A 62,664-nucleotide genomic window follows, 5' to 3' on the forward strand; every position below is an offset into this window, starting at 1 on the left:
GATTGTTAGGTACCACAGAGCAGCAGGAAAGAAAGAAAGAAACTTACTTCTGAGTTTTGCATGGATCATCATCTTCAGTCTCAGCCCCTCATCTCAGCTCCCACATCATCAACATTAATGTTACAAAGACACTCTTAATGCTCACAGTATTGCCATTAGCCTGAAACCATACACGGTAAACCCTATGCAGTAAAGTCTGAGATGAAGGCATCCACTGCCAATCTGTCCTCACCATACTTTACAAATCTTGCAGACACCTAAAAGGGTTATCTCAAGTCCTCCTCACAGTAAATAAAATATTCTCTAAAAGGCTTTTGGGGATCCTCAGGGCATTCCAGTATTGCCAAGAAGATGCTTTACCCTACCTAGTAGGGAAATACATAACAATGTGCTTTAAAAATTAAAAATTTAGAAGAATCTGAATAATTACTTCCTGTCATTTCTCTAGGTTGGCATCATGTAATTCAATAGTGAGCCATCTCAGGAAATACATTTGGAAATGTCTGCGTAGCCTGTGGAAAAGCTGTGTAAAACTGCGTACAAAGCACAATACATAATGAAGTTTACACTTGCTTTGGGTTTGTCCTGAGGAACATACAGCAATTCTGACATGGTATCTGTCAGTGTTACAAGATGCAGCCTAGCAGCAGAGGACTCTATGAAATAGATTACAAGTCAACTGGCTCAAAATATTAGCATTTGCTTCTCCTTAAAAATAAATAAGTAAATGCATCATCTAAATAAAGGAAAAACCAATGAGTCAATATGCAGACATTCAAACTACAGGTCAGGACAAAAAAAATCCTGCTCTTGTGCTCTTCAATTTGCTTTTTTATGTGTCAATATGCTATATTCTTCGACCAAGCCCATTTGTCCTGATCATAAGAATCAACGATGCTAAATTCATGACAGTCTTGTATTCTGATTTGCTTAAATAATCGCCTCGTGTTTTCTGACATGCACCAAGTGGAGCTGTGTGCCTACCAGGCATGAACACACCCAAGAGACATAAAGATTCCAGTTTATTTCAGTACCAGTCTAGATCTTGGAAACAGAACATGCAAGAAAGAAATCAAAATGGTAAGACATATCAGTTTAAAATATGCATTCCCTAGATGCATGCACTTACTGAAATGACACCAAACTTTAACAGACTTGTACATAGTAAAATTTTTGAAAATTTGCAGTTATTTTAAAAAACATTAAGGCAGTAGATTTCTCACCAAAGCAACAGTTAAGCAAACAGACAAATAAATATGGTGAAAAAATACTTATTTCTCCCTACACTATTTCCAAAAAAAAAAAAAAAAAAAAAAAAAAAGATGGATTTTGTTTGTTTTACAACTTTTTTTAAAAAGCAAGCTTCAAAGAAGACTTCAACGAGGAAGAATTTCAAACTGCATGTCTTCCTATATCTCAAAGCAAAAGGTCTGTTAGGCCACCCTACCTGTAAGCATATCTACACAGTGACAAGAATAGTATACACAGCACAACAGAACTTTCGCTATAACTGTAATATAAACGGCATTTGTATTAGCCCAGAAAAATATTAAAGACTAAAGAGAGAATATTATGCCTAAATAAAATGTAGAAGCATGAAAAAATACATATTTGAGACGGGACTGCAATTAGATTTTCTCAAGAGTTCAGCATTCTTAGCAGATCCACCTCTACTTCCACCATGTTGTTAGGTCTCATGATTTAGATAGGTAAGTAATCTATTACAGATTGTACTTACCCTTCATTAGTTTCATGTATTTGTATACATAGGTCTTTCCCAACCTTAATGATTATATGATTCTATGGTATTCTGAAGGATTTTTTCTGTCTACTGTGGCTGACTTGCTATGCAAAAAAAGACTACAATTTTTGTTTGAGCTACAGAATATGAAGCAAGGAAATAAATATTTAGACTGGAAAAGTGATTGATGCTGAATCCATTACTGAGCTTGTTAAAAACTGGAGCATACTGCTCATTTTCATTTGACTCGCTTTGTTTTTTAGCTCCTGAATCTTGTAATGTATTTCTCTATCGGTACATATAGCATGAATCACTTTAAATTTTCTCCCAGTCCCCCTAGTCTTCTTTTTCTCATAAGCTAAATTTATCAAGGTATTTACAACTATCACTATAAAACAGTCATTGTTAACTTCAAATGTGCTAACGATGTTTAAAAGTCCTCCCCAATTCTAAACATGAAAAACTAACAAGCAAAATGGAAACAAATTATCCTGATTCTCCATTACACTTCCTCTTTGCTCCCTTCCTATCTTCAGCTGGCCTTCCTCTTTGGTTTTCACCAACACCATGAGCAATGACATGAACAAATATAATTCCACACCAAAAATAACTCAGTATTTTTCTATGTATGTTTTCCAGCTAAGGAAAACAAGTTTTTCTTAGGAAGGAAAGGCCAAGTTTTGCACTGAATTGTTGTATTCAAGAATTGTAAATGATCCAGTATATTCTAACTTTAATAATTGAGACTAGAGCATTTAACCAAACGCACGCAGAAATACTTGGTAGATCTTGGCCTTAGCTATTAATCTGACTTTAAATGAAACCAGGGAAACACAACTCAGGAAAATCCTTTTGTCCTGGATCTCTGCCAAGACGTTACTGTATTAAATCTATTCATTTCAATGAATAGGTTTTATTTTATTTAATTTCTGTCTGGCAATACTTTTACCAGACAATGAGCAAGAGATTTCCCAGAAGTCAGCTCAAGTCCGACCAGTGGTTAAAATTTCCCTACATACACTCACACACAATTTGGCTGTAAAATGTATGCCTCATTCAGAAACAACACTTTTTAGAAGATATTCTGCTTCTTCCAATGTTTTGACCTAAACATTCAGAAGCAACACTTGTGAAGCAGTATGAGTATCATGAAGAGTTTAAAAATGGCTTATAGAAACTCTTAAAATTGTGAGTGTAAGAGGTTTCAAATAAGCCGTATTTTTATAGCAGTACTCAACTTGTAAGTTTGACATCTTGGATATTACTATTTACACTACACGTATCAGTGTCAAGCAAAGAAGTATTCAACTGAAAAGAAAGAAAACTATGGAGAAGAGAGAACTACTTTTCACTGACCAAGCTATTTTCAATTCTTTTCCAGGAAGAGTGCAATTAAAACCCACCAGCACTCTCTTTAGGGGACTTGAGAGGGAAAATGTTGTTTTAATCTTTTCCCATTGTTCTCCCAGGGCATAGCACTCCTGGCTTCAAGGCAGCATGAGCAGGATTCAATCCCAAGCTGGGCAGAGATGCCCATTAACCATAAGAGAGTATTATTTAGCCACTTCTCCCAGTTTTATGAGGTAAATCCATTTTTAAAGTTACAGTTTTGATTACTGATCAAACAAAAAATTTCCACTGGAACAGTCCTGCTGGGAATCCAAGAGATTCCTGCATGGAAGCACAGGCCTTCTGTGCAGGTAGGCCGCAGGTTGGCCATGCACTGAGACTGCCTACTGACATCTGTGCCCTTGTGGTGTTTTGAGATTTGCCCAAAGTACTTCTCTACCATCGATCTACTCTTTCTTGGATCTCTCACCCAACACTGGCAACAGCCTCCCACTGATCCTCTTCAGCTCACCACAGAGCAAGGAGCAGGTGCCAGGAGCCATGAACATGCCTCACACACTTGCCGAAAGTGTTTCAGAGAAATCAGGAACCCTAAATTTATGGTTTTCCCCTAACTGACCTGACCACCAACATCAGCCATATTTAATGACAACAAGCCTCCAAAGAAGTATTAAGCAAGTATTAAATTCAGACTTTTAGTTCAGGAATGGAAACCTTGAACTCCCATTTTTATCTTAAGCCTGGCTGCTCAGACAGTAAGACTCTAACCTTGATATCTGTAACTCCCATCTCTTTTATATTTTACATTTTGTAGTTAGTTCTGGGACACAAAAGCAAATACTTAAAGTGCTCAAGCACCATACAGATAATTTTACCAGTGGGAACAATGTATTTACCTACTTGAAGGTCTCAAGTATTTACCTACTTGAGACCTTCTCTTACTTTTAAATTGGAGACTACATCCACTAACAGCAATGCCAAAAACTAACTAAATAAAGCTGCAAGTAAATATATACAGAATTTGTTTTTATGGAATACAATATGAAACATAAGCTTAGCAATCCTCTTTGAATAATTTGAACACAGATACTTTAATTTATTAGACATTTGGAATTGTGCTTAGCCAAAAAAAAAGGAAGAAAAAAAAATGAAAGAAAAAAAAAAAAAAAGGTGAAATTTCTTCCTGAGCTAACATAAAGTAAAGTTGTTAATGTCTAATTTTGAACTCTACCTGTGTGCTTTAGCAGATCTGAAGACAGAGCTTGACAAACTGGAGTATTTATCCAGACAAAAATAGCCACTCAGCTGTGCTTTAGTGCCATTTTCTGTCACACCAGCATGACAGCACTAAGTGTTTAGTTCAAATAAGTGGTTCCATGTCCTCTGATAATACAACATGGTTCCAGCATTCTGTTCACTACAATTTCAGCTCCATCAGGGGTGGCACAAGACAGCTCAGTATTCCCAGAGATTTTCAAACTGTGGTGCATGTGTTCTATTATGCACTCAACCCGTCTGGTCCATTTGGACTGGATTCACCAGGGAATACAATTAGCTGGCCATTTTATTTACACAATCCAGCCTGCCAATTTGTCTGGAGCTTCGGTTATTTTCCATTTTCTTTTTCTTGCAGCTTAGAATTGTTTCTGGGGTGGTAACTATCAGTAGTACAGATTCTTTTTCTACTGGGCATTTGTGTATAATACAACCAACTGCTGGGGACTTGACTTGGGGTGGTTAGGATCTTCAAATAAGGAGTAGCAATTTCCTCACCAAGCATGGGTACATTGGTGGTGGTGGTTTTTGTTTGTTTGTTTTTTGTTTTAAGGACCACTAGATAAGACTTCTTTCTAACATGCTGTCAAACAAATCATGGAAAAAAACAGCAACAGAAGAGCAAACATACAGAAACAAATTTTGCTCCCTACTGTATGACTAACCAGTGGTCAAAAAGCATTCTTGTTGCACTGAAGATCAGAATTGCTATTCAGCACTTTAGGAAAACAAGCAAATACTCAAAAAATGAGACAAGAAATGATCTTATCCAAAGGACAACGAATTTAGGTAATTTCAGCAAGCCTCAGAATGGCTGCTGTCACTTTACTTCGTGTACACGTTCCAAAGTTCAGATAATATGCTTAAGACAAATATTATGTAAAAAAAACAGGAAGAGGCAGAACCAAATAAATATAAAAAAATAGCCTCATCCAAATGCGAACATTTGAAATGGAAAATTATAAAAATATTGTGTGCTTATTCAAACTAAGAGGTTCCTATATTACTTAGTTTGATTTTAGGACTTCAAATATTATTTTTTGCCAATGGCTCATTATTTATGGTATCTCTCTGCTATTCTTTTCTTCCTCTTTCTCTACCTCTCTCCCCTTGTACCAAATAAAAATGTTAGCCTCATATATTATTATCTTGAACCAACACAAAGACAAAATGTTTCATACGATTTAAGTAAGAAGAAAAATTTTGCCATCTTTCATCAGACACTATTTATTCCCATGCTGCCACTCAACATAGATAGCCTGAATTGCTTATAATTTTTCTAACTACCCTAATTATCTTCTTCCAAAAACATGCTATCTCTGGACAAGCCCATAAAATATGTCCTAAGCTAGCCTCTTGCCAGAAGTATTTTTCCATGTTTTGCTAATCAGCTTCATATAACTTAGTCATTTTTGTTAAAAAAAGTAAAAAATAAAAATAGTTAAATTTTGATAGGAAGCCTACATACTTTGGCCAGTTGTCTATAAATAATTCAAATTACTAAAAATTAAAGTCACGGTATCCACTGCAAACAGAAGATGACTGATAAGGTTACATAACCTCTCTCGCAACTCTGAATGTTTCCATCACTAAGTCTTTCAGTGAGTAATTACGAGTTAAACCGAAAGTAACACCACAATAGGATTAAACTAGAAAAAAATATCAGTGCATTTATGCTGGCAGACAGCCATGGTCATTCTAAACTCACTAGAACGCGTGAAATGTTCACTCTCTTTACCAATTACATTAAGAGGTTTGAGAGAAAGAAGCTTGTATTTATCTCAAGTGTCCCTGATTCCTCAGGCCAGTCCACTGTCAGCTGGAATGTTTTCCCAGAGCAGTGCAGGTTACCAGCTCTCAACACAGGGAAGGAAGAAGTCCTAAAATAGCTTTTTTCCATTCTGTAACTTCATATTGCATTTAAAAAATACCATCCATTTTGTTAAATCCCTAGATCCTCTCCACTAGTCTCTTGACTTGCCTGGTACAATTCTCTTTTCCCGGCTTAAAGACAGTCCATTCAACTCTTCTGTATTTGAGAAGCCTTAGATATTGGAAACAAACAGTGAACATGAGAAAGCAAGAGAAGTGAATGATGCATACAAGGTTATAGGGATACAACGTCCAGCTCCGTGCAGTAGGGGGACATTCCTAAGTCTATGAAGGAAGCATTCAGCAGTGGAATTGGACTGTGAAACAATTACAGAAAAATAATGAGCAGCCACAAAACTTTCCAGAGATGAATGGCCATTTCTCTGTAGTTCAGAGATCAGTGCAATCAGTGCTGGAGGAGTCATCATCCAGGTATGCAGGGTCATTAAATCAGAGCTGCACCTTTGAGCAATCAGCAATAATGAGCAGACAGTTTTGAGGCAAAAGCTAGCTGAGTTGTATGGCAATAACCGGGGCACGTGTTTCAATTCAGGCTTACTGCACCTGGCTTCAAAACACAAAGAAAAATGTGTACTCACCACAGCTGTTTGAGAGCAGGAGAAAAATAAGGGCATTTCTCTGACATTGGCGTTGAGTTGCCTAGAAAGCTGACTAGTGCTAGCACCAGAGAGGACTTTTTCAAAAGCTGTTCCTCAGGCCTGTTTATCTGCACTAGTAAAGTTTCAAAGATGATAGTTCTCCAGTGACTCCCAGCTCACTCTTCAGTAACCCAACTCATGAAGCTACACAAGTACCTGAGCAGCAGAAATGAAAGCTCACTATTGCCTGAACAATTGCAGTTTGCATGGACTGAACATATTACTGCTTTCACAAAATAAGACACTTTGGCAACCAACAGTACTACTTCCAGGAGATATTTGACAGCCTATGAAAACAACTGAACAGAAATGCTTGGATTAGGACAGAAAGTGTCTTTGTACTCCCCTCCAGCTGAGTTAGCCTAATAGACTGCCTTGCTGGAGTGAGATGGATAGAAAATCTATGCTCCCCCACTAAAAAAAAAAAAAAAACAAAAAAAAAAAACAGAGCTGTCTGAGCTGTCTGGCCACTGCAATTACTACTGGGGTAGGGGTTTCACATGCTTCAAAGTGATTGGTGGTAATTCTGTAAGTTATCTCAAGAGCTGTGTCATGCCCTGTACAAATCATATATTGTCGTCTTTCTTTGCAGTTTGCCTCCTCTGTCCTCTAGACTCACAGTTTCAAAATTACAGAACCAATCTTCATGTGGCCACTTTTATGTCTTGCTGAAGAACAACAATCCTTTGGCAAATATGGAAAAGGTTCATCAGAAGGATGAAATACAAAAAGGGCAGTTATTGTTAAAGATAAGAGCATAACAGCAAGCTATGCTAAAAATACCTGATTGGCAACTTTATCCCATTTTTACTGGAAAAAGTGATCTCTGGGTGAAGGTAATGTAATATGCCACACTTGATGTGGCACAAGTAGAGAAAGTTTGTTCCTATAGCCCCAAAAGACTGTCATTTTAGAGCCATGCTCAATAAATCTGTACAGAAATGTCCCTTTCTGTTTCCATATCTGGAGAATTGTTGAACTAGTTTCTCTTGTGCCTGAACTTTAGACTAGACATTCAATGCATTACATCTTGTATGCTGACTTCAGACAAAAGCCTTATAAGATGAGTGATGAATTCCTAGATTGGTTTCCAATATATATATTTTTAATTAATATTATTATCACTATTTTATACAAAAAAGCATTGGGTTTAACATACCTCTTCTTTTTGCATTACAATAATTTATGCTTAGAAGAAATACTACCTGCATGTCCCACCAAACACACATTTGGAAATGTTCGGTGTTGCTTAAGGTACTCTTAGTTTTGCTTACGTTCTCAAGGACAGACTGTTAATTTAAGAACTTATCTGAGAGGCAATTATCTGGTCACATGCTTTCTGCTGCAGTCTCCAGAGAGTGAAAGTGAAGAGAAGAAAATAAGAATGTCATTAATAAACATACCCACTTTATTCTGTGGGTTGTATTCTTAAATTTCTTGGGAAGGTTTGAGTAGTTTTAAAAGATAGGATTCTTCTGAGATCCTCTCCTCAAAGATCCTTCTGTTGCTCTGCACTTCTGGATGCTGCAAAATATCCAGTGCTATTCAATGGGGAGAAGATAGCTTTCCCAGCCAGAACAGCATTCAGTGCTGCATAATGTGGTGGGTGTTAGTGGGCATCCAACCTTCCTGGTGGTTTTCCTTTTTTTTTTTTTTTTTTTCCCCCACAGGACTGCAGCAGTTCTTTCCTACCCAGCTCCTGTAGTGCAGTTCAGCACAGATTTATTCCTGGAACAGTGACACACCTGAGTTTGCACTGTCCCTCCTTCCCATACGCTATGATTTTCCAGAACTTCTTTCCTAAAACAGACTGTAACATAAAATTAAACATCATGCACAGCACCTTTAAGTGGCTTCATTCAAATCTCTCATTGTGGAACACTAACAAGAGGAGAAGTATTTCCAAAAAACACCTGGGAACTGAGAGGTGCTTGAAGTGCCAGTGACTCAGGCCTACAGGGCACAAACTGAGATCAGAAAGGGCTGAGCTTGAAAGCCATGCGATTACCAATGGAACACTTTTTTTACCAGCAAATCTTATAGCAGAAAAGCATCCATAGTGCCAGCCTGTGCTGCTAGGCAAGGCAATTTAACTCCACAGAAAAGAATTTGAGGTTTCATTCATATGACAAATATTTGCAATAAGATCTGGACAGAAATGCATACATTTTTAGCTAAAAGTTTTGCAACATTTTAAGAAGTTTTCTGTATTTCTGACAGATTATACAAATCTTAAAGGAAACACCATTTAGTTACTACACACCTTAACAATTTCACATATTTCCCCATGAATATTTTTGTCATCATTAATCATCAGTTTTGTAAGAGAATAATCCTCCCCTTTTTTATGTTTGTTGTTGTTGTTTGTTTTGTTTTGTTTTCTAGGATGTATAACACTAATCCTAACATTCCAGAAATGAGCCTAATTCTAATAGTAAAAAAGGAAGTCCTTTGCTGGATTTTGTTGGAAATACCCAAAGAGGAAAAAAACAAACAAACAAACAAACATAAAACAGCAACCAAGATTATACAAATGAACTTCCTAAATACATTTGAACAATGTTAAGATTGGTTGGTTCAAAACCGAAGAACACTTCTGGTTTTCTGATATTTTTAACTGTAAAATCACCTAGGCCTGTCCCCATACAACCCAAATACCGGGTTGTATATCAGCAATACCAACACAAGAGGAGACCTAAACTTGACATTGACACATACTACATCTGGTAGTCCAGCAATCAATAAGAGCAGTGACCTGCTTTCACGTGAAAAACAGGAAGAATCTCTCCCAAAGGCCCCAGTGTCTATATGGCCTTCCGACTAACCATCAAAATAGGAGAAAAATGTAGAAGCCGCATGCACAACTATGTAAGGAAAAGAGCTAAAAATCCAAACCACAACAAAAAAAAAAACACTTGCTTTTAGCAACTATTGTTCATGTCTACATAAACAAGTTTTTACTGAGGAAGTCATAAGTGGTCTGAAGTAAATGCTGGAGGAGAGAGAAAGAAAAAGCAGTAAGAAGTTTATGGCAAAACCACCTTGCCAGAACAGCACAACGCTTATAGAATTACTGTAGTCCTCTGACTGATCATGTGTGAGAAGCTGGGAGAAGAAAGGGTATTTCTGAGGCACATCAAACACAGTAAAAGCTGAAGCGAGACCACAAAGCTCATCTACTTTTCTGAAACAGGATATCAATTTAATTCTGCAGAAACCTAACTGGGGTGTGCATGTCTTCTGAAGAGGGCCTTGCAGATGCTCCCTAGAAAAAAGAAAAAGTTGGTTTGCAGTGGTACTGCTGCTAAGACCAATGAGGTGCTGTAAATGAAAGCCCTGTAGATACGCTACTGTTTGCCACTTTCTCTTCACGGCAGACTCCAGCTCCTTCCTGAGTCAGGCTAAATGCACCTCTTTGAAGCTACTACTGTGACATTGTGTTCATCCTTTCTCAGGGTTTATGGCCAATTCCCAGAGCCTAATTGCTCTTGTGCATAGTGAGGAATATACTACAGCCAGACTGTGCCTAGAATGAACTACAGCCTTTTCCCCCCTCTGCTCTCTCCCTGTTTCAGCAGCAGATTCTCTCTCCTGTTAACAGCGAGTATCTGTTGTGGAGGATTTCTCCGTCACAGCAGAAAACAAAAGCCTCTCTTGGTTTCCAACGTGATTGTTACAAATCGACACCAATTCTGACTTCATATGTGACATTAGCATTGCTCTTCAAAGCAAATTTGATAGTTTCTCAGCAGTAACATCACATGTTTTTAATGCATATTGACAGGCAGGTCAGTAGCCAGTGACTTTTTCTTAATGACTGTATTCTTTTGTTCTCTTTGCAGTACCCGCAAGGACTTGAATGACAGAAAGTTCATTTTTTCTCCGAATGAACATCTGATTAGAGTAGCCCATGCTTTACCCCCCTTTGGGAGACATGCTGTCAGCCAGCAAAGCTGTGGTGGTCGTGGTAACTGTCAGTGCACATCCAACAGCTGCTCTGTTACACATTCCCTAACCTGGCAAGAGCTGCGCTGCTGAGATTCTGCCGCTTTCCTCCACCCTGGCGCTGAGCTGCCGTGGCCCCGTACCTCCAGCAGGTAGGCTGGCGAGCAGCACACGCTGCAGCTGCTCCTCAGCTTCCTCGGGCTGGTTCACCACCCGCACGAGGTCTCCCTAAGGTGCCTTCTGTGGCCTCGGCCCCGGAGACCCAACGTCACCTCTGTCAAGCAACCAGAGCTCCACAGCTGGAAGCCCGCAGGGGCCTCACTTGGTTGGCACTCGGATTTTACAGATGGTCGTACGCTGTGGCTTTTTGCTATACTGATGGAATAAAATTATGAGGAAAAAGTGTGCTTAAGTGGACATCTTGCATTCTTTAGGCTCAAAGAAGAACTTGGCCTGCTGAATAGAAGATCAATAGACTGGATAGTGTATGCTCCACTGATAGCAAAATAACTCTATCTGTACAGTTGTCTTGTTCTAGCTGGGCTGTAGCTGGGGCAGAAGTTCAGCTACATAATACAGAATTCAGTGCATATTATGTTCAGTAGATAGACATCTTAATCATCACCTGAACAGTCATTTTAAGTTTAATGCTAAATTATTAAAAATATATATTTTTAATTATAAAAAGCTAGGTAAGTAATAATATCTTTGCAATCCTTACTATTTCTGTTTTTGTTGAAGATATGGTAAGAACATGAGTAGGGCTTAAACTGCCATCACAATTGGTCACACCTTCCTGGAGGTCCTTTGCTTGCACTTATGCAGGATGGTCCCAGTAGCTTTGTCTTTATCAGTGAAGCCTACAGCCAAAATCAGTGTGAGACAAAAACTTTCACAGACAACAAAGGGTGGCATGAAAGACAACTAATATGACAAAATGAAGATGAACCATGGTAGAAAGTGAATGATATTTTGGAACTAGCGGATACTGGTCAACAGCATAACTGGCATACCGGTGGGTTTGAAACTGGAACCATAACAAGAATACCATTTGCAAGAGGTATTAGATCAAGTTTTACAGCATACTGCTTCTTCTCCTGCTAAAATTGGCAAAAAGTGATCCTTGCACATTACAAAGGGCCAAGCTGCCACAGATGCAATAGAAAGGAATAAGAAATATTTTTATCTGTGAAATAGCAGTGGAAGAAAAGATGTATGAGAACCCCATTAAAAAGATATTTTTTTTAATGTGATTTTCCAAAAGTGTTATGATTTCTCCAGATAACTTGGCTGTCTCCATTTTGCTATAATTTTCTAGCTGAGGAAACAAATACCAAGCTATGAAAATTTCCAAATCTTAATATCTTTTCTAAACAGGGGGAAAGAACCCTCAAAACAAACAAAACCTTTATTTCTATAATTGCTACCAAAAGTATGCAGAATAGCCAAGTGGAAAAAAAAAAAAAAAAAAAAAAAAAAAAAAGTTACTCTGAAATTACATATATATATATATATACATATTTTTTTTTAGAACATGGGGGTTAAAATCTTGCTGTTACTCCTAATCTGCTGTTCCATATCAGACAATGATGAAATTCAAACTTTAGCTTCCCCTTTCTACAGCTTATCCCAGCATGGGAATTGATTCATCACACTCCACGATCAACTTTTTATACTTAACTGAATACAAATTATGATACTGAGGAAGATTTACATGTTTGTGTCATAGAACACAATGCTTGGGAAGAAATTGATTTATCCTCGGAAAGGGATTCAGTCACAGTTACAAATTCCCATTCAAAGTAAAACAGAAGGATTGTGAGGATGGGTGTTTTAATTTTTTTTTTAATGCTTTTCTATTTCTCTATGCTATTTACGTAATTTTTAATGTTTAAAAGAATCATTTTCTGTTTGTTTCAAGTTTTAATTTACTATAAATAGGAAATTTGCTCTCCCATATTCTGTTGTAGAACTTCTGGGAAATCTCAGAGATGCTATGATTAGCTTTCTGAGCCTTATTGAAAGGTTAGAGCACTGAGTATTCTTTTCTCTAAAACGTGAATTAGTCACTGAAATTTAATACAGGGTGTTATAAAAAGCGGGGTAAAAAATTGCCAAGAAACAATCAGTTTGGAATAGCCCAAACAAAAATCCCAGTTCTTCTGAGCTGATTAACACTTAGCCCTGGTTATGTAAAACCATGACAGAAAGCTAAACCTTAGTTACACTTTCATTGACACATCACTGTTCAATCATGTCTTCTTTGCTGGTATGCTTCTTTCCTAATACTACGGGATAGGTAGAAAAGAGATTTACATACCTATATACAGAATACATACACTGCATTCCACATTTATTCTGTATGTATGATTTTAACAGATATGTAGTAGATTTGTTCATACCAAATATGGCATTTGTAATGTTTTCTTGCTCTCTTTGCCCCTTATTTAATTCTGCTTGCTATGTCTTTCCAGTTGTTTATACTATGAGACTTCTGGAATAGATATGAAGATAATGCCTGAAGGAACAGATCCCAATTCCTGGTACAAATAAATACATTAGTGATGCACAATGATCATACTAATGCAGAATTATAGGTAAATAATAGAACTACTTATGCAAAATCTATAATCCCAAATTGCAGCTTGTTAGGAAAAGTCAAGAAATACAGGTCACACCTTAACCATTTATTTAATTGAACAATGAGATAGGCTACGAAATCCTGAATCATAGCATTTGCACTCAACTGCCAGTTTCAGTTTGCCAAAAGTTAAAATTGTTATCATTGTCACTGGAATTTCAGAACTGCCCGGCACTTCCAAGATCTCATAAATTTTGTTTCACTAACTGTGCCAAGATTTTCCTGTGAGTATCCATTTTTCTATCTAGTTTCATTAGATTATATATACTTATACTCCTTTCAGTTGTGAATAAAAGTTGAACGTCTGTTGTAAAGCAGGTTAATCAAATGCTTTGTAGCAAATGATTTGAAATGTTGAAGTTGTCAGGCTCTTATGCCCTTCTAAAAACAACTAGAATCACCAGGATATACCTTTTGAGCTTTAAGTTGGATTCTATGTATTACAACATCACATTAATCAATCTGAAACATATCTCACAATTCTACAGATGATACTATAGTCTGCCATATTAACTGCAATTTACTCTTGCTGCCACCCCACCAATAAACCATCAGAACTGGAGTTGCACAAAGCCTCTATTTCTTCACAATGTATGTGTCCCTGTAAGGTAGATAATTAAAATCATACCAGAATCATATTGGGGTAAGTCAAGAGCTGAGTGTTCAGGTCAGATCTCCTCCCTCTGCATTCAGTGCTCTCTTAACACTGAGATGGATGTCAGTAGGTAAAAGTACCGCAGCTATAAAACCATACTCAGCTACATGAAGAACATTACATAGGGAGACGGGGATAGAAATTATGTTTGTTTGCTGCTGCAATGAGAATTTATTTCTCAGCTCAAAAATGTGTGACAAGAATAACTTAATTGCTTTCAACAATAAGCCACATGTATTTACAAATGGGCATGTGTTTAATTGCCCAACATAGGTAAGATGCTATCAACAAATAAGTTGATCTCCAAAGCAATGGATGAACACAAAGAGGGACATAAGACTTCTTCCCCTTACTGAACTTCAGGTTATGGTGCCGATACTACCTCACAATAACATCCGAATCTCAGCAGGTATAAATCACAGAAGCAGTGTTGGTCAGTTGAGGTTCTGTAGCAGAGCAGTGCTAAAGTTCAAGTCAGATTGAATTTTCCAGACTGGTGAATACGAAGACACTAAGTTGTTGCATCACCCTTAAACACTTAAAAACTAAAGGGAGGGGAAAAGTTTGTATAAAAACAACATGTTTTGATCATATCAGTCACGGTAGGAAAAGCATCTTCCTCTACTCACTTCCTGTTTATCAGTCTTTAAGTGTCAAGTTTGAATTTGTAACAAGTGTAGTGAATATATTTAATTATTATAAGTTTTAAGGAACATAAATCACAGTATCTCAGATAGCTTTTGATATTTTATTGAGAAGGAGACAAAAAAACACACAACTTCTCAACAAAGTAATGCAAGGAGGTAGGTAGGTGTATGCAACATCCTAGATAACTACATAAAACTACCCCGCTGCAAATCTGTGTATTGATAGGGTTATAAATTTACTATAAGATAAATATGCAGAGTTTGATGCATTGAAAAAAAGACATGCTGAGAGATTTTTAAAAACTCTATCAGAATCACATCAGCAATGGCATTTTTTCTCATTTGTTTCTGCATCCCTCTCTATGTACTTTAGTAGGTAGTTTTTGTTTCACCACCTTTCTTTTCTGCCCCAGATGACTCAGATCTTAACATTTCCAATGACACTACACCAAATGCAGAACCTTGGATTATATTTAGGCCTAATTTCCTGCACTATGAGTAGTGCTTGATCTCACACCATTTTAGTGGCCTATAAATCGAGGAGGTTTATCTTCACATCTTCACTCTACCACTGCCATTCCTCCACAATGTGGGGCAAACTGCTTAACCTTTTTGTATTATTGTTTCCCTGTCTACAAAGCTTTTTGAGGTTTAAAGACAAATCAAGCAACTCTTACAGTTGAACTTCAAGGCACAATGGTCATCCTACATTGGCATGTCCTATAAGAAGCAAACATTCCCAGAATGGAAGAAATAGATAATAATTCTTAAGAGGATCATCCAGAAATAAAGAGGCTTTGCATTTCTAAGCCAGGGTTTACTACATAAAAAGAACTCATACAAACAAGGCTAGTGCTCAGACAAGACTGACTACATAGCATGTTTTGCTATTAGTAGTTTCTGTTTCCTTCCATATATTGGTAACAACCCCTAACACTAAGGATGGAGCCAAAACGTGTATGCTGATGAACAGATTGGAGAGTAGCTTTGAACTTCAGAGCTTGCTTCCATGAAGATGTTCTCCACTGCTGCACAAAAAGAAGAAACAAATCAAAAACAGTCCATGGAGGGTTCAGGAAATGCTCAGGTTAGTACCAATAAGAAGACAGTTGGATGGCTCTACTCTGAGCTCACAAACAGGGGACTACATCAGGCAGTGGTTGTTGTAGCCTAGAAGACACATTTAACATGGTATTTGAAACATTTTAAATAAGGAATTAGCCCATCTTTATGTCATTAAAAAAAAAAAAAAAGAAAAAAAAAGAGAGAGAGAGAGAAAGAGAAAGTATAAAGCAAGAAAGTATAAAGCAACAGAATTAGAGAATTGCTAAGTAGCTTTTTAAAGAAAATAATGAACAGAAAGAAAACTTACGACTGCACACACTGTAGGAAGAAAGAAAACAAAAATCCTAAATCTGGTAACAAATACGTTTCTAAATAAAACCTCCAATACAAGAGTTGATCTATAATTTCCATGAATGTATTTAGACAAGAAAACAATCTGACCATAGTCTGTAGAGTAATTGTTCTTGTAAGGAGGGTAAATCACATGATAAAAGATACAGAGACTGGCTTGTTTTAGTGGTGGACCTTCCCCTTCCTTTTACACTACTGAGCTACTGTTATTTAAAAATCATGATGCCGGTCCAGTCATCTCTACCTGGTCTATGGTTTTTACCTTTGGGGTATATCTGAATTTGTTGAGATAAAAGAGGATGTTTTAAGGAAACAAAAGCCAATTAAAGATTGTGCTGCTGTGAGCAGACTTCGCCAAAGAAAGGGAATCAAACTGTTTTTCACTCTGGCAATTAGATCTAGTGGTGGCTGGCAAACATAATTATTATTTGATGCCGTTTTTCTAGTTGAGCAGATGGCCAGCTCCCTAGATACTCCTTCAGTGACTTCTTGCTAGGACAACAAACAGAAATGATGGTAAATAGTCACCCTGATTGGATGCTTCCAACTTCTCCAACACATGAGTGGAAAGGACTACCCCACGAAGGGAAAGGTTGCATTTCTGATCAAGTGATAAGAGACAGGCTACAGAGTCTCAAAATAGGCAGTGCCACTGGAGAGCTTGCCACCTAGAGACACACCAACTGCAGGTTTTGGAGCAAGACAGAGTCCAAGGTAACGCCTTCACTGTGAAGATAGTCCAAGAGTCTCATGTGTGACTTTACAGGCCTGCAAGGTCTGCAAGCTACTAGTATCCATTTGCTAGAACAAGCAAAATGAGAGATTAATCAGACAGGATAGAAATAGTTCAACACGCCTAGTGGTTCGTCTTCATGCAATAGTATATTCTGCTGTAAAGACCTCTGATCTTTAAACATTTAGAAACCAGACACACATATGCATTTAATTTTCTGCGGGTGAATAAATATAAAATATTCCAACATGCACTACAAAAAAAAAAAAAAAAGAAAAAAAAAGAAAAAAAAGACTACAAACTCATCCTTCATCTCCCTCTCTCTTCTGGAATAGATGTCTCCAGTCAGTGAAAAAAGCTAAGGAGGAAATGTCGTCTTTGACTCTAAATGTTAATTCTCATTTAAAGCTCCCCCACATCTCTCACCTATCAGTGAATGTATTTCACACGGGTAAGCATAGCAAAGAATCACAGCCTTTTACTGGAAGTCACATTTCATAAAACAAGATCAGAAATGTTAACAGCAAACACGGTGAAGATGTGCCATTTGAAAATATTCATTTGAACTCATTTGACCAAGGCTATTGTTTGGAGTTAAAAAAAAAAATCACACCTGTGTGCAGACAGATAGAGTCTCTTTATCTGGTAAGATCAAGGTGCGGAGACTTGTGCGATAGATAATTAATCTCTATTGCTATCTATAGTTTCATTGTTAACACTGTCTTGGTTGACGTGTGAAAATATGTTCACACCTTTGAAAATGAGCGATTAACTAATCAAATGACAATATGAATCTTAGAAACACAGAAATAACTGCAATCCAGCACTACTTATGACTATATTTTTATTTTTAATTTCATAAGAAGTGCAGAAAACCAAACTTCTCCATTATCTCTAGCATCCGTCAAGACCATAGGGAAATTAAAAGGTTCCCCCACCCCCCGTAATCATCAGTGCAGAAAATTGTGACCACCATCATGGGTCTATTTTCACCAGAGTACACAATATTTTACCCTGCGGGAATTAATTGCTTGGAAAAATTTTCTTATATAGGCAAATTCCAGGAGACTGTAACAGAGAGAAGATGTAAGCAGCACTGACTAACCAGGGGCAGATACTATTAAGCAGTAGCCACTGTCCCATCATGAGCCTCTTAAGTAGCGATCGCGTGTATTAAGAAATGTAAGACTATTGGTCTTACACCAGTGCCCCAGGAAATGTCCCAATTAAGCGTGTTTTCTGGATAAATATGTCAATTAAATGAAGCATATAGTAATAACTTGTACAGAGGATCTACACAGCAGAAGCCCCATGTTTCATCATAACTTCACAGGGCTGCAAAATATGTGCAAGATGCATATTTTAAAGGATCTGACTAAACACAAATGATATTATCCAAACGTCATTTCAAAACTCTCTCCAGCAATAAGACACAAGATAGATCTCATGCTTATGAGAATCCTGCCTTCTGCTTTTTTTTTTTGTTTGTTTCTTTTTTTTTTTTTTTGTTAATGAAACTATCCCATTATATCCTCAGATGCTCCCACAAGACAGAGCTCAAGTAACTGTCACTTCCACATGAAGGAAGGCAGCAAATCTATCTTTTCTCTCTATACAGAATGTTGATCTTATCTACATCTACTCTGCATATAAAAGCATGCAAAATATGTACTTGCAAAGTATTTAGCTTTTTAATCCATCTACTAAAATTCTTGACATGGCTCTTATCACATCTCTAACATTGTAATCTCTTCCATTCTTGCTGTGGAAATTGTTCTGTTTATATTCATTCAAATAGCTATAAAAATGATTTTTGTGTATTTGAGTCAGTCACTGTAACATCCCTTGCTATCACCACAATGACTCCTCAGCTATTGACACAAGCTATTTATCTTAATTTAAAGCCCCTTCTGGACAGTTTCTGTCTTACTGTCTTATTTATGCTATTTTTGTTCCACATAATGTCAGTCTCCTCTACTTATTTGTCATGATTTCTAATAACTTGTCTAACACTTTCTCTGATACTTTCTCATTTCCAATACTTTATAGTAGCCCCAAAGAGTGTAAGACTATTATCAGACACCCATCTCCACATTCCCTCACTCAAAACTATTTCAGCCCATCAAATCTCCAGAACAAAGTTGTTCTGTATTTTTTTTTTCCATTTCTATTTCTTTATCTCTCCTGAAGACCTCTCTTATTCTTGGTGTTCTTCATTCTTCCCCATCACAAGTGAAAATCAGACTTGCAAAAAAAATTGTTTTTGCTTTCCAGGCCCAATGCCGTTGGGCAGGGCAGGTTCTCTGGCTTACAAAGTTGTTGGACATTTCTCTTTGTATTTATTGTCTTTATCAAAGAACAGAAATACTACTCTAAAGCAAAGTTCTATCTAGCCTAGTATCCTGCCCCTGAAAACAATCACAAGAATACAATACTCAGAGCTGACGTTTCGTTTCAAAGTTCTTCAATTTAAAGAAATCTTCACAGTTCTTATTCTGCAGGGCATATATAAATATTAGTAGCCAAGAGACTAAAAGCAGCAAAGATGACTAACTTGAATTATTTCATTTTTATTTATTCCAACTTACTGTTTTAAGTGTACACTCTCCTTTTTGGTTTTCATGCTGAAAGCTCCATTTTGCATCATATGTTTTCTTGTATTCTCTCATTGCAAATACATAACTTCGCAGATTGTCTGATATCTGTTTTTTCATCTCTCTTACATTCATTGCAGAAGTGGCATAGACCAAAAAACCTTAATAAAATAAATAAAAATAAATGGGTATGTTGCATTTTCACAGCCCTGTTCACTTAAGTATCAAATCATTGTGTAAACTGTAACTGAAAGTGGTATAGCTTAATATCGCAAAAAAAAAAAAACACCAATTATAATATCTATATTCTACTCTAAGAAATGAGATCAAACTTGTGATTTAAAAACAGAACATCACAAAGATACTTAATGCTCTATAACAGAAATGCTCTAGATCAGTAAGACCCAAAGCAATCGTGTGGAAGATTTTGCCTACATCACGCTGTACTAATTTCTGTGAATGTATCATCACGAAGAACGTGGCTCTTAGTGTGGCCTCAAGCTGAAACAGTCCACATTCAAATGAAAACACTGAATTATCATATGGGGAAAATCATGTAAATCTAGGGAAACAAAACAAAACAAAACAAACAAACAAACAAAAAACAACAAAAACACCACAAAACTGTGAACTTGAAAGTCAGACCTTTTTTTTTTTAAAGAAAATTAGTATTAAGAAGAAATAAAATGCCGTTGTGATCAAAATTCTTCCTAGTTATTTTTCTAGATCGCTTGTTCTATCTTCCAGATGCATACAAGGCCTACATGTATAATGGTGCTTGAGGGAGACTCTTGGACTTCTGAGTTATCTAAGAATGTGATGTTAATGCTTTTTTGGGGTTTTGATTTGCCTTTTTTTTTTTTTTTTCCATCTTCTTGGTTGATAGTTGGCTGAATATGAGCCAGCAATGTGCTCAGGTGGCCAAGAAGGCCAACAGCATCCTGGCTTGCATAAGAAGCAGCGTGGCCAGCAGGGCTAGGGAAGTGATCGTCCCCCTGTACTCAGCTCTGGTGAGGCCGCACCTCGAGTACTGTGTTCAGTTTTGGGCCCCTCAATACTGGAAGGCCATTGAGGTGCTCAAGCGAGTCCAGAGAAGGGCGACGAAGCTGGTGAGGGGCCTGGAGAACAAGTCCTACGAGGAGCGGCTGAGGGAGCTGGGCTTGTTCAGCCTGGAGAAGAGGAGGCTCAGGGGCAACCTTATCGCTCTCTACAGGTACCTTAAAGGAGGCTGTAGCGAGGTGGGGGTTGGTCTGTTCTCCCACGTGCCTGGTGACAGGATGAGGGGAAATGGGCTAAAGTTGCGCCACGGGTGTTTTAGGTTGGATATTAGGAAGAACTTTACCAAGAGGGTTGTGAGGCACTGGAATGGGCTGCCCAGGGAAGTGGTGGAGTCACCATCCCTGGAGGTCTTTAAAAGACGTTTAGATGTTGAACTTAGTGATGTGGTTTAGTGGAGGACTGTTAGTGCTAGGTCAGAGATTGGACTCGATGATCTATGTCTTTCAACCTAGACAATTCTGTGATTCCATAAGAGGCTACTGATTAAACAAACTGTTTTCCCATACCATTTGTCTGCTAAAAACATAGAAGAGGTTGGTAGGAAAAGAGAGGTGACTCTTTGAAACTTTGCATTATATTTGTTAAAACAAGTCTTGACTTTCATCTCTTACTATATATCCTTGCTTTTAATTTCTCTTAGTTTCTGGGGAGTTGTGTTTTCAGCTTGATGAATGTATGGTACTTTCTTACAGCTTTTCATTCCACGTTTCATTTCTCAAAGTGATCAACCATACAACCAAAGAAAGACTGGTCAGTTAAATATATTGGAGACTCATAAATAAAAGATGCCAAAATTACTCCTCCACCCTGAAGCGTACTTCCAATATGTGTCAATACACAGGCAGACCAAATGGACACAGAGATGAGTTTGTTGGTTTGAAATGTACCAAGCTTCTTGTGGCACTATGCAAAAACCAAAGTGCATTCTTTCAACACACCTCCTAATCTGTGTTTTTCTTTTCTTTTTTTTTTTTTTTTTTTTTTTTTCATCAGAAACCATGCTGTTCTTCACATTTTGCCTTAAAACCTGCATCTTTTTAGAAACAAGCAGGTATCTAGGAGCCCATACTCATTTCTCGACGTTGTATCAAAAGCATATTTTGACCTTTTGATCGCTGGCATTTACTATGCAGTGCTTTATGTGACAAGGTCCTTGCCTTGTGTCTGGCTTAAACCTCTTGAAAAAAAAAAGTCATTTCCATGACACAACATAAAATTTGAAAACCTTTACACTGAACTGTGCAAACTGCGATAAAAAGGAAACATAAACCCTAAATAATTATGGTGTAGAGGGGCTCAGCTCCCCCCCACTAGGCCAACCATCTTGACAAGACAACGTAAGCATATTCTGCCAAAATTTCTGATAGGACACCAAATTTCCCTGTTTTTTCCTATTTTGACTAGCAGCCACAGGAGCTTTGTCCCTGAGACATCGGGAACCAGGGAGCACTTTTTATGAAGGCCACAAGGGCTGCAGAGAAGCCACCCCTGCGCACACTGCGCATGCGCCCGCGCTCCCTCCTCCCCGCCCTCCCCTCGGCGGCCATCTCGCAGCTCCCCCACACACACCGCGCATGCGCCCACGCGCCCCCGCTCCCTCCCTCCTCATTGCGCGCTCCCGCCGCCGCCCTCCGCCCGCCGGGGCCGGGTCGCTCCGCGCCTGCGCGGCGGCGGGGTCTCGCTACGCATAGTGCGCAGCCGCCGGCGTAACGCGGGGCGCAGATGGAGCCTCCCCCTGGCGCTGCAGGTAGGGGCGGCCGCCGCAGGGGCAGGCAGGGAGCCCCCCCGAAAACCTCCCTTTTTTCCTCAAAAATCTTCCCTTTTTCCCCAAAAAGACCTCCCTCTATCCCCCAAAAGGCCTCCCTCTCCCCTCCGTGCTTCACCTCAGCCGGCCAAGCGGCCTGAGGGGGGTCCATACGGGCTGCCTCAGGGGAGGGCGCAGCGCGGCGGCCCCGCGGGCTCCCCTCAGGCTCCCCTCAGGCTCCAGGCCGCGGGCCCGGCCCTCAGGCGGGGTCCGAGGGCCTGTCCTGCACCGTGAGGCCCCGCCGTGAGGAGGTGACGACGCCCAGCTGAGGCAGGGCTGCTCCTTGGTTACCCCCATCTCGTCCTCAGGAGCCTGAAGGATGCTGGCCAGGTTCTCATGGCTTGGCCTGGTTCTGCAGACCCCACCACTGTTGTGGTCAAGCGCTGGTGGTGTTAGTGTCATCTAAGCATTCACGTCTTGCAGAGTTAAGGAAATGTTGTATGACTTACAGCCATGTTTCAGCTGGTGGGTGTGCATCCGCAGCATAATTCTGCGCCCTCTTGTCCTTTGGAAGGGGTTTGCAGTAATTACAGTAGCTTAAATTAAGCTATTGTGTGTTCTTCGTGTACCAAAAAGGATGGCTCCAGGTGTTGGTATACAGCACTGCTTTACTTCCCTATTTGCACCTGTAATGCCATTATGTGTGCCTCCCGGCCCACGCTGTGGTTGTCTTTTAGCAGTGGTGGTACCGCTGAGGGTGTACCTTGGGTATATGCTCAGTGACACTAATACTGAGATTGATCTGCTAAGCAGTGGCATTGCTTATTGACACCTCTCTAAATCTGCTACCTTGTTAGCCGGTATCTCTTACGTACCTCCCCCCAGCCCAGCCATCGGTCCCTGGCTGTTACGGCTCTGCTGAAAACCTCAGAACGTGAACCGAAAGCGGAGAGTCTAAGTGAGGTTGTAGGGAAAGTGGAACAATAGCTGCAAAAGGTGTGAGCTGCCCTGTTGGTATCAGTAAGGTGTTAACTCAGATACCCTGGTGCTGTGGTTTTTAATGTCATCGTTAACTGCTTCTTGGCTCATGTATGAGAAAATTAGGAAGAATCACAGTTTAGTAAATTGTTACCACGACTGATGCTCCATTTTAAGGTCATAAAAGATGCAGATATTCTCATGGCTTTTCCAGGCAGTAGGGAGTGAATATCAGGGAGTCTTCTGAAGCTCAGAATATAGAAGCTGTAAGTTATGTCATGATTTATACGGAAAGAGTTCTCGGACAGCCACAGTTTGGGAAGGAACTGTAGCTGTGTTATTAGGTGATTACATCCAGTAAATGAATAGGTAGATGAGTCCTTTGAGAAAATTCTGTTACTTGATTTTGTTTTATCCTTCTTAAGAATAAATGTGCTGCTGCCCAACATTGAAGTTTTTTTTGTTGTTGTTGTTGTTGGTTTTTTTTTTTTTTTTGTATGCAGCACTTCTAAAATTGTCATTGTAAGATGAAGCTTTCAGTAGTAGAAATCATGCGATATTAGCCCATTTTCTTTCTAACTTGCATTTGGTTTTAGCTGTCATTTTCAAATAGTGATATCTGGATCCCTATTTGAGGACTCACAAGTGCTTAAAGAGAAAAGTAAGGTTATTGACAGCAGCTTAGACACGCAATACAGGGTTTGGCACCTACCCTGATTAGTCTTAGGGCTCTTAAAAACGTGTTGAAGGTTGATTTCATAATCATTTTCCTATGCTACATAAAGTGTGTGTTTCTGACTGTTTTGTGGTTATGTGGGAATCTAGGTAGTTAAATACAGCAGCAGTGTATCAGTGAAAGGACTAAAAGAAGGCTTGGGTCTCGTTTTGAAATGAAATGGACAGTAAGAGCTAGAAATGTATACTGGAAGGAGTGAAATCATGGCTTTGAACGATAGGAGGAAGCAATGGAAGATACAGCAGTATCTGCCTAAGATAAAGGCAGTCAGTAAAGGGGAAAAATGTATACGTAAAAAGAAGAACAGTCTCATCTTTTAATTAAATGTCCTTAGATAACACTGGTGATTAAGAATGTAAGTTACCCCATCATGAAGGGAGTTAAATTGGCTTGACCTTTTTGACGTTCTTAGTGTCTTTGGCCTCCGTTGGGAACACGAAGGAAAAGGATAAATGTGATTTCCTAAAGCTGTTTGACAGCATGTTTTAGAGAAAAGTTCAGCAAAAAGAACTAAGCAATGGATGATGCTTTGGGGCACTCCGCTGAGCGTTAGAATGCTGAATAATTTGAAAGGGTTCTTTAGAGTTGAAAATCCAGAATAACATCAGCAATCATTTTGTTACTGTAATCAGAAGGCTTTTGGTCTCTGTTAGTGTCAAAACACTTCATGCTCTACAACTTCTGAAAAATTGAATAATCACTGTTGTGTTTTGATCTGTAATGTTAGTTTTTAAGGATTTCATTCATTTTATACACACTGATTGCTCATGAAATCCATAGGTGCAGAAATCAAAGATGAGTAAGATGGGCATTGTTTTGTCTTCTCTCTTAATCCTCACTTCCATTAAAGAAATATCGAGAAGAATGATATTTAGTCCTGTTGCTAAAAAAGCCTTGTTCGTAATTTGTTTGTGGCGTTCGTTCCCTGAAATGAAAGATGTGAACTGCATCTGAAGATGTGGAAGCCCCAGAGAAGCTGTTCAGCTGTGTCTTAAAAAAAAAAAAAAAAAAAAAAAAAAAAAAGGTTCAAGAACTTAAATATTAAATTCCTTAAGGAGTTTAAACATATTTTTTTTTTAACTAGAAAACTTTTTTTAATTTTCAGGATTACATGAAATAAAAAGAGGAGCATGTGGTACTCTAACACTAGATAGTGGCTATTGAGCGTGCTGGGAAGAAATCTTATGGTGGTTAGCATCTCTACTGTTGGTGATTGGAGTGTTTCACTGGTCGGTAGATTTTCCTGCATATCTCCTTCATCCAAGTGCAGGTTACTTTGTTCTTTGTTACTGATTTCTTTTTTTCTGATATGAATGATTGTGAAGTTCTTAAGGTCACTGTTTAACTCGTGGTCTGTTTACTTCATTTTATATTCTTCAGATAATTTGTGATTTTTGTGGACCTTCCCCGGGTGGAAGCAAGCTGGAAATTCTTAGACAATATCTACTGTTAGTTAGAAAGGGCATAGGGTAGTAGGGATTTATACACTCAGGACCACTTTAGACAAAAGGTGCTCAAATGTTTGGGCTTCACTTGAAAGATGTGGAACCCTGTGTACAGGAATCCAGCTGTATCCGAGGTGGTGATAATTTTTGCTGTCCCAGAAAGTACAAAATGTGTGTTTTGTTGCTGAAATATTGCTGTATGGTGTCTTAAGTGATGAGAAGCTGTGCTCAGAAGGATCTCAGAAGGATTTTACATCAGTTTACCACGTGAGTTATTCAGAAGTGTTTTACAATAGTAGAACTAAGGCGCTCTGGGCTGTTTTAATCCTCAGCTAGTCCATATACCTAGTGGGCTACTAATGTAGTTTGTGTACTTTGCTAGAATCTTCATCTGCAGCTTTTAAAAGGGAATTGGGGTGAGTTTAGGATGTTTTTTGCTCGTAGGTTGCTCCCACCCTAACCTTTCCTAACTGGCAGGTCTGTGATACGTGCACAACAGTTTGGGATAGTGGTAATGAACCAGCACAGTAAATAGTAAGCCCCAATCTGTAGTTAATTCTTCGTGACTTTCACCTGGCTCTGCTATTTGATCAGCCATGTAAAAAACCAAACCTCCCTGCGTCCAAAAAACAACAGTGCGTGCAACTTCGGGGTTGGCTTCGCTTTTTAGTCAGTAGATGTATGAGCATTTGGAAGCCACGTGTAATTAAGAAATAAGTGCGCTGTCAGATTTGCTTTTCCTTTTCTTTCTAGATATTACAGACTAGCCACAATATAGCCATTGTTCATTTTTAGCAAACAGCCTTGTCAGTATTCTCGTAATCCAGTACTGCCATATTGCAAGAACACATGAGCCCCAAAGCAAAATGTAAGATAACAAATTCAGCCAGTGAAAAAGGTGAAAATTGACTTTGAGGTGATGATAGAATAGTGAGAAGTTAAAGCTTTGGAAATTTTCCCTGGTGTTGTCATCCCTGTACTCCATCTTAATTTAAAATGATGTGAATATTAGATAGAAAAATCTCAAAATCTGTAACTTCTTAAATACAAATAAATTTATTCATACACAGTTGGGAAAAATAAAGGTGGTTGTAGAGAAACTGTGCTGATCAGCCTCTTCTGCATTTCAGTGAGGGTTTCAGGATATCACTTACGTACTTCACTTGGATTATAACATTTCTATCACTGTGTGTTGCCCTTTGGTACTCTAAAACCTTAGCAGAAAGCACAGTACTTCAGACTCTAGTTCCTTTGCAAACACCTAAGTGCAAATGAAGCTACCACTTTATGCATTTCATGTATGCATAAAGATATGCAGGCCTGGTCTGTCATGACTAGATTCACGTTGGATGTATTTGACTCATAAAATCCATTGCTTTTAGCAGGATCCTGAATGTTTTTGTGGGACCAAAGTTAACAAGGGAGTATGCTGAAACTGTTTGTCACTTTGGCCCCATGAGCTTCCTGGCAGTAAGGGCACAGGAGACCACCCATGGCTATAGGATTGGGTACTTAAACTATTAATTTCATCTTCAACAAGTATTTAGATACGTATTTTTAAAAAATAGCCAAAACAACAACAACAAAAATAACAAAACCTACACTTGGAGGAAGAAATCATAGATTTTAGAAATACTTATTTTTTTTCTTCCCGTGACTTTAATAGGTCTATCTCTAAATTTGCTTGCTGCAATGATATGTGACTTTGTGTTTCAGAGCTGAGGTTTGAAGTAGTTGATAATACATTCAATGAAACAGACTTTTTGACAGCTATTTTTATGATGCACGTACACACAGATGAATTAGCATGAATTAATGTAAGATCTGTGGCTGTTATTTGATCCAAAGTGGATAAGCTAGGCAAAACAAAGGAGATGAAAATGTTGAATGCATCCTTTTCCTGGAGGAGTAGTAAGCTATAATTAGCTTTGCCCATTCAGAACACAACTGTTGCGCGTGCACTAAAATAAATCTGAAATGGGTTTTGGAAAGATTGAACCTCTGGAGTCTATAGAGCCAACAGTCTGATGAAAGGAATGTTTGCCTCTAAGCACACAATTAATGCTGCACTACTACTTCCTTGATTAATAAAAGTATATTTTCCCAAGCCATTTTATAATTAGCTCATAGGAAAGGTTTAGAACAAAATGTTGAGCGCTGTATTTACAGCACAAATAATTTTTGTTGAGTGATAGAAAAATGACTAAGTTCCCAAGTTTAATGCACTTCAGTATCTCAGCCATAAACTTGTTTCTCATTGTCTAGCCCATTGTATAAACTGTTTCTTACTGAAACCTCTAAAATATTTGAAGTACTACTTGGAGATTTTTTTTTTTTTTTTTTTTAAAGTGTGCATAGCTGATCTGAACCAAGGAGATCCAAATTACAAGGTGTGTAACTAAATGCATCTTTTAAAAGCTTTTACTGGAGTCGCTCAACGGACTTCCTCTTGGTTGCTAAAGGTGTAAGGCTTCTTCAGATATCTGGACAAGTTTTCAACTTTTTCTCAGTTTTTCTGAGTAATCTGTGTCCCTGCTACGTGAGGCCATATGAGAGATAGAAGCAGAGCTGTGAACTCCCAGCAGGTGCAGTGGCAAAGGGGTGAGCAGGGTCAGTCCAGTGGTGTTGAAGGAGGAAGGGGAGATGATAAAACTTCTTGAGGGACGCTGTTCAGTGAAATCTTTCTTCTGTGTCCCCTTTTTCTAATAGACTTCTATGACAAGCTGCCTATAGTTTTCTATAGGACAAGCTGCTACAGTTCCTTTTATTTTTAGTAAAGCAGCTTTGTGTTTCAGTGTCCTCTTGTCCTCTTCACAGGCTGGCTGTCTACTGCACAGGACTACAATGTTGTCCTCTTTCCCTCAAGGCCTTCCTGGGACCTGCAGCTAGAGACTAGAAAGCAGTGAGAGTGTTCCAGTCATCTTCTGTTTTCCCAGCTTCCCACAGAAGGAACTGGATGTGTATTCTGCTGTTCTAGTGGTTGTGATGCTCTGGTTCCTACTAATGCTTGTATTTTCAGATTTTTTTTCTCCATTTTTACAAAAATATTGAAAATTGTTGAATCAGATGGCTGTGGTCCTTGACCTTCCATGGCAATAAGTAGTTTAAGCACCTAAGGGTTTTAATCAACTGCAGAAAATGACTACAATTGTATTCTTGTGCCCTAGAAACTTACTGTATGCAACCAGAGAGCTGTGTCAGGTATTGAGATTAGCTAAATTTATTTGTGTGAAAAGAAGAAGAAAAAGGAAAAAAAATATTAAAATGTGTTCTTAATGTTTTGCTGAGTATGGATATCTTCCAGTTTCGTAATCTCTCTTGCCTACCTGTAATCCTTTACACGATGCTGAGATGGTATGGAGAATGATTTTCCCTTCAGAGGGATGCTCACTTTCCTATAGTTTCTACCCTTCTGTCTTTATTTTGGCAACTGCAAGCGTATACTCCTTACCTGTTCTTTATTTTCTCTTCTATTCTTTCTTCCCCATGAGAAGAGGCAGCGTTTTGGAGTGTGCTGATGTCTTCCTGCCTTCAGGATGTTCAGTAGTTGACAGTCCCTAACCCTCACCCTCATTTTCAAGGGGCCCTGTGGCTTAGATGCTTTAACACTTGCAAGCCTGCATTTGGTTTTGATTCTGGCTTAACTTCCATGTATGTTTGTACAAAAATCTTGTTTTTATTGTTAATCACAGCCCGATTTTTGTAACCTTTACTCACTTAGCTTATGTTCATCCATATTTCCCATGTCACTTTTGATGTTATAGTGAATTTCAACAGAATGTAAGAGAGAGGTAGAATCTTAAATAATGAAGTTGCTATAACAAGCATACCCAAGTTTTGAGGGGCTGGGGTGTGGTGGGAGGGAGATGAGGAAAAGCAGCTACTAACATCTCTTTGGCCTGCTGGCAGATGAGAGGTAGGGTGTTCGTGTCTCACAAACTAGGATCGTCTTGAGCAGCCTTCACGGGAGACTAGGTGAAGTGCATGGAGGTTGCAGATGAGAACCAAAGGTATTGACTTTCAAATGAGAAAGGTGGACTAGGAAAACATATTTCTTGCTTGTCTGGGAATAATTTTATTGGTATTTTGAAGAGAAAATAAAGCAGTAGGTAAAAAAAAAAAAATAACACAACATAGTAGGTGTGTTGTAATGCAGATTCTGTTGGGACTAGTCTGTAGCAAATCTGGTATTAGAATAAGAAATATCTTTGTGCAGAATAGCGAGCTACCAAAAGAAGTACTTATTATTCTAGAAATAGTAATATAGTTGAAAAAAGGCAAAAGGAATTGATGGTTTCACATCATGGTTGTCTCATGTTTTTTGATGAAGTCTTGCTTCTAAGGTGTTGTTTCTTTTAAAGTTCTTGCCATATAATGTTACTGCAGAGCTGATTTGGTTAGCGATGACGATTTCTTTGCAAGTGCTTATACGTTGCTATCCAATACGGTTATTCCACATGTAAACATAGTTTTCTAGCTGGTATCTGGTATTAATATTTGTGCCTTATTTTTCTTTAACACTTTGTATAAATGCTAAGGATACCAACTTCAATAAAGTGTTTTAAGATCCTTCAATGAAAATCACTGTGTGTAATACAATACTTACAACACAATACAGCTTAGAATCAGGGAAGAATATTAAAATGCTTTAGACATTACAGTTGAAATTCATGACTAGATGAAGTACTGCCCAAGCTGAACATCTGCATGAGACCTATTTGGTGATATAGTTGCACTCAGGTACATGAAGCTACCACCTAGACCTTATAAGGTCTGACTTGAATTGCTTGTACTTCTCAGGGCTTAAAAACCAATCCTAGCCAACAAACTTCCTTTTAAAAAACAAACTATAAATGAGAATAAAGACCACTTCTGATCTCATTTCCTTTATAGTGGTCTGTAATTACCTTTGAATCAGTGTTGTAGCAATCTTCTGGTTCTTCCTGGACACTGCCCTGTGCCCTCTCCGTCCTGCCTTTTCAGCCCCTCCAGGTTTGATGACGTGAGACTAAAAAGCAGGAGTTTGCGTGGAGCGCAACGGCATCACGGTTGTGGTTGAGCTGGTGTTCACACCAGCGCAGCTGCTGACATCATGATGTCTTAACATCCCTTTCCTTTTGAATAATCAAACAGCAAATTGGGTACTTCAGCTAAAACCCAGAAATCCCCTTTGACTCTTTGGGCTGACAGGGAGGCTCTCTCCCTGTCTGAAGGGTGCCCTTGTCCCGTTTCCTTTTTGGCCCTGAGCTGTGTCCCTTTCTGCTCCCCTCTGTCAGCAGTGGGTGGCTGATCCTTGCTCTGGTGCCCTGTGCTGCCTCAGCTGCTGTCGGAGCTGTGGCTGCTGCTGCTGCTGACCTCTGCCAGGCGAAGAAACCCAGGCGCCCTTCCCAGGCCCTGGCTGCTTCTCCGTGATCTGCTGTGTTTCTGTGTGTGCTGGTGTAGATACTGATGGATAAAAGTTACGTGAAGTAATTCGAACTATTGTAATTGGATCTAGTCACTCCAAAGTGTAAACCAGCTGGGAAATGCTTTTTTGCTTGCATTTGAGGAGTCAGTTTTCCATATTGAACTGGCTGCTTGGTCACTGTCTGGTTACGTGTGTGCTGGTGCTGATGTGATGGGGTTGGGTGAGGGCAGTTGGGGACTGTCAAATGCCGTTTTAGCGGCAGCTGGCATCTCACTTGTTTAGAAAAAGCAGAGAAGTGTAGGCTATAATTTTAGCCAGGGATGCTCATGACAGCTGCAGCATTCCCTCTGCTTGTTCCTGCTCTCACACAGTTCTCTTTAATGGACCATTTTATGAATTTATATAGTGAACTGGACTGGAGAATTTATCTAGCTGAAAAGTTGCCTGACAACAAATTTACTTCCCTTCAAACCAAATTAACATCCCCTTGCAGTCCACAGGGGCTGCAAAAGACATGGAAATTAGCATAAAAGCAAATTAACTTGCTACATGAAACACTTTGTTTTCATTCTTTTCAGAGAATCATGGAATGGTTTTGTGTCAGAAGGGACCTTAAAGATGACCTCGTTCCAACCCCCTGCCCTGGGCAGGGACATCTCCCACCAGCCCAGGTTGCCCAAAGCCCCATCCAGCCTGGCCTTGAGCACCTCCAGGGATGGGGCACCCACAGCTTCTCTGGGCAGCCTGTGCCAGTGCCTCGCCACCCTCAGAGTGGAGGATTTCTTCCTGAAGTTCAAGATAAATGTACCCTCTTTCAGTTTAAAGCCACAACCACTTGTCCTATCACTACACTCCCTGACAAAGAGTCCTTCCTCAGCTTTCTTATAGACCTCTTTAGGTGCTGGAAGATTGCCATAAGGTGTTCCCGGAGCCTTCTCTTCTCCAGGCTGAACAACCCCAACTCCCTCAGCCTGTGTTCACAGGAGAGGAGCTCCAGCCCTTTGAACATCCTTGTGGCCTCCTCTGGGCTCATTTTCATAGGTCCATGTCCTTGTGCTGGAGACCCCAGAGCTGAATGCAGGGCTCCAGGTGGGGTCTCAGGAGAGCAGAGCAGAGAGGGAGAATCACCTCCCTCACTCTGCTAGCCACACTTCTTTTGATGCATCCCAGGATGCGGATAGTTTTCTGGGCTGCAAGCGTGTGTTGCCAGCTCACGTTGAGCTTCTTATCCCCCAACACCCCCAGGTCCTTCTCCTCAGGGCTGCTCTCAATCCATTCTCTGCCCAGCCTGTATTTGTGCTTTTGCTGTAGAAATTCCAAGTAATAAATCTTGGAGATGCGTTTTTAGTTCCGATTCTGTGTATTGGCTATCAGAAAGCTCAGTTTTGTTACCAGATTCCTCTGTTAATACTGCAGATTCAATGATATGCAGCCTCATAGCATTAACAAACTTTAAAAGGTGGTGGGTTAGAAATGACCAGAGAAATGTAAATCTCTGTTGTCTTTTGATCTAGAAGTAACTGCAGATACTCTGAAAAACAGTGTTTGGAAAGGGGTAGGTAACTTAAATTCTGCATGTTTCCTTAATTCAGTATATCATGTTTTTTCTTTCATTTAATCCAAGTTTTAAATAAGCTATTTAAAAGTGAGATGAATGTCAGTCAAAATAACAGCGTATCTGACAGTTTTCTTAATGTGAGCACCGCAGCTGATTCTGTGTTGAAGAGTAATACCAACATCAAAGGGTAAATAAATAGCGTGTTTGGGGAGGAAATTGAGGTATTTAGCGTAATGATGTTGGACTACACCGTTTTCCATACAAATATCCTTTAAAGGGCTTTTAAATCAGAACATAAGAAGTAGAAAGCTGTGCTTGATAAATTCTCACTCCTTTGTTTTGAAGAGAGTGGATTTAGGGGGGAAAAAAGAAGCACTGCATTTTCACACAGTCTGTGTTATATAAGTATATCCAAAACCGCTAGTTGTACTCACAGTAATGAATTCTGTTTTGAGGCAGCTGAATGCAAACTTGCAACTCTCCTTTTAAATGTAGAATTCAGGCTTCAGTGTTTGCTCTTCTGAAGTTGGTTTTCTCAGTGAAAAAGCTTGCAGACCCTGCCTGTAAGTAAATGGTTAGTTTTTTTTGTTTTTTTTAAAGAACTGAGGTCTTTAATTTACTATATTGCTAATGTAGTAATAAAACTTTCATGTACTGTTCTAATATGGGCTATACTTCTCTGTTCTATTATAGGAGTAAAAAAGCTGTAGTTTGTAAAGATGATGCAGATAAAAAAAATATTAGTATCCTGAATTAAGCATAATTCTCAATCTTTGTGCAGTCTTTATGCAGATCTTTTAATTAGTAAGATAGAAAGATGAATGTGATACCAGATTTTTTTCCATTATTTTACTTCATTTGGCATATTAAACAGAACAGAAATTTGCAGGATAATGCTCGTACCTGTATCTAAGCAATTTTAAATCTTGGGACTTTCCTGCTTTTCAGTGTGTGGTCCTTCTGCAGCGTTGTCTGGTGGTGGTTGGTTACAGATGGAGTATACCAGTATCTGTTCTATAAGCAATGCTACGTTATTTCTGTAGATTCGCTTTATTTTGTATAGAAAAATAAGTTTTTCCTCTTTTTTGTTTCTGGCTTTCTTGCAGAGAATTCTAAGCTGAGGCACGTAGAAAAAGATGTCTTGATTCCAGTAATAATGAGAGACCGAGCCAAGGAGCTTTGTTCAGATAAAGTGCAAGGTAAGAGTCAAATATTCATTGGAAGATCAGATGTACTCACTTCTGTGCCCTGAATATAATCCTTGTTTTTGACAAGTAGTCAGAGAATTAATATGTATGATCTGCATCATATCTGTTGGCTGCAAAACCAGTAATGCAGTGCGTGAGTCTGCTAGGTTGGCTTGCACTGCTTGGTTATGCGGACTGCTTTCCAAAATGACTTATTCTTGATTGGTTTCTGATTGATAGAAAACTTTCCCCATCTCGATCTAGACCTTGTGGTGACCGAGCAACACAGGAGTTGCTTGTACTGTTCATAAAAGCCTATATAAATGCTGTTGTTTCACATGAGCCTTCACGTAGGGTCTCCTTGATTATAACAGATTTATTTGCTATAATGCAGCCTTTCCCCTCTCCAGTGCTTTGATGGTACTTGCACATGGAGATGTGTTATTAGACAGGCATTGAAGCAGGCTGATGCAGTCTGCTTCTGCATGTTTTCATTTTGTTTTGAAGAGTACTGGGCAGTAACTCTGTAAAGTTGGATATCAACGCTTCTTCAACACTCAACTGTGCACATATTCCTGGAAGAAACGTAAAGCTTTCTGGAGTTAGAGCTACTCACACACACGGGCTAGCTGAGAGTGTTGATCAAAGAAAAAAATGTAAAGCACAGAATTACTCTATACAAGTGGCGTGCCTTCAGTGGGACACGTGCCTCTTGTCATCTAAATTCTAAAGCTGAAAGGGGCATTGGAGAGAGATTTAAAGAACTTCTACTGGAGAAGGAGCCCTAGGAAGTTAGGGAAATGTCCCTGAACTCTTGTGAACAAATTACAGGGAACTGAATCTGACAGAGAGCTGTTACCTAGGTTATAAAACAAAATCTTAGAAAGGTAATAGCCTCAGAAAATAAGCATATAAGGCATGCACAGCCAATAGCACACGAAACAGAGAAAGAAAACTGAGTTACTAGAGAACCATTGCTGCAAAAGGACAGTTGTGATGAGAATTGGGGTTTCAAGCTATCACAGAAGAAACTGTGAGGCTGTTCCTTGAGTAACAGATGTTTCAGAGACAGATACAGTTAAAATGGACCAGCATTTTTTAAAACAGATTGTTTAGGGGGTCCACAAAAGACGTGATGGAGTAGTGTCATAATGATTTTCAGGCAGGTAGGAAAAGAGTTGGGAATATCTGCCAGAAGGAGGTGGGATCAGACTACAGGTACCTTCCAATGCTGCCAGAAGGCCTTCATACACTTTTTCATTTTGTAGTTGAACAATTTTTATTTTGAATGCTGTTTATGTTGGGAGGAAAAGTGAAGAAAAGCAATGAGAGGGATGTGGATCTTTGAAACAGGATTTCTGTTAAAAATAATTTGTGTACTGTTTGTATTATTTTCTTTTGGGATTGACCACAGTGATGTTTGTATGGTGCTGTGGGTTTTTTTTGGGGTGGGGAACAGTCTTTTTTTTTTCCCATGCATTTTCTTTGCGTAAAATTAGGATGTTGGTTTCAGCTTCAAAGTTTTGTGACAGCCACCTGTATTGGAGATTCTTGAACCGAGGGCTGTGGACGATTACCTTCGCAGCTTCTTCTTGTTTTTGCTTCTGTAAATTTTAAAGCAAATTCCTGTCATAATTATCTTCTTTGTGGTGTTAGGCAAAACTATAGATATATTTTCATTTCTTCTGAATAGGGTTCAGGTATGTATCTTCTGAAAAATGAGGTTTGTGGATGCATCGGTCTTCCTTTCTTCTGTTAGCTGGAAGCCAGTTTTGATCAAATCGTGTGAAAGTTAGAATTGGAAACTGAATATTTCCTATGCAATTTTTGTGATCAAATAGATGAACAAAATCTACATTCATATCCGTACTACAAAAAAGATGGTCTTTTTGTTTACCTTTTAATAGCAGGGTGGAGAGCAGGCCATGGGAAGTGAAAGGTTAAATGGTTTTGTGAAGAGGAGAATTTATCATCTCTCATATCCATTGTGAAATTATTCCTGGAATAAATTTGTCTTGTTGGTACACAGGGTTAGGTGTTAATCAGAGTAAATAGGCTACGGTTCTTGTGCTGTAAACAATTACAAGCTATGAACATAAGCTGTGTAATTAAGTAATCAAAACTCCTGAAATCCAGTTGGAGTGCTACAGAGTGCACGTGGATGAAATTGCTGTTTACACTAAAGCGTAGGTGCTCATTTAACTCGTTCTCGGTTTGTTTTTTTTTCTGCTGTATGTTAATTTTGTTTGACCAGCTCCTACTGGTATACCTTTGTTTCATTTTTCCCTCTAGGAAATTGCAGTAAATGCATTGGAAGTGTAGGAAACAAAGCTGTTCTACAAGTATGGGCCTTTACAATTGACTTGCTCGTGCTAGGTTCCTGCCTGGCCCTATGGGGAGCCCCCATACATTCAATAGGTCTCTGCATGAGCATGGGGTCCATCTGTATACAGGCCGGTACCTTAGCCTGCAGCTATACCACCTAGAGCTTATCAGAGCTAATAAAGCAAGTAGTGACAGCCTGTCCAGCACGTGTTCGAGAGGCATCCAGGGAAAAGAAACCCCAAGGGTTAAAAAATAAAAAGAATAAATAAAAAAAAAAAAAAGGTTTTGTTAACTCAAGAGGTGATGCTGGTACCCTGGCATGGTTAAATGGGTGACCCGGTGCTGTGCTCGGGTGTTGGTTTAAGAGAGTAGCTTAGGGATGAAATAGCCATGAAAATGTGTCCATTTTAAAGATAATTTGTTAAAACAATTAAGAATTGAGGCTGGTCATATTTCCTTTTAGTTATTTAAATTTAGCTTGAACTTTTTTCAGATTGTCATAGTGTAGGTCTTGTGAGTGCTGCGATTTTCTTAAGAATTTAGTATATCTTAGTTGCAGCATAATTTCTGTATTTAAGGTTTGCAAGCACTTTTCCAGTGAAAATTACTAAATTAGTACTTTTGTTAAGAGGGTAAAGATGCTTTCTGAAGAACACAAATTAATTTTCCATGACCATTACATAAATATGCTAATATCCATGAGACGTACATACGTGAAATTGTGGACTCTTACTGGAGTATCATAAAAAGAATACTATTTTCCTGAAGTGTTGTAAAAACAACAACAAAACAAAAAACAAAAAACAAAAACAAACAAACAAACAAAAAACCAACACACAAACAACACCCAAATGTAACACGTTCAGTGTACTTATACAGGCAGTATCAAGAGCCATATTAAATACATGCTTTCCTTTTTTAGTGTATACTTGGTATATAAAATACCTGCTTACAAACTGAAGTAGCTAAAAGGAGTGTTTTATCTGCTGTCATCTTCCGTTGCTTTTATAAAATCATTTCTTAATTAAGACAAAGTTTAGATTGCAAAAAGAAAGTACTTAGATCATTGAATCAGTCATAAGACCTTTACCTTTCTGTAAATGTTTTGTGCATTTTATTGTTAGAAAGCTATACTGTCCCACCTCCCCAAACCCCACAATCTTTTTTTTTTTTTTTATTTTCCCTTATTGTTTGGACAAAAAACCATCTTGCTCTAGTCACAAGGGGCTTCAGTCCTAAACTTTTTCCTCTAAGTTTTCTTGTCTGCTACTGTTTGATGGTGTGTATTTGGGAATTCGAAGGTCAGCAAGAGTGACTTGCAGTTCACTTACATAATTGTGACTCTACACTTGCCAAGTTCCCAGGGTTCGTGTGGGCAAATGACCTGTGTGCTTTTCAGGATGGATACAGGAAAAGCCAGTTCAAATAAGCCTGGTTCTGCCATTATTAGGCAACGAAATAAAGAAAACAGTTTGTGTGATTGAAGACCTGATCCTGCATACAACTCTGCAAATAAACGAAGAATGAGGCCATTTCTCATTTTCTCATTTGAAGTTTGTCATAGAAGGAACAAATTTGGCCAAGAAGGCAACTGTTTTTCTTTTTTTCTTTTTTTTTCCCCGTATAGGAAAGAGACAAAAGGGAATGGTCAGCTGAGTTGGGGGACCTTCCCTGGAGCAAGCTGTTAGGTTGTTTCTGGTGTCCGTAGGAAGTGCGTAATTAGGGCAACTGGAATCACATTGCTACAGATATTCTTTAAGATACTTGGCAAGGCTTTAAAAAAAGGTTTGGAAACCGTGGCTGGAAAAGGACATTTCCAAGCAGCCACCCTCCTCCCATTCTCCATGTTCGCCATTAGCCTTCTCTTCCTTAGGGCTCACGTTGATACTTAGTGAAAATGATGGGATGCAACACCACTGCAGGCTTCTCTACAGTAAAGCATGACCAGTGTCAACCAGAGTTTTGATAACGTGCAGTTACTCAACAGTCCTGGCACTGACATTATCTCTGTCCCCGTAGGGGCCACCTGCTCTGGACCGTGACCCTTACACCTGACACATCAAGGCCCATAAAAAGAAAGAAATTTCTGATTGAAGTACATTTGATGCTGCACATTTAAGTGCCCAAGCACACCTTCAGATATGTTTCTCCAAAAAAGTCTTGTTACATATTTATATATTCCTACATAAGGAATGCAGATAATGAAATGTGTGAAGTAGCAGATTTCAGCTTGATGTTACTCAGTGGCATTGTTCACTTTCCTTTGTAATGCAGGCCAAGTTCTGTTAATTGGTGCAGACCATTGCTAATGCTGGGAGAGGATTAACCTGTTGGTACCTACAGTCGTGGTTCTGAGGTTAACACTAGCGGATGCTAAGAGCGATAGTATTGGGAAATTAAGTAACAGCTCACTTTTTAAAATGTTGAACAGTCTCATTTTCTTGAAGCAAATTGAAACTAAAAGCACTATTCATAACTGAGTTCTGCTCACCTGCTCTGCCTCACTGTGAAAATACGGTCCTTAGAATCCTCTTAAAATTCACATATTTTAGAAGTATATGGGGGTATCAAACTGAATCAAAAAGATCAACTAACCGATAAAAGTCAGTGACTTAACTTGACAAATCCAGGCAACTTTTTTTATTGAGCCGCTGTCACCAGAGCTTTCTTACACATGCTGCTGTACGCATTGATCAGAGCTTGGAAATCCTGAGAGGCTGCATGGGAGTAATCATAAACTTTATGACTGGAAGAGACGTCTTCTAGGAGAGTGAAAAAAGAATGCTGCCTTACTACCTGCAACTTCATTTTTCTGGAGAAAGGTTGGGCTAATTTGAGGACATCATTTCAATTGAGCAGCAAAACTGCAGGTAGAGAAGGGGAGAAAAATGTTACCCACCATTGGTATATTATCTGCAATATGAATTATTGTAGTACATGAATTTTTAAAGTATATTACAGTCATACTGTGTGTGACCCCGTGACCCTGTTTGAAGTCATTGAGATTACTGTTGTACACGCTGTGCGGTTGTCAGTTATTTAAATGATGTGTTTTGATGGTGTACAGCTATACTTAGTAGTGGTAATAAATGACTAGGTGTTTTTCCCTGGTTAGCGTTTCTGAGAGTAAGATGCTGATTTCTTACGATGTTTGTGTCTGTGCCCAATGGTTTTTATCTCTGGGAAAAGATGCAGGTCTATCTATTTCCAACATTTACTCTCATCACATTTAACCATGTGAATTAATGCAGTCTCTGGAGGGATTATGGTATATTGAGCTTTGCTCCAACAAACCGAGCAGAGAGAACAGCTCTATGGAAATTACAGTTCCAGATCTCCTGGTCTTTTATGAATGATCCTTACAGCATTAGCTAGCCAAAGCTAATTTAGGGGATTTCATAGAAAAGAAATATGGGAGCATATTGTGTGGCTTGGTGGTGGAAATGGAAGTATTCTAACTACTGTTAGGACTTCCAAGAAAATGTCTGGGGAGGGAACTTACCCTATTTTTTTTTTTTTTTTTCCTTTCCCCCCACCCCCCATGTCATTTCAACCCAGCTGATCACAAGAAATGGGTCAGACTGCTAGCTTTACCACTGCAACTTAGTTGTGTAGGGTTTTTTATTTTTTTATTAGGGAATGGAACAGCTTTTACAGGGACAAAGAGAAATGAAATCACTTTCAATGAAAGAAAGAGGCCTCATTATAGCCACCAACAGCAGTTATTGACAGCTACACTTCCTATTAACAAGGAGCATTTAAGAGTTTGGCTGTTGGATCTTTGGACTTGATCTAATTTGCTAGCATTAATTAGTTTCTTTTGAGCACAGACACTTGGTGCTCACAGCTATAGATTTGGAGGACTAATTAGGACAGAAAATTGAACAGAATGGGGTAAGGCATTAACCTTCAACCATTACCAGCTGGGGCTCTGATAAAGACCACAGAGTCCAAATGCTCCTATTCATGCAAAGAGTACTCTAATGAATATCAATTTCAGCCAGGTTGCCACATCCTACAAGCACTGTCTTAATTTTGATTATCTTACCTGTTATAGATTTTTAGGTATAGATATTAAAGTTGGTAGTTCAGAGCTCGTACCTTGATGTGTTATCTGTGATCTGTCTGTCTACTCTTTGACTTTTCTGCAGTTAGACATTTTATTGGTTTCTCAATTTTAAATTGTTTTCCCCTTCAATATATTTATTGGCATAAATGTATTAACATAACATAGATTAATTACAGAATATTAACAAATGCTGGTTTAAATAGAGGATGCCTCCATGGTTGTTGATTACTGTAGCACATGGGCAATAATACCCGTGAGGAGGACTGACCAAGGGAACAACTGGAGTTTGGACAATAGGATAGCTTCTTTTGCAACTCTTCTGAGGAGATGGAGGCATTCTGTTGGGGCGTGAAGTTAGGGATACAGTTTCAGGAGGAAAAACATTCTTTCAGACACTGGATAGATAATGTTTTAACATGCAGATTGGAAGTACTTTACCTGTGTATGCAGAAATAAGAAAAACAATTCTTTGTCCTTTCGTGCCTTTCTTGGATGGCTGGAAATGTTGGACTTGGAACTAAGGTCCAAATCCTTTTTATCAGCTGTTTCCACCCTTTAGCCATATCAGAACCCCTGACAAACTGCCCGTCCCATCTGGATCCTCGCTTCTCTCCTCATTGCTGCTGCTTCTACACCTGGAATATAAACCCCCCTCAGCATCTTCATTCAACAGTAACACAGCGCTTTGTGTAAATAACTCTAATACTTCAAGAGGTCGTGCTATATTCCTTATGCATGTGTATAAATATTTAAGTTGTATATAAATTATGAATATTACCCTGGGGTTACTTTTGCACAGAAAACAGAGTCAGAATGGGTTGTGCAGATAGCATTAGGTTCAGCAGTGGAAAACAGAACTTAGCTTTTGCGTCAAAAAGTAGCTGCTCTGAATTTGGAACTACGAACCTATAAATGGTGAGCTTTCAGAGAGCCTACAGGCGGTGTATTGACCTTGTAAAGAGTGTATGGTATTCGGGGCAATGCAATGGGGGAAGAATTGTGTCCACCGTTCTTGTTCATTGGAAAACCCATGAAGTTGGCAAGTGTATTTGCCAAAGAAAATTCCTCATCTGAATCACGAAAAAAGGAAAGACTAGTTGAGCGAAACGGGAATCAGAATAATAGCTGCAAATGCATCTAACAGGCTTTGAGTCTTATGAGGCAGTGCCTTGTGAGAATTATAGTTCTGGTCTCCATTATTTCCTGCAGGCTGAAGAACTCTACCTGTTGTATGTATCGTTGCATGGAATATTGTGAGTCAGCTCAGCCAGCCAAAAACAAAGGGGGACAGGAGGCATTGGCCTCATTGGCCTTATCAGGCAGTAGGGGAAAACAGGTTAAAGTTGAAATACAGTTCAGCTAGCAAACGTACCCTTAACAAGGTGTGGTGCTCTAAATCTTCTTCATGCTTTTTTGTTGTGGAAACACCACAATGCGGTTAATGAAATCTCTAACTTTTTTCCTGCTGTGGGGCAAAAAACATCTTCAACTTCTTTTTTCAGTGTGGAATGGTAGTTCTAAAGATTGCTCAATTTAAATGGAGTGAGTTGTCCATTAGGCACTTATTCTTTGATATAGTAGCTAATGGATCCTGTGGTAACATCACTGACAAAGTATAACTTTGTTTTAAGTAGAAACCGTGTTGCCTGTTGCTGAGTAAAACCACATTTTTGTATGTCACTGTTCTGGTCTTTTTAATAATGGCAACAAAAATAATCCCCCTCTTTCCTGCTCCCAAATTGAGTTTTGTTGCTGTTGTAATTTTTTTCCAATAATTGTCTGTGTGGTGCTGCATAGAAAAAGAGTAGGAGAAACGTGTGCTGAAGAGTGCTCTATTTACAGGTCTGCTTGAGAGAGAAATAAGGCTACAATAACAAAGGGTCATAAGACACTTGTGCTCTATTGTAACCCTCTGAATTTTACTTTTAACAGTTTAACGCTCTCAAAAACAAGAAGAAAGGAATGTTGCGGAAAAGAGCACGTGGAATGCGTGCTGCCTAAGATCAGGATAGATGCCTTTACATGAAATGTAATTGTATGACAGAAGGTGAGAAGTATTTTGCGTGAGGAATCAAGAGCTGCAGAGCTGGTGAGAGGATCTGAAAGGGGATGGACAAGGAACACTAGAGCTGTACAGAGTGTCGGAGGTGCAGATGAGGCTTTAAATTTCTGATCAGGGAGCAAGAAAAGCAATGTAGCTGCTGTGTGCTAGATGTATTTGAGATGATACTGCAAATGATTTAAAAGGTATCAAAGGATGAAAGGTAGTCCTTCTTATGGGATAATGAGTGGGACAGGAACTTAAATTAGGAATTTTAGAGATGATAGTGTAGAAGAGCACCCTTGTGGTGGGGTAAACAAATTCTCTGGATATCCAGAATACTGGGAAGGAATTGAAATAGTAGGTGATTTTGGAGACTAGTTATGGTATTAAGGGATCTGCCTTCTTACCTTTTTCCTGAAGAGAGTTTTACATCAAGGTTTCTTGAAGCCTGAAATGTCTTTTTTCAATTCTAATAGCCAAGTCTAGGATTTCCTTGTATGTACTTTATTATACATAATGTCTTGCACTTCATCCAGAATTTCATGGAAGTATTTTTTTCATTCTTTTTTCCCTTCTTTAACATAAACTAAGTTTTTTGTAAGCCAGCTGCCCTTGAAGCCTCCAGATCAACATGTCTTAAGACTATGTAAGTAGTCCTTTTCAAAATCCTAAATCACACAGGCTGCATATGTGTATAAGTTCATGCTGATACTTAGAAACCAGGTTTGAGCCAAATCTTGCTCTGTTTCTTGGTGATAGAAATATCCTATACATTTTGCTATAATTGGATGCTCATAACGTTGTTGAAAAAGCAGTGTGAAGGCCTGGTGTAAGATGTACTTCCACCTGTGGCTTGACACTTGGTTTCAGATGAGCACGTTTATTAAGAAAGAGGAATACAGGGCTGAATTGGACTTTAAGACACTTTAAGGTGGCAGTGTCTAGGATACCTGTATTTGTTCTGTAATTTAATGTCCCAGCTTCCTGATGTACCTGAATATACCTTGCACTTGAAAGAGCAGGGTTTTTACTTCTCTGATGTGTTTGTGAAAAGAGTTAAATGTTTTTATATGTTGTAAAAATGTACCATTTCTTAATACGTGTGTATGTATATAAAAACCAAAACAACAACAACAAAAGCAAAGAAAATAAAACATCCCAAACCAAAAAGAACACAGCCTGCTGTTGAAATGCTGATGTCCTCGTGAAGGCCTTCAGACATTGGGCAGATTCCTGGTAGTGGCCTGAATAAAAGCAGCACTTTGAATGGAATAAATAGGGCAATCTGTTTATCCAAAAAAAGGCAAAAAAGGGAAAAGAGGGGAAAAAAAAAAAAAAAAAAAGGGGGAGGCAGGAGGATTTTTCATTGACCATCCTGGAGCAGTATTTCTGTTGCTGAGCTCCTGAGACTGCTTAGGGAAGGTGCTGGACCCTGAGGTTCCAGGGTTCTTTTCAGGAGCTTGGCAAATTCAGACAAAAAAAATAAATAAATGTGTTAGTATCACTGGGTTAAAAATGACATTCGCATTTACAGGAAGAACTTTCAGGCTGCAGAAAACGATGCCTACTAAACAAGAGCCTGACCACCATCTGCAACTTCAGACACTGTATTTTGTTGCCCGTTACTTTTTTCTGCCTTTGGGGTGGTAGCTTTCCACAGTGAATCTGACAGCCCAGTCAAAATAATTCATAAGGCTAGTGATGAAAAGTACTCTTTACTTTTTCTGGTGTAAATAATCTTTGTCATTCTTCATCTGTCCTGATTTTTTTCCCTTGTTTCTTTGCTTTGTGTTCTCAATATGTTCTTTTAATAATTTTTGGAAGAATTTTGGATGTAAAAGTCAATACCGTAGAAAAGGCAAGACCCAGCAAGAGCAAGGCAGGCAGATAGACTGTTGTGGGTTCAAATAAGCTTATCCTTTCTGTCTGCTAGGAAGTTCATGAAGAAATTCTGTCAGGTCATAATGCTTAAAACGGTCTTATGTTTTGTTAAAGGCATTGTTCTGCATTATTACCTTAATGTAGGCTTCAGCATATATCTAGATAATGAAAAGAAAGGTGCCACCATTTTTCATAGAATGGGAGCACGTATACTGTTTGGGGTTCCATAACCAGAGATTTAATTACTGATGTCTTAAACAGGGTAGGAAGCAAACTCAGAGCTTCAAGGGTGTCTTTATGGCTCTATCCAATGTTCTAGGTTTAAAATATTTTCTTGTTTACATCTAATGGTTTCACGTTGCTGTTGAATAACAGCAAAGGGTTGAATGGGTCTTCTGCTCTCTGTTTGGAGAACTTTTTGTAATAGAAGCATCCTCATCTTATACTTCTGAAAACTATTCGTGCTGTCACTAGTTTGAAAATAAAAAGTGTCTATGTGATGGATTTTTTCATTTTATACAATTAAAACAACTTGAGAAAGTTTAAGCCCTTTGTTGGGGAGTGAGGATGAAAAGAATCCTCCTGCTTTCAGCAAAGGCTGTTCGGTAAAAGCTGCTTCTGTTCAGTAACTGTGAAACTTCAGCAGTTCTAAAACAGAAAATGACTGTCAGATTGTTTGTAGTTGTTTTGGGGAATCTTATCTTGTTCACTTCGCCACCAAGTTCATGAAAATGCTCGTTACTGACTGCACATAAACTTTTGAGGTGTTCATTGCTGGGCAGAGAATAGTCATGTAAATTACAACCCCAAAAAATATTTTTTTGCAATTCTATAGAAGGAAGAGATTTAACAGACATGGACATCGTGGATTTAACATCGTATTGACATCGCATTGTTATGCATAAAACACGGCTGGCTGTGCTGCTGATTTTTGTAAGGGTATTTGGTCTGCTGTAAAAGCCACGTAGAAACCCTCGATCTCTGTAAGCATCTCTGTAGGATTCCTTTGAGCTATTTTTTCCTCCCTGTTTCAAATTGCTTCCACGTAGTTTGGGAGTCCCAAAGATTTGTTTGTGCCTTCTGTAACATCCTAAATGTCTGCAGGTTCTGTGCAGATGTGGACTGGCAGGATAGTAAGTGCCTTTCAGCTCATACCAAGATTTGGTGGAAAGAAGGGGGGAAGGCAGTTGATGCCTGCTACCACATAACATATGAGGCTCAGCTGGACACAGAAGTTACCACTTTAAAATTTGGGTAGAACTGTTGGGATTGAATGAAGGTTTTTGACTCTTATGGCTCAGATTACTTTTTTTTTTCTTCACTGCTAGCAGCAGGCCAGAGCTCTGGTTGAAGATTGAAGAACAAATGAAACTGTTATCCAGAACTAGACTAATTTGCCATCTTCTTTCCTGCTTCATCACTTTTTTTTTTTCTTTTTGTCCCTAAATACTTATGATACAGAAGGCTGAAATCATAATATGTAGAAGAAAGCAGGCAAATAATCCCAACAGTATAAGCTTAAATCTGTGACTTGCAACCAGCCTGCTGTACAAGAAAACAGATGTCATGCAATAAATTAATACTAGGCTGAATAATAAGCAAGATATATTGTTAAAGGGCTTTAATGCAAAGAAAGTGATTTCAGACTTTCATATGCTTGTTTTCTGTCTTTGTTTAAATGAGGCCCTTGCATGTGTTTTCTTTCCTTTATTCTTTTTTTTACACACGTTTGAGCTTTGTTGGGTTGAGGACTCAGTCTCTGGTTGGGCAGTTGTGATTAACTTATACTAAATAGGCAGCAGTAATGTGATTTGAGAATGAAAAGGATTCATTTCTTCTAAATGAGGGGAAAAACCCAAGGTTGAAGGAAATAGTTTACATAATCTGTAAACTAGTCAAGGAGCTGAATATTTATGCAGGTTGAAATTGACGCTTAGTTGCCCTCTAGGGGTTTTACATTAATACAGCATATGCTAGCTTTTGGGTGTTTTTTTCTTTCAGAATAAAGGTGGGAGAAATCTTTGGAAAACTTACATGCTGACAAATCTGTGGTGGTGGTGGAGGCATGTGTACATCTGCATTCAGCAAGTGAAGCTCATTTAGTTCAGAATGGAGAAAAGATTTGGGGCCAGATTCTGATCTTAAAATTTCCAATGAGCAGAGGAGGTATGCACGGTCATTTTCATTGTCCTTACGGAGAAGTCAGGATGTGCCCCAAAGATCTTTCAGCCCTAAGCAGAGATGGGAGACAAAAAGATGCCCAGGGATGTAACAGTGCTGCTGAGAAGCTAAGGGTGATCCTCAGTTCCTGCTTGCATCCTAGCTGTTGAGTGTTGCTGCTGTACGAGTTCCTAGTGTCCTCAGCCTCCCCTGACTAGTGCATGGGGTCTTCTGTCACGTCTGGCCTTAAAGCAGCTGGAACCATGTTTGTGGACCCAGTGACCGAAACTTTTAGAGCTCCTGTCTTCCTTTTCTGTTGTTGCAGTTAGGGACTTTGTCATGTAGTTAAGTAAGCAGCTAACAAAACCTGAGTATTTATTGCTTATTGGGGTAGCATATGATATTTCCTAGGAATTATCATGATGCCATGGGAAGAATCATGACTAAAGTGGCTTAAATGAAAGCCATTTCAGTTTTCCTCATATAACCTTCTAATATTTCATTTGCCAATGGTTTTGTAGCAGATGCCTTGTTAGTACTTCTTTAAGGAATAAAATTGCTAAATAAATACTTTTAAGTGCAGTTGCTTTTCTGAATAGGAAAACCATGCTTTTGTGATTACTTTTGCTGTTTCTTTCATAACAGTAGTGAGACTGTGTTACTCAAATCTTGTTGCATCAGAAACAAGATAGTTGGAGCAGGCAGAATAGCTGGAGTTAAGCAACTGCGTCTAAGCTTGAGTATGCGTGCGCACAGCTGGAGCTTTTTCTCTAGCCTTTGCTCCAGAATGGTAACTGCTCTGTAAGTTGGTCGTAGTAAGCTGCCTGTCTTGCATTTATTCTGGATAGCATCGCTCTCATCTGTTCACTTTAACGTCTCTGAAAAGCTTGAAGAAAGCATGAGTTACTAGCTTTGGCAGAGTGTGTGGCATGGGACAGTTCCTGATAAAGTGGAGCACCCTGTTCTTGCAAGGCATGTGGCAAACTCCTTGTGCAGCAGCTGGCTAACTTGCTTTGCTACCTGAGATCAAAAGTAGCTTATTGAGCACCTTTTACACCCAAACATTTGATGTCTTAGCCTGTAGCAGGGCCCATACGTGGCACATAGTGCAGTGCACTAACCACTGATGGAGTTTCCTTTGCGTGAGAGCTTTGGTCACTTGCAGGAACACCTGTGAGCAAGTCTGTGAAGGTGTGGAAGTGTGGAAGAGCTGCCAGACTCAGAGCAGTGCTCACAGCTCGTGGAGAGTTTTCTGGGACCCCAGCAAAACATGGAGCTGTGGTGCTTTCTCACCTCAAACATCCTTTGTGCAGCAGTTTCAAAGGTGCAGGGAGAGTATGGTGGCTGGATTATTTGCTGTGCAATTCTTTTTAATAAGCTGGTTATCCCAGACAGCTTACTTAAAACAAGTACTGATGTACAGAAAATGAAAGATGTGCATTGAATAGGACCGAATCTATAAAGGTAGCGTATTAAATAATGCTGGATCTTGCTAAACTTTGATAGTGTGCTTTCTTGTCACATTAAGACTGAGCTCTTTAAAAGCCTGAAATGAATAGGGAAGTGTGGCTTCCTACCTAGTCAGTGATGCACGTTCTTTTGAAATGTGGCCACCATTGCAGAAGGTCTTCAGGATAAAATTCAGAATACAGAAACACCACAAGTTTTTTTTTTCCAAAAAAATGTGCTTCTGGTTCTGTCATCCTTAAAGCACTGACTAGTAAGTACCTCATCCAACACAAATGCTTCCCACACCAGCATACGCTGAAGGCTACTAATTAAAAAAAAAAGAAAAAAAAAAGAAAAAAGAGACTAAATACATACTGCAAAACAAGATTAAGTACATGGTAGCCCATTTTGGAGCTGTTGGAATGATGGTTGGGACAGCTCATAGGAAGAACTGTTATTTGTAAGGGAAGGTCACTTGCTCCTTGTAAGGAGCACAAGTGTATTAATCTTCAATATTGCATCCTTGTTGGATTTGGCAGCAGGCTGCAATTTTGGCCCCGTTCTGTACGCCCCCACCCTCCAGCTGAAAGTCTGAAGTCAGTTTGGCTTTTTCTTAAAGGATTTTGTGTTTCATTCAGAGGAGGAAGTAATGATCATAAAAATCGGTATTTGAACTTGGAGTTAAGATCGTATGGTTGGAAACGTAGCAAATTGAACTGAGGGGGGGGGGGGAAATGCATCTCAAAACAGCCTGCTGTAAGCTGGAGCTGGTGGAACAGCTGTGGAGCAGCCTCCCTGCGAGTTACATAAATGACCTGCTCTATCTCCACCGTGTGGTCGAAGGACACTACTGCTGCTTCTGCCCGGCGGTGAGTCTGTCTTCTTCATAAATCTTTTTATTGAAACTCAGAGTTCAGCTCCGGAGTCGGTCACTGTGGGACAGAGGGAGGGGGGTGTTGTTGCTTTTACTCAGCTGTGATGCTAACTTCTCAGCTGTCCCTGCGTGGCTCAGCAGCTCCTGCAGGAGAAGGGAGGATGAGCAGCGGCGAGGCCGCCCTGCGCTGCTCACGTCGGATGCACTCGTTCAGATAGGAGCAGGCAGTGACAGACAGTAGCCATGGGGGAACTTGCATTTGTTCCAGTTCTGCCTCTTCCAGCGCCTGGTACGGTAACGCTTGATGTCAGGGATACTTACGGCAGGCTGGGAGGAAAATCAGATCAAGGCAGTCTTAAAGAAAGCAGTTGTTACAAACCAGCGTCGTTTAACTGGGTGGCTGTGCTCGCTGGGCAGGGGTTACCCGCACCTGTGTGTAAGGAAGTGCTTGCACTTGACAAGAACATTCCTAAAGCAAGTATCTTCTGTAGGCAAATCATCATTTACCCAGGTAAACTGTTTCACATCAACTTTTTTTTTTTTTATTTGCTTAAAAGGATTTATTTATTTAAAAAGAGGTCTGCTTGCCTTGAAAAATCTGCCTGAATCTGCCCAGCAGATTGTTGTCTCTGAGCACTTAAATCCCTCTTGCCTGAGAAAGCACAGTCACCGTAAAGCCTCACACATAATAGCTGTGCCCTTGCAATTTCTCCCATCTTCATCTTTCTGAGGACACAACCCTCTTCTCTCTAATGCTGTGCTCTGGGTGTCTTACCTAGCCAGGGGCAGGAGGGCTTGCCTCTTAGCTCCTCAGAGCTGGTTTGCTAGAACTTCCTACCGGTGCTGCTGTGCTGTAGTCCTGTGTCTGGGGCAGAACACGCATTTGTATGTATATACACTTAGAAATTTGTGTATACACAGAAAAACAACAGAAAAAGCTGACAAATCTGGAAATCCAGGATGAGAGATCAGACACGGGTCAAGCTTGTGCCTACTACTCCAAACTAACAAGTAGGTATTTCAAGGCATCATCTTTGCCAAAGCTCCGTTTGCTGTTTAAGTCTATGTTCTGTTGAAGTTGTAATGAACAAAGACATCTTACATTTTAAGGTGCACTTTTTCTAAAAAAAATCTTCTCTTCTGGCTTTGTGGTTACTTAAGAAAACATTTCCACAGGTCAAGTTTCATTTGTGCATTTGGAGATCCTATTAAATTAAAAACTATAACTTTTCCACCCCTCATCCCACAAAAGCTGTTTGAATCAGACGTGTTTCATGCAGTACTGATACACAAAGATACAGTGAGGAGACCTGACCTGTCCTTGTCTAAGCAGCAGAACTAAGACCTGCTGAAAATACCATGAGATCACATGCGTATGTATGTAGATGTGCGTGTATATATATATTTGACAACTCTGTTTCTAACTCTAATTACTGCAACGTGGCATGGTTTCGTTATCAGTTTAAGTAGTTGTCTGTTTTTCCTGTTGTACTAATTGTGCTGGCTTGAATTACTGTATTTGGCTTTGTCTTCGTTTTTGTTTAAAATGAAACAATTTGCATCTTTCTTACACTTGCTGCTTTTCAGTTTCATTCGCTGTCCCTTAGTGGTCATTATGAAATTTGGAAGAAAAGGCCCCAACGATCTTCTGTGAAGAAGGGACAGACAGAAGTTCTTCCCTACTGTTGTTTGGGGCAGTGCCTTGCTTTAGGGTTTCTGGCTGTACCTCTAACAAACGTCCACAATTCTCAGTCCAAATGTGAGCAAATTTTAGATGTCACAGCATGGATAGTGACAGGGAAATAGGTTCCCCAAGTACAAACCTCTGCATCATGTGCAAATGGGACTATGTCTTTGTCATGCACTGCTTTATTGATTTTTATGACTCCTTGGTGCTAGTTTCTTAACCTTTTTTCCATAAATTCAGTCTTTAATGATAGGTTTAAAAACAACAAAATCCCTGCTACGGTTTCTGTAAGAAATGTAAATCAACAGCTGAGCAATGGCATCGGTTCTGATACAGGCAGTGGTGGAGCATCTCTACATGCCCTTGTATGTGTTATCAGAATTGGCACGGTACTGTTCCTTAAAAACAACAACAACATAAATTGTGCACGGATTTTAAAACAGAATTTGAATAAGCCATTGATTTCCTAGATTCCTTTGCAAAGCCCCTTGTAGGCCTTAATTTCAGAAAAGAAGTGCTCTTGCCAGGTACGAGCAGTTGGCCATAGGCAGGATCTTGTATTACCTATGATGTGTTTAGGAGAAGATTTAGGAGAATATTTAGGAGATGTATTTAGGAGAAGATTTTTCATCTTTCTTCTTCCTCTTCTCTCAGAGACTTGTCAGTGTAGACCTACTGTGCAAGTGATTGTGTTTTGAAAGGCATGTGAGAAGTTTGTGCTTCAAGGTACAAGCCAAGCTTACAGTCGATAGGGGGTTAGGAAGAAACTTCACTTGAGAAAATGCTGTGCCGTAATGTAGACTTTCTGGCACCTTTTTTTTTTGAAGCAGCTACTACTGACTTCTGAGAAAGACAGCATGCAGGACGGCTGGGCCCTTTGTCTGATCCAGTATGTCATCTTCTCGTCTCTAATTGTAAGTGTCCCCTGGAGCAGAGTCTTCAGATTTGTTTCTAGGATATTGGTAACACATTTTCTTCCCCAAGGCAACGTGTTTAGAGAAACAGTTTCTAATTTGGGGGAAACTACTCTTCCTCTGCATGTCACAGTTGTGCTGTCTGCCTTCCCGACAGCTCTCTCGCTGTCTGTTTACCTCTTAAAGATGAGTGACTTTTCAGCGTTTCGTAGAGGAGCTCAGGGTACGCTGTGGTGTATTGGAGGATCCTGTCTGCGTTGTATGTTTTAAGACAAAGCTGGTTTTCCATGGTGCTCTGGAGAAGATTGGAAGATTGGTCAGGAGGAGATACCTTTAACGTGGTGAATGTCCACGCTGGAGCTGGAAAAGCTGAAATGGAGCAGCTTTTTGGGGAGGTGGTGATGGGCAGGAAAAGGGAAAGTATATGACTGTGTGTTTTATCAGCTGAATATTTGTGGAGACAAAGTATTTGATCTGATAACAGGTTCACTTGAAAGAATCAAGGTTATTTTATGTCAATTTTCTCTTTGCCCTATATAAGATGCATTTAATTATTTCATGCTATCTCCCTCTATTCAAATTAATCTGAGTCTTATATATATTGTTGCTCAAATTAGAATAATTCTTTAATCAGCTGTGTTATGCAAGCCATAGTAGACCAGAATGGGAAAGCTTCTCCTGGCATACTGACGATGCACGTATTTTATTTGTTATTGTAATTTAAAAGTAAAATCAGAAATATTGATTTCTACTTGACTGGAGAGATGATTTAGTTTGAATATCAGACTGATCTTAATCAGGTGAGAATTAATTGAGTTGGAGGTATTAGATATTCAGTGATGTTAACTGAACCATGATCAATCTACAGAGAAGCTTTCTTTTGTACTGTGTTAGAAATATCAAACAGCTTGTACTCTGCTATGTAAAACAATCTTCTCGTGTTCATCCTACTACTTGCTCTGGCTCATTAAATGCACCAGTGATCTACCCTCTGCATACTGAATAATCTTCCAAGTAACAGGCGAAGAAATCACAATTTAGTACAAAATTAAAAGCACAATAACTTCGCCGTAAAATGTTGCTGATAAAGTTTTGTGTCACTTTAATGATTTTGTACAAATTTTATAAATATAGGTTTTAAAATCTTGTCCTCGTTTATGTTTTAACACAACTGTTTCCTCCTCCTCCTACCATCGACCCCCAAATCCCTCCAGTACTTGGAATTCTTTTCTCCACCCCATGGTAGAGCTCCAGGACTGATCCAAACCCTGGATAAAACGATTTCCTTTTTTTTTCAAGGGAAAAAAAATACCCCAGGAGTAGAGCATAAGGCTGGTCTGGATCGTGATACAAGCTATTTTTTTTATTTTTTTATTTTAAGAGTGTGATAGCAGTATCATAAGTGTTGAGAAAATATAAATGGTGAGATAACACCTCTGTAAGACTTTCTCTTAAGTAGTAAAATTGTAAAGTCTTTAAATAAACTAGAGCCAGACCCGAGAGGATCAATTTATCTTGATAATGGGGAATATTTCATTTATTTTATGTACGAGAACATGTGGAAAAGAGATACACAATGATTGAGAAGTGGCAGTTCAGTATCATATTAACTGCACAACGCTTTGCAAGATGAGGGAATAGCAAAGTGCTGCGTGTTGTTATGAGTCTGCAAAAAGAAAAAAAAGAACTTAAACAGCTTTCATATTGTAGTTTATACACTTAAAAAAATAATAATAATCCTGTAGCTTTGTTTTATCACCAGTTTCCATGCTGCTGCTTGTCTGGTGATAACTCACAAACACGTTTTATTCTTCTCTTGCATTGCACGTGGAAGACTTTCATATTTGCCTAAAGACACAAATACCTGATTTAAAAAAGGAAAAAGTTTAAAAAATAAATGTTATGTAAAAATTCCCTACAAATACAGCCTGTTTGCTGGTTGCTCCCCTTTATTAAATCACAGAAAATCAAAACCTTCTGATTATTTTTAATGCTTGTGATAGAGCATTATGCATTCTCTATGAAGGTATTTCTTTGTGTTTGTAACCGAAACTTCTGCAGCAGTCCGAAGCGCAGATACTGCCATTTCATTTTGCATTCAGCACAGGGAAGAGACCAGCAGCCTGCCTCTATGTACGTGGGGGTTAGAGGGGGTGGTGGTAGGCTACGTAAAGAGCCCTTGCATCTTACATACGGTGTTGCATTCTTCTTGTCCCCGGTTTACACGTCTGCAGACAGTGAGATGTCGAATTGAACCGCATCTGGTTTAAAGGTATGGAAGAAAATCATTATCTTTATGTGGCAGAATTGTGACAAGTTATGTCAGATGATGGCTTGGCCCGTCAAATCAAATTCCTGCAAATTTTTATTTTCATCATACAGAAGCAAATGCTTCTTGAACCTATAAATATGTTCTAAGAGAAAAAACGGGCAGAACTCTCCCTTTTATTTCTCATTTCTTTAAATTTAGTATTGTATGTACCGGGACATCTGGTGGTGGACCTCCACCAACCTTGTGGTAACTAACTTTCTGGTAATGCATCTGATCTTTCAAAGTTTGAAAATCATCTCTTTTAATGTGTTGAATATTGCATGTGCCTCTCCGCCTGCTTGGATGGATGGGGAAATCATTTATCCAGACTTTACCCTGAGATAAGTGAACTATTGCCCAATTTCACTTCAGTTTCCATCTGTTTCTCATACTATCTTGTAGTCTAGTTATAAAACAGAATTAGAGGGGGGGAAGTTATTCAAAATTAATAAGGAAAAACAATCTTTTAAAATCCTGACTATTTTTTAGCAAAGATTTATAAGGACTGTAAAGATTTTTGTGTACAAATTTCTTCACTGTGTCAGTCTTCTAGCTCTCAAAGAAATCTTAACAAAAAGAGAGCTCTGTAACCTAACGCAGTTCTTAATCACCCATCAAACATACTAAATAAGGGGCAAACATTTAAGAATAATTCTTTGTGCCTCCAACATTATTCGTGTAGAATTTACAAACAGGATAAATTTTAATAAAACAAAACCAAAGTTGGCTGAGACACCTTGAGCAATAGTTTTAGAAGGGTTTTAAAAATTACTTCTGTTCTCTTGTGACTTTACATGTGCCAGGACCTACAGAGCAGCTCTTCTTCCCAGTGTTTTCTGTGCCCTGCTTTCTCAAGGAGCTGGAGCTGGGATAACGCTGCTCTTTGATGCTGGGCAGGTGGAGGCCTGGAGTCAGCAGCTGCTGGGGTCAGGACTTGGTGGCTTCCCTGTGCTTCTCAGTGCCCGAGTGCTCCCCAGCCGGGCTGTGGAAAGGCTCCTCAGTGGCACGAGGCCCTCACATCTGTCCCTGAAAATCACGGGAGCCGAGTGGTAGGGTTTTCTTTGCAAGAGCTTTGAGGAGCTCAAGCTGATGTTTTCCATCCAGCAAGGCGTTTTCACTCCATCCCTCGTTTTATTTAGCTTGTGCTGCCTCTTGTTCTGCTGCTCAGCTAGTGCTGCCGATCAGCTCTGTCAGCTGTGAGTAGAGGCCAAGCTGTGCTTGAGTTTCCATGCTCAGCAGCTTTCAGTGGTAGGGCGAGTATTAAGGAGGTTAACACCATCATGTGTCTCTTAAAGCATGTCAAGAGGAGGGAGCACTTGCAGCATGCTGGCTGGAGATGCCTGGCTCTGGTAAGTGCAAATAATAATACGCTGTTGGTCTGGATTAGTAAAGCATCAAATAACTCCCAGCAGCCTAGAACGATGTGAATGGTCATTGTTCTTCCTTGATTAAATCAAACACTGCCAACTTGGAAATAATATTTCAGCTTGTGTTGATTTCTCATCTCTTTAAAGCTGTGGATCAATTTCAGTTGTCATACTGGGAAGAAAAGTTAAAACGCCCCAGTTCCTAACGATGGAGGTAACTTGTATTGTTTGCTTGAAACCTGCTCCATTTCTTGGTGTTGTTGCACTGAATTTGCAGGCTGACCCAAATTCACTTCTAGTTTCACCGCTACCTGAGGGTCTGTTGTGGCAAGGAGAAAGAAAATGGTGTTTCCCCACATGAGCTTGTAGAGTCATGGAAAGCTACTTGCTAAGGGTGTAGAGGTGGGATTGTGCCCGCAATTACTCAAAGATCAATTCTGCTCTGAGAGCAATTGTTCTTCCTATCTCAGGCAGTATCAGCAAACGGGCTCGTTTGGAGCTCGAGGCTGGGGTCCCCAGAGCCCTGATTTCTGCTTGTAGCTGTTAAAATGTTCAGCTACAATGGGTTTGTAATCACATCCTGCGTACCCGCTCCTTTTGTGGCGTGTCGCTCTGCGCCCTGAAGTGTTGGTCTACAATGCAGGCATTGCCCGAGTGAGGAATGTGTGGTGATGGTCAGATTAAGGAGATGGAGATGAATTCTTGGTCTGAGATGCTATCTGGAGCTATTGTGTGCTATTGGTGAGATTATTCCCCAGGCCAGTAGCTGTGATACTTTGTGCTGATCAACAGCGAGCTGCTTTGTTTCATGAAAGAGTTGTGAGCAAGGCAGAGCACAATTAAAAATAAAACAACGTTCTCCATGTTTCTGATAAACACTTACACCTAAACCCATCCTGCACCGCAGTCCTCGCATGGCTGTCAAAGGGATTTCAAAGTGCTGGAAATGAGAGAAATGATTTAAGTTTTGTGTGCTCGTAAGGGGATGCCTGATACCTTTCAACCTGCTCCTTTTTTTCCCTCCGTTATTAGGCATCAGCGCTGCTGAAGCTGGATAGCTGGGAGCAGTTTTATCACTTGGCAGCAGCGCTTTCTACTTGCCCGACCGCGCACCGCAAGCGGGGCCTTTGGAGCGGGGGAATGCGTGCAGCTGCAGCTCAGGTTTTGTTCACGGGGACATCACGCCCTGAGCCAATCAAGGCTGCTGAGCTAACAAGTGAGAGGGACCTCCTGTTGTCTTGGGTGGTTTTTTTACTTCACAGCTTCCAGGAGGAATGATTACTACAGAAAAACAGCACAGCACTTAAGGAAGCGCCTGTAGAGAGCAGAAATGAAGCTGGTCACTAGCTGAACCATGATCTTTCGAAGACTTCCGATGTTTTTTGCAGAGAAACAAAGGGCATTTTTAGAAATGTGATAATAGGTATGATATTTCTGAGGTGCTGAGGTAGGGACATTCAATGTTAAACGCTCCAGGAAACAACAGGAAAAATGTTAGAGTCACCTTTAAAAGTCGAAGAAACATTTTGATAACCTAATAGCATGCTCCCCATAGTGTTAGGCTGCTTCATAAACTTCAGCTGTTCAGAAGTGTCCTCAAAATTGTATATTAGGGTGATTTGGGGTCTAAAACTAAAATAGATACCAAAGGAGGGCTGAGAAATTGAACATGGTTGTTAATAGGTATCTTTGAGCACAGGTTACTGTGTCTTTCCAACTAGTAATTAACCAGTTAATTTAATCCTTTTTTTTCCCATACTTTGATCTGGTACATTTTCAAGTGGAGTGTGATGGTGCAACCAGTGTGTAACGTGAGGTGCTGTGTGTGTCGAAGTGCTCAATGGTAATATGTTCAAACTTGGTGGTGAGACATCACTTTTCGCAGAGTTTTGCCAAGATACAATTTTGGCAGGGCAAGGATGCCACACAGTCACCAAGACTTTGAGCAGACACTAAAAGGTTAAGGGTTTTCTGGTGCTATTTATGAAAAGCCTAATATAGGCATATGCTGGCAATAAAAATCATGGGTTGAGATTCAGTTTAATACGTGGGGAAGGGAAGGAAGCAGAGGGTAGATGCAGTGAGGCCAAATCTGCTCCACCTCCAGGCCTCGTAGACACGCTCAGGGGGAGCCCAGGCTCGAGCCAGGAGCAGCAAGCAAAGCCGTAAGTTTTAGGAAGGATATTTAAGAATGTAGCGATGTTTGTCTGTCCTCAACTCGTTGCATAGTCGATAACTACCAGGAAGAGCTTGGAAGAGGAGAAGGAGGTGGAACTCTGGAAAGGGACACGGTAGATTGGACTTTGTTCTTGGCTTGGTCACCGGATGATCTTGGACAACTGGCTTTCTCTCTCTGCTTTTCTTTTTCTACCTGATGCTTACTGACGTAGGCTCCTTTGAACAAAACACTCTGAAATCTTCTGGTAGGACTAACAGCTCATTCTTATCTAGCTTATTACTTAGGGAAACATCTGTACAGGGTGCTGGTAACAATGAGGCATATTTGAGTTACTCCTAGATGAAAACAGCCGTAAGCATGACTTTCCTTCCCGCTCCCAGCCCCCCAAACTATTTGTGTTTCAGCGTCTCACTGACTTGTTCTGGAAGTAGAATAGTATACACATACAAAGAGTTTATAAATATATTTTATATTTATAGATAATATTGTATCTAATTAAAACAATTATAAAGTTGAAATAATGTAAAATATTTATATATTTTTATATTTTCCTACCAATTGTCTTTTTTTTTCCTCCATAGCATTTACTAAATGCTGTAAAGAAACTGGTTTTCTCATGGTGGTGAAGTGTCGGAAAGAGAACACAGCACTGAAGGACTGCCTGGTTGGCTAGTAAGTCCCTTGCCAGCTTGTTTTGCTACGTTTTTGGCTGTACTCATCTGAAATTAAGTACTAACTCTCAAAAGTGTTTTGCTTGTGAGCTGGGTGGTAATTTCCTGAAAACAGCACTAGGAAATTGTTAAGGTATTAGAAGGGCTGACCTGATGCCACCCACAGTGGATCTGGGACTCATTTTGAGTCGCAATTTAGCCCCACTGCCATCAGCCTGAAGTGATTCTTGAATTTCTTAGTGTGAGGGTTAGTGTCTTTTGAGCTTGATGCAGGCAGAGGTGGTTTGTTTTTGGGTGGAACGCATGTCCTGCCGTGTTAAACCAGCAGTTCATGTGAAACGCCTTTAAAGTAGTGGCAGCTGGTCTCAGGTGGTTAGGAATTGATGGAAAACCTTTGCAGCTAGGAAAGTGTTCAAGCCCAATTGCAGCAAGAACTTCCTGGAGTTGCTCAGTTTCAGTGGTCTATGCGGTAAATTCTGCCTGTTTAAAAAAACACAGCACAAAAACCAAGCATGCGCTGTGGAAAATGTATTTAGTGCTTGAATAAATGTATTTAAACTTACAAGTAAAATAAATGTAATGATCCAAGGCCCTACGTGTTTACTATTGAAGCCATAAACTTAACCTTGTTCCCATTAAACCCAGAGTAGCTGTCCAGGTATGAAAATATGCGTGTTATCCAGTAGATTCTCATACTGAGGAAGCTAACTGCAAATAATAAAGAATAATTTGGCCTCATTCAAATATCAGAAGTATTTCCCTTTCTCTGCTTTCTTTATGGTTTCAGTGTATAAGCATGAAAAGGCCTCTGCCTCAAGAGAGAGCACTGCTAGAAGAGAATGCAGACCAGCTCTGTATTTAGGCTTTAGGAAGATAGGTTTCACTGCTTCTATGCTTCCTAAAAAAAAAACAAAAAACAACACACACACATTATTGAAAGCAGACAGTTTCTGTGGGTGTGGAAGGAAGATCAGTTTTGAGTGCTGTTCATGAGTATCTGTTCCATATCCCAAGATGTAACACAGTATTTTGTTTGTCCTGTAGCTATTCTGATCCATCATTCTATGAAGAATGCAAAACAGAATATTTGAAGCAAAGAGAAGAATACAGAGCAACTGGAATTAAGAAAAAGAAACAGAAGATTACTTCAAATATATAATTAAGATTTAAAATGAACTTTTCAAATTTTATATCCAACTTAACTTGATTTAAACATTTCTTATTAATCATCAGTACTTCTCTGTGTGGAATTTAGCTGAAATTCCACAAATGAGATGTAAATAAAATCACTGAACTTGCAAGGTCTACATTTTTTACTTTCTGTAATAAAGGCTATAAAGCATGCTCTCATGGTTCGCAAGAGAAATTACAAAGGTCCCCTCTGGACCTGAGACTTTGTCACAAGCTTTAAATTCTGAAAGGCTGTTTGTTATTTTATCCAGTTGTATGTGACAAGCTACATAAAAATTTCAGGGTGAATAATTTAAGCTGTATGGAGTGGTTTTAAATGGGGTGTATACTGAAATTGGTGTATTTTCTCATCCAAGTTGAGGGTAGATGGAAACATTCTCCATGTTCTTTCAAGAAGGGCAGCAAATGCAGAAGGGAAAAGCTCCTTGGACCAATTTGCTTCACCATTTTCATGAAAATGAGTGCCTGATACTACTTACTTTCTCAAGTGCTATGACTCATAGTTTAACTCTGCATTGTCAGAAGAGGGTTGCTCCATGCCTTGCTGCTTCAGCTCCAGAGGAGAGGAGTTGTCCAGTCTATATTTTCCTTGACAATAGAAGACACACTGAGGGCAGAAAACACGTTAAAAAGAGCATTGCGAGCAGTATCCTCCCCCACTTTCATTCTTCAGCATGGAGATGATGATACACTCTTCCATCTTTCAAAAGTGGTAAGTGACCACACTTGCAAAATTATTATGGATGAGTACATAAACTATGCACTGAAGATGCTGGTCAGTTCTTAAACATCCATTCATCTTGGTGCAAAAATTAGGTATAACAAAGTCCCTGCAAAAAGAGAGGTATACAGAGGATCTTTTGTATACAAAAAAGTATAACTGAAGCTGCTGAACTGGAGAATTCTCAAATGCATCACTGGAGGGTACAGTGACTGACGTTGTGAAACTCTTCATATTACCATTTCAAAAGATACCCCAAAATAAGACGTTTCTTTACAGGTAAGGAAAGACTATGATGATGAAAGTTACATTGTAACAACGGTGGCTTGTTTTAAAAGCAGTAATTAGCCTGAAGAAGTAATATTTGCCATTTTTTCATTTGACTTACTTTGCATACTGTTTTGCCACAAAACTGGTATTGCTGCAAAGCTACTCAAGTGGGAAATGCAAACCAACCTCAGAGATGTATGGATGTAAAGTACTTACAGTAGCATTGTGGTGTAGTCCTTGCCCTTTATTGGAACAATGACAACAATAATATTGCTTCAGCTATTAGATAGCGGATTGTCTGGAAGATTAGGGAATGCTTGAGAAACAAAGGCTAAAAGATGTACAGCATTCTGGCTTGCCAGGCAAGCTTAAGTGGCACCCAGCTCTACAAGTAGCCAACACAGAAGGGGTTCTATGGACTCTAGTGGGTTCTGTGGACTAGAGTTTCTTACACATGTACTTGCTCTTGGCATCTTGGTGCAAGCATCTTGGAAAACAAACGAGAAGTATTTCAAATCAATTAGTTGTAATAATTTTTTTCCCCCATCAGAGGAATCCTAAGATAGATGCTGACCCTCATTTAGTTATCTCTCAAAGACAGCAACTGTTCTGCTACTCCAATGTGAAGGAAGACCTGCTACACTTAGAGGCTTTCCATTCAGAGGTTTTTGTTCATCATTTTTGGCAAAAGCCTGGACAGACATGCCTTGGGCTGGGGTAAGCATCCTCGTAGAGGCAGTGCCCTGTGCTGCCAGCACCCTGCTCTCCTGGCTTTCTCTCAGGCTTGTACCACCACTGCTCACTACAGACAGGAACAGCAGCAGTGTGGGTGTTCCTTCTTTTCAGGCCTAGCAGGAAGCAGGTGAGGAGGAACACCAGTGCAGCGACTGGTACAGCTGGTAGGACTTACACTGATAACAGAACAAAGTCCTGTTTAACCTGCAAGTATTACTCCCCTACCATTTTATACGTGCTTCATATGCATGACTGCAACCACCCGTGCTTGCTTGCCAAGCAAACTCTACTGACAAGCCTGAAATTGCACCTACTAAATCATGCCGTAACCCACTCACCTTACCTACATAGTTGCACGTGTAAGAACAGGGTTCTCACACCTCTTCCTTTGCTGTGGCATTTAGAGCTGGGCTCTGGCATCAGCTTCCTCCAACACACCCACGGCCTTGATTTGATGTTTCCTAGTTCTGAATTCTTGATTTCACACCTTTTGTATTCGTCACGTCTTGTGCGGTATCTTGTGTTTTAATTGCATTTTCACTTTTTATTTAAAGTCAAAATGAAGGAATGAGAACTCTGAAGTGACAAACTCTTACTCGTAAATGCTTTGGGTTTTGCTTTCATCGCAGCTGCAGCTTCTCCTTTCTACTCAGGTTAACAGGAAGCAGCCCTAGATTCTAACCAAGGTAATAAAGCATCAATAGTACCGATAAAGCAGTAATGGAGTGAAGTGCATTCTTCTTCATACTCCTCCTCAAGCAGAGCCTGCAAGATTGTGTTCTGTTTACAGGTCCGCAAAAATATTCAAATACATTTGAAACAAGCACTCCATCTAGTTATAGTAACAGTAAGCATCTGGTTATTAGCCGTGCCTCTCCCCTGGATCAAACTCCCTGCTCAAAACACCCTCAGTACAACAGTTACTGCCCCTTGCATTGCCTTGCTGCTCAGAACGCTTCAGCTTTCACCTCAAAGCACAACACAATGAATTCTGCCCTGCGAAAGGGAACAGACTGAGGGGCACCGATTTCAGCTCATGTCACAACACTTACAGACAAGAATTTTACAAAAATGGTTCAACTGCTTGCAGGACTTGGGAATATGCAACAAAATGAAAGCAAGGGCTTACCTTCAGTGCTGACAATAATAATAAAGAAACACTTTTGTCATTGTGCCACGTTCATACAACTGCAAGTTGCATACTCTTCCCCCTACAAAGAGAAGCAAAAGTCTGACCCATTAAAAATCATACTTATTTCTATAGTTGCGCTACACAAAGGAACAGGGAAACACCTTATCTTTTTTCCACCATTTTTGTTCACTGAACCTGTCCGAAGAGCAGAATAAAACGCAGGCGAGCTGTTCAGCTACTGAAGCTTTTTCACTCTTCCCTTACTAGGCCACAACATCATTAAAAAGACAGGTGGTTGAGCATAGGATCCCTCAAGTCTACTGCAAAGAGTTTTTGAAATTAAATCTGATTAAACCTGTTTTACATCTCTAGTATAGTTCATATGCTTACATGGGCCTGTGTTGAATTCTTTGCCATGGCTATTGTTTTCCTGTACCTCCACCATATGTCTGGCTCAGCTCTCACCTTCTTCCAGCTGTAAAAATTTGACAGCACATTACAGCTAATTTGGGAGTTGGCTTTTCTTCCCTATGGATATTTTCACATAGGAGGAAAACGAAGCAGCTGAAAACCCACAAAACTGGCAGGGAGGCTTTCTAGATGTTTAAAATGGTTAAAATTAATCAAGTTACAGTGGAAGTTTACATTGTGCTACTAGGTTAGTCCAAGTCTCCAAACATCCAAATACATATTCATCAGCCTGCCATATGCTCACTTAAACGTGCAAAGCAACAACCTCGTCCTGCCCAAAAGCTGTCATTCATTGCTGTTGAATGGAATTAGAGCTTTCTTAAATTAAAAATTATCAAAACTATGGGGTAGGTGAAGTTTTAAAATGTTCCAAGCTCACATTCAAGTAATTATTTTTGGTCACTTTACACACTTATTGAAGGTTTTGGGCCTTACCTTGTGCAATGTCACTGCTTTATGTAATAAAAGCACACAAAGCACCACAGCCCCTTTACTACAGCTACTTCAGCATTTAATTTGCTGTCACTACGATGAAAATGGAAGAAGTACCTTAAGCCACTAGTGGCATGGA

The 62,664-nt window shown here is 39.5% G+C and overlaps 1 protein-coding gene across 1 annotated transcript; it reads left to right on the forward strand.

The window, feature by feature from the left end:
• Positions 1-22,230: 22,230 nt before the first annotated feature.
• On the forward strand, positions 22,231-58,732 carry CMC1 (C-X9-C motif containing 1). Its single transcript, XM_032181500.1, has 4 exons — positions 22,231-22,334; positions 33,562-33,654; positions 57,484-57,574; positions 58,618-58,732. The coding sequence occupies exons 1-4, from the start codon at positions 22,310-22,312 to the stop codon at positions 58,730-58,732; spliced, it is 324 nt and encodes a 107-aa protein (XP_032037391.1). The 5' UTR covers positions 22,231-22,309.
• Positions 58,733-62,664: the final 3,932 nt, after the last annotated feature.

The sequence above is a fragment of the Aythya fuligula genome, chromosome 2 (assembly GCF_009819795.1).
Source record: "Aythya fuligula isolate bAytFul2 chromosome 2, bAytFul2.pri, whole genome shotgun sequence".
Taxonomy (NCBI): domain Eukaryota; kingdom Metazoa; phylum Chordata; class Aves; order Anseriformes; family Anatidae; genus Aythya; species Aythya fuligula.

Coding starts and splice junctions, on each gene's coding strand:
- CMC1 (XM_032181500.1), top strand. CDS start 22,310: ATGGAGCCTCCCCCTGGCGCTGCAG. Junction 22,335..33,561: donor GCCTCCCCCTGGCGCTGCAG/GTAGGGGCGGCC, acceptor GCTTTCTTGCAG/AGAATTCTAAGCTGAGGCAC. Junction 33,655..57,483: donor TTGTTCAGATAAAGTGCAAG/GTAAGAGTCAAA, acceptor TTTCCTCCATAG/CATTTACTAAATGCTGTAAA.